General features: G+C 38.4%; 1 long non-coding RNA gene across 2 annotated transcripts; it reads right to left on the bottom strand.

The window, feature by feature from the left end:
* Positions 1-13122: 13122 nt before the first annotated feature.
* On the bottom strand, positions 13123-60296 carry LOC136163340 (uncharacterized). Of its 2 annotated transcripts, none has more exons than XR_010662222.1 (4): positions 60158-60296; positions 38327-38458; positions 37751-38062; positions 13123-13780 (listed from the first exon to the last, which is right to left on the bottom strand). It is a non-coding gene; the product is annotated as an uncharacterized lncRNA (long non-coding RNA). The 2 variants fall into 2 exon arrangements; XR_010662223.1 differs by lacking the exon at positions 60158-60296 and adding an exon at positions 38937-40184.
* Between the last annotated feature and the right edge of the window lie 11793 nt (positions 60297-72089).

Raw genomic sequence — 72089 nt, 5'->3', positions numbered from 1 at the left:
ATGGTTCTCTATACAAGGATTATCTGTCCAATATACCTCAGAAAAACCAGATATAGGAAATTATAGATAGATTCTTATTGCCAGGATTAGAATAAGAAGAATAGAAGATTACAGTGTTCTCTACTCCAAAATGTTTGATATTGGGTTATTTAGAAATGTTTTGGTTGCAAATAATACAAACCTGACATAAACTAGTTTCAGATGAAAGCAAGTTATAATATTACATCTTAGAAATCTCAGAAGTAAGTAAAGAGTTCAGGTTGGCTAGTAACTGATAACTGGCCAGTAACTCTGGTTAGTAACTTGGAGAGAGCGCTGGGATCAGGGTTCTTTTCCTCTCTCATGCTCTGCCTGGGGCTGTCCAGGCTGTCTCCTCTCCTGGGAGTGAGAGAAAACCCAGGCTGGTCGGGGACGATCCCTTCCTAGGTCACTTCCAGTGGGAGGGAGACAAAAATACCCTCTCCTTCAGATAAGGAAGGGTCTTTCCCTTCAGTCTGGCCACACCTTTGACTCCATGGGAAGAGTCAGGAGAACGCCACATGCTCAGGACTGAGTTGAGATCTACCCTGGGAGCTGGGCCAAGCCTCAGCTCCTGTTTTGTTGACTGTAGTACTGAAATAGCATTTGTTTGCTACGATTTCTGGAATACATTTTTGTGTGCCACAGTTTAAATTTTTATTCTTATTGGAGAGGTTGAAGTTAGTAATGGGGACTTAGTACTTGCAAAATAGGATTGGCAAGTGGAAACAAAGAATGAGTTCCATCGAACTATATCATATAAAAGTTGATTTGTGGGCATCATCTGGGAAACTAACCTCCTTTAAAAGCACTGCATCTATGGAATAATGAATTCTAAAAAAAAAAAAATCAACTTTCAATTAAATAGGTTGTGTTTATTCCCCACATTTAACACAGTGTCTGGCATAGATAGGTATCTAAAAATACATGTTGAAAACTTGTATGACTTTAGGAATACAACCTGTTGTAAGTTAAGAAGGTCTGTCGGCACCTCAAACCCTCTTTCAAGGAAATTTCACTGGGAGATATGACATATATAAGAAAGTGTTAGTGATCAATAGAAGAAAGAGTGTAATAAAATACTAAATTGAACACCACCAAGAATTCCAAGTATAAAGTGTATCCATTAGGATCAAAGAACAACAAAGAAAACGATAGCAATTGTTGCCAGAATATGTACTTTCAGGGAGTTAAAGGAATGTTGAACCTTGAAAAAAAATAAAAGGGGGAATCAATGTATTACAGTATTTTTAAAAGTATACCTTAATAAACTGAAATTTAGAAGAGTTCTCACCATGTGTTTGGTATTTAGATTCTATAGCCATAAATATATGTTGAAATATCAATAATATCTTAAATCAAACTATTATTGTTAACATGTGGTCAAATATATTTTCAGTCATGAGATTGCATCATGTGTTAGAATTTCAACAGCCATAATTTTAAGAAAAATATTTTTCAGTTTGAAGAACTCACATTGTCAGTGACAATTGTCCTAGATGCATTTTCCTTCTGTAGAGCAGAGCAGGACCTTGTTATGTGGGAGCAGGTCATTGCATTGAGTAATGAATTGAGGAACCTAGGAAGCCTCTCTTGCCTCAAAATATCTCTCCTTTTCCACTGTCTGCCTAGCAAAGTGCCATCTCCAGATAGTCATTCCTTTGAGTCAGTGCATGTGCTCTTTTAAAAAGCTGGTCATTTAATTCTTAATATAAAGAGTAGCCGTAATATATTCTTCCCTCTCTGTAACCAAGCCTGGCCACTGGGCAAATTCATTAGCACATTGATTGACACCTGCCATGAGGTGGACATGATGTAAATCTCTGGGTGACAAAGACAGATGCGAGTCTCTTTTTTAAGAAGCCCATCACTGAAGCTTAAACACTGAGATGTGATAGGATGTGTCACAGGGATAGCAAGACTGATTCACATACTAAAGAAGAAGGAGTGACTATTTTGTGAGAATACAGAAGTCCAGCACAGGGCAGATGGCAAAAAGAGGACTCTGAATTTGGTGGGATGAAATTTCTAGGGTAATGAATAGGGAAAGATGTAGCAAGATGAAGCAAAGATAGCACAGGTCATATCTTAATTATTTAAAAATAATTTTATAAGTGAAAGCTTTTTATAAAATAATCTCTTAAACTGAAATTTTCATGGAACATTTGTTTCAAATTTAGAATCAAGATTGTGGTCAATTAATAACCTTTGAAAACAGAATGTGTAAGACTAATGTTACAAGATATTTCTGAATATTGTGGTGATGTCACTCTTGTTCTCCTTCATCTCTCAAATACATAACAGATGAAGGTAAAGTGGCAGACATGTACACAAATGATGGTAATAACTGTAGGATTTGAAGTTACTCATGACTGACAAACCGTCACAACATTCCTTGCTTTTTCCCCAAATACTCCTCCTCATGTCAGCAACAATTTCCTGTGCAAAATACCAGAACAATTTCTCCCACAACTCAGCCTCACAGTCATCACCTAGACATCATTTCTAAGTTATTGTAAATATTCATTTAGACCATAAGTTCTGATGGCGAGATACATGAATGTGTATGTTGATTGGTCACTAAACTTGGTTCACAGCAGTATCTTCAGTCATACATTATTACATTTATGTGACTGTCAACTCAAAAGAAACCACCATCCATGTCTGAATATAGGACTTACACATCAAAGAACTTGCTAGGTTCCCAGTCCTTTTTAGTATGAACCATGGGACCACAAAGTTTCTCAATGTTGGTACTTATTAACATTTTGAACCAGGTAATTTATTTTTGAGTGGGGGGGTTCCCTTAGCAGCACCCCTGTCTTTTACCCACTAGATATCAGAAGACCACCCGCCCCCTGCCCCCATCAAGTTGTGGCAGCCAAAATCTGTCTTCAGACATTGTCAAATATCATCTGAGGGGCAGAGCTGTTCCTGGCTGGGAGCCACTCGGTTACATACCATACCAATAGTCACTCTTCAATAGTGTGGTTGATATTGTGTGTAGATCTATTTTCTAGGGCCCTGATGTGTTGAAAGGAAGTCTACATGTGACTCACTGAGGCTAAATGGCAGACCAACCAGATCAACACCCAGAGTCAACGATACATCGGAATTCCTTCACTGCAGAGAATGGAATATAACTCAATCAGGAGGAAGTTAAGTGGATGGTGAACCATGTGGTATTATACCACGGATTTCTTTCTATGTGTGTTTTTCTTTTTTTCTGCTTTTAAAAGTAACGCATCCATTATTAGGGGGAATAAAAAAAGCAAACTAACATATATAGGCGTATGAAGAAGAAAACAAAAATTAGCCCTAATATCACCACCGTGAGACAATGATTCCTATGGTAAATTATATTATTTTTTCCAGTATTCACTGCTTTCCCCCGTGATGTGTGGAAATACCTTTCTCTGAAAGAGATTATTCCTCTAGCCCCAATGAAGCCAGTGTTATCCACAGGACTTGTTTTGGTCAATGAATATGATGGAAAGGATGTGCTACTTCTCCTTGACTCTTTTCTGTTTGTCATGAAAAAGACAAAGTACCAAAGAAGAGTGGTCATTTAAGAATAAATAGTAGGACAAAGAAGTCACATAAAGGAGAGTTACAGCTAATTCTCAGTTGACATGAAATGAACAAAAATTTAACTTTCATTGTTATGCCACTAAGTTTTAGGATTATTTGCTGCTGTAGCATAATCTCATAAAATCTTTTATTTTATTCTAGTCTTATTTACATATATATATAATATTAAAATATAAACATATTATGTAAAATGTATACATTTCTATACAAATATATATTTATAATTATTTAACTTCATTTTCATTTACTATTTCTTCGTGTTTTTTTTTCTGTTATTACACTTTTATTTTATTTTCAACCAACAGTCTTACATATAATATTCCCACACAGAGATCTTTAAGTGCCTCTTGAAATATTTTCTTAGAATAAGTCAAGAAAGTGACATTCCTGAGTAAAGAGGGTGAGTGAACATTGGTAAGTCTTTTAGTAGAAACTATAGAGATGCTCACCATAATTATCACACTCATAGACTCCATTCAAGGTGGAGAAAGGTTCTTTACACCCTCAACAGTACTGGAGATTGACATTAAGTTCAAAAAGAAAAAACTTTGAAAATGTCCCAGAGCAAAATGCTATCTTTTTTCAGTTTCTTTTTCTAACCTGGTAATGAAATGATTATTTTTTTTTGCATGTTATTTTAAATGCTCTGCTCCTGATTTTCAAAGTCAACAATTTGATTTTCCTACTCAAGTAGAATGGCTAACATGGATAGGCCCAAGCGTCCAAACCAATACCTCAATAATGAACCCCAAGTAATTTTGAACAACATTATAAAATACAGTGATCATGTCAGTATAGAAAAAATTCATGTAAAGATGGTTTCAAGTGGGCTTTGAAAGGAATGAAAAGGCTGAGAAGCAATGCTAGAAAGGCAAAGCATTCATTTTATTAATTCATTCAACAAATAAGTGGCTATTAAGAGCCACGGATCATGCAGGGTTGAGGTTATGCTGTGTCACATAATACACAGGCTTCCTGCCCACACAGAACTTACAGCCTAATGGCCAGAGAGAAACAATTCTACTATTTAACTTGATAGCACCCTGATAGGATAAAGTCAGAGCCAAGTGATGGAGTGGCAGGAGTTCCAAGAATGCCAGACACCGTCTTCAGAACATTCCTGTGAGGGAACATGTCATTTAGCAAGTGGCAGACTTAAGATCTGAATCCAAGTCTCCCTGATGCTCCAAGTCTGTATTCAGCCAAAGATTTATACAGTTTAAGTAAGGAGAGCAGTATAGAAGATATATAAGAAAGAGGCAATATGTTGACAATATCACCTTGTATTTCATGTCCATATATGTGTATCTCTAGTCTAGAAATTAGATGGTGTCTTAGTTCCTTACTGATACTGCTTTGTTAACATTTCTCTGTGATGATCCTCTGTCACTTTCATCACTTCCTCTAAAGATTTCCGACACAGAGCATTGGAAATTTGAATTCTTTGGCAAACATTTTAATTACCATGTATTTATATGCACAAATGCATTTCTTTTGTTTTTATGGTTAAACATTAGTCATCAAAACAGAAATGAGGTTTTAGAAGTTGGATGACTGTTTGGGTTTGTAAAACAAGTTAAACCTGACAATAAGCCATGTGCTTTAAATTTCCTTGGTTTTCTGCACTGCTTACGTTGGCGGCAGCGCTGTGCGTAAGTCAAGATTTCTTGCTCTCTCCCATAACTCTTACATGGTGGACTGATGTCAGCCAACCCTGAAGGAAATATCTGAAAACAAACACATTTATTTTTGATCAAATATTGGCAAGTCATGCCTCCAAGTTTCTCGTTAGACTGTGTGAAAAAGATTTCAAAGTCTGGGAAAACATCACAACCTGGGTCGCCCAAATCTAAACTTTCTAGAAAGGAGACCGTTGTAGTTTAAGTGTTCCTCTGCAAAGCTGCCTCTTGTTTCTCTAGCTCAGGGTCTCTATGTCTTCATTAACTTATTTTAACTGTCTCCTAAAGCAGTGGTTCTCCAGTGATTAAAAATATATATTTTATTGTTTGTTACATTTCACATTTTAACCCATTGTGTTGATCAGTCTTGAAGTTTGAGTCTTGAGTAAACACAACAGGCATGTCTTATATGTATATATTTGTTTTCTTTATTTGTGTGTGGCTGTATGAGATAGCTCCTCAGTTTATTTTTTTTAGCTCCTCAGTTTAACAGAAACTTAAACAAGGAGGGTCCTTTGAAAGCTCAGATAACTTTTTAAAAAAACCTTTTTATTTTCTATTGAAGCATAGCCTACTAACAATGATAAGAATAAGCCAATAACAAGAAGGGTATTGATGGTGCAGGATAAAAAAAAGGAGAAAATTTTAAGAAAAAAGTCCCTGAAGAAGGTGAACCAGGAAAAATCCGGAGTAAAAAAATTGTCTTAGAAGAAAAAATGAGGAGTTAATTCAGTTTAATAGGAGGGAAGACAAAGACTACAGGTGTAAGTAAGTAGGCTGGTAAATTTGGTGGCTGTAAATTACAGTTTTCTTCTAACTGGTTCTATTTTCTCAGTGAAATAAGAGACTAGCTAACTAAGATTTATTAGCAACTCCTCTTAAGATTGGGGTTTTCTTAAGCTTGGATTCCTCAGCTGTGATACAGACTCACAATGCTTGCAGCATCCACCTACATCACTCCCATGGGACTTGGGCACGAGGTGACCCAACATAAACAGAAAGTTCATGCTACCTGCTATGCTATGAGTCATGACGTCTTTTGTCTCTCATCCAGGCATCTCAAGTTTTCTGGTAACATTTATGAAACTGGGGCCAGCTAACATGTCAGCTTACAGGTAAATATCTCAGACATTTCATAGTTTCTATTTTAAAAGGTAACATCAGCTTAACCATTCAACATCATTTAAGACACAAAGCATATTTCCTTTATTTTTTGGAATTCTACTTTTGCCCCCAGCCTTTTCCCTTTCTCTCTTTTATTTTATTGTTTTTAATTTTCAAGATTGGGTTTAAGCACTTAATTATCTCATTCAACATTTAAGACACATATGTTTTAAAGTCTTTCAATAATTTTTAAATGTTTGACTTTTAAAAATGACACCTTTTCCTAAATTTCTTTCTTTCTTTCTTTTTTAATAAAGGATGGTTATTTCAGAAGTTTTCTTTTGGGTGGGAATAGTAATTGCTTCTGAGTCATAGTAAGCAATGGATTGAATTTTAGACCTTGAAGACCACCTTCTGGCCAAGATATTTCCCAAAGAATAGAAGCTTGTGTCCCTCCCTAAATATTAAGTAAATAAGAGCAATAATTAGTAGGGGGCTCCTTTGAACTCATGATGCAGGGCATCTCACTGGGGTTAACCAAATTTCGGCTTGGTAAAATGAAACCTGGTAGGTCCAGGCACAGTGGACACCAGGGTCTGTCAGCGTGGCAGGTCAGGGAGGGCCCAGCTGGCTTCTTTCAAAGGACACAACCAAAGAGAGGGTCTTGGAAGCTGTCAAAGAGTGAGAGACATGAGCAGAATAAAATGCTCTGGGGCTGGCAAGGGATAATTACATCCTGTGCTTTTAGGACTGTGGGATGTGGGTTGACAGAATCAAGCATGGAACTTTCCTACTCAAAATGAGTCAGGGGATAAGAGTGGTGATCAAAGGCAGGAAGTAAGTAGAGGTCCCAATGCAACTTGGACCTGTGATGCACAGTGAAACCCCACTGAACTGTTTTCCAACTTGTAAGGACACATGATGAAACAAGTGAGCATTTGTTTAATTTTGGAAAACTTGGTGGGTCTTATTTGAGCCCCTTGAGTTGCCCAAGTTAAAACTTTATTAAGTGTAATTAACTAATTATTTGAATATTCAAACATCTATCTATTTTAAGGAATTTAATATAAATTTATGGAGCTATAGACCATTAAAGCATTCTTATTGTGAGAGGTGTGGATTCAATATTCATTGTGTTACATGAAAAGATGCTCAACATCACTCATTATCAGAGAAATGGAAATCAAAACCACAATGAGGTACCATTACACACCAATCAGGATGGCTGCTATCCAAAAGTCTACAAGCAATAAATGCTGGAGAGGGTGTGGAGAAATGGGAACCCTCTTACACTGTTGGTGGGAATGCAAACTAGTACAGCCGCTATGGAGAACAGTGTGGAGATTTCTTAAAAAACTGGAAATAGAGCTGTCATATGACCCAGCAATACCACTTCTGGGCATACATACCAAGGAAACCAGATCTGAAAGAGACACGTGCACCCCAGTGTTCATCGCAGCACTGTTTATAATGGAAGCAACCTAGATGCCCATCAGCAGATGAATGGATAAGGAAGCTGTGGTACATATACACCATGGAATATATCTCAGCCATTAAAAAGAATTCATTTGAATCAGTTCTAATGAGATTGATGAAACTGCAGTCCATTATACAGAGTGAAGTAAGCCAGAAAGATAAAGACCAATACAGTATAATAATGCATATATATGGAATTTAGAAAGATGGTAACGATAACCCTATATGCAAAACAGAAAAATAGACAGATGTACAGAACAGACTTTTGGACTCTATGGGAGAAGGCGAGGGTGGGATGATCTGAGAGAACAGCATCGAAATATGTATATTATCAAGGGTGAAACAGATCATCAGCCCAGGTTGGATGCATGAGACAAGTGCTCGGGGCTGGGGCACTGGGAAGACCCAGAGGGATGGGATAGAGAGGGAGGTGGGAGGGGGGATCGGGATGGGGAACACATGTAAATCCATGGCTGATTCATGTCAATGTATGGCAAAAACCACTACCAATATTGTAAAGTAATTCATCTCCAGCTAATAAAAATAAATGGAAAAAAAAGAAAAAAAATATTCATTGTGTTACATTTCTTCCTAAACTCATTTAAGTAAAAAAAAATCATAGACATAATAAGCCTTCATAAATATTATTTGGGTGGGTAAAGGAAATGTTGTCAAATAATGCTATTCTGTTTTGCTATTTCTACCTGTTTATAAAAACACTTGGACTTTGGCATTTATTTTGCATAATTCTAGACACTAAGCCTCTTTTATTGAAAAAGAATTCAGAATGAATCAGTGGTGTTTAAGTGACTTTCCTTCATGCCAATTGAAAGAAGTTACCAGGAGAATCTATTAAAATTTTAATCCTCATCTTTAAAGCATGTTGGCTACTCCACCAAAAGAAGTTGCCCCCAAGAGAAGAGGCAACCGAGTTCATGCATGAGTCTAAAAGTGAAAAGTTGTATGACGTTTTCTCCATCTGTTATTTATTTAATGAAGCTTTAAAGCAAGACAAGAACTTACCTATCTGTTTTTATGGAACTTGCATTATGACAAGGGGAGACTGAAAGAAGGGAAAAGTGAAAGTGTTAGTTGCTCTGTGTGACCCTGTGGATTATGGTTCATCTGGTCCTCTGTCCATGGGATTCTCCAGGCAAGAATACTGCAGTGGAGAGCCAATCCCCTCTCCAGGGGATCTTCCTGACCCAGGGATCAAACCTGGGTCTTTTGCATTGCAGGCAGATTCTTTAGCATCTGAGCCACCAGCGAAGCCCACAACCCATTAATCACATAATATGTCACATGGTGACAAGCATTATGGAGGAGAACAGAGCAGGGAAAAAGAAATAGAAATGTGAGGGTAGAATGGGGATGCTTTGAGATATCTAGAAAACACATCTGATTTTGATGTTCCTTTACTCAAACCCTTCAAAGGCACACCATTACCTGCAGCATGAAGATCACACTTCCAGTCCTCCTATAACCCACTCTCTATGATTGGACCCTTGAGAAACTCTCTGTTCTCAACTCCTTCCATGCCTCCAGAATACACTCTTGAAGAAGTGAAGAACACACACTTCATTTTGGCTACATTTAATTACACAGATTCTCAGATTAGGTCCTGCTATCTTATATTTCTATGTATACATGTTTAATGCACCTGGAAATACCTCTCTCTTCACCAATTTTTTCTACCCAGTTAGCTCCTTCTTATCCTTTAAAACTCATATCTAGAATCATATCTTCTTAAAAGTGCTTTCTGATCTATTTTGTCTGCTATCATAGGTCAGTTTCAAGCTCCTCCTTTTTTCAGGGTCCTGTAGGAAGGCTTCTCCCAGCTCTGCAACCTGCTCACAATTCCACCACACTATGTGCTTCTCTCTGTCCTAGCACCTTTCACATTGTGTTGTTACATACACAAGTTTAGACCTAGGTGGGCATCAACAAATGACGTCCTCACTCACTTCTGATCAGATCTTCTCACCACAGTATGAATTACTTGTGGAAGGGTTTGCGCATGTTTGCATTTATACTCCCTGGGTCACCATCACAATCTCTGGTACATGGTGAGCATCTCACAAATGTTTTTTTCATCAGTGAATTTTATACATCAACTTTCAAATCAACCTCTAGATTTTGACTGATTTAGTAACAAAGATCCTTTATAGTATTTTTATATACACTAGTACTAGGATATAGTTACATGAATATTTCTACCCCAGTTTTTCAGATTCCATGCCATATTCTGAAGACATAATAATATCTAACATTCACTGAATTCATACTATGGCCAAATGCTGCTCTAAGAATTTTACATCTAATAACTTATTTATTCCTCAGGACAACCCTAGAAATAGGTATTATCAATTTTCCCATCTTGCATGGGCACAAAATTGCTTAAGTAACTTGTCTAAGGTCAGTCACATGATCAGGTTTCTGATGCCCAGTAACCTCGACTCCAATTCTCATGTTTGTAATTACTACAATAGTGTGTTGTCTAATTTTTATTAAGCTTCAGAAAGTTAAGTGATTCACTTCTTAAAGAGACAGAAAAAGCATCAGCTGAGAAATATTGGCAGAGAATTTGAACTACTGAAATTTTTAAAGGTTGTTTGGTTTGGTGTGGAGGGTGCAAAGTACCTTAGGAATTGTGCCAAAGCTTTGAACTTAAGCCTCTAGGTACAGTAAATTAGACACATGATATTCTTGTCATCTGCTGTCTTTAATAATAATTCATTTAATCCATGGAAGGATGGTAAATGCTTTGGAATAAATACAAGATGCTGTGGTTTCCATGGGGTGAAGTAAGAAGATATTAAACAAATAACCAACTCTTTTTAGTCTGCAATAGTTTTTTTCCACTATATGCTATATGTCCTATTGCTGTAATAACAAACATTTGAAGAGCATGCGCACATGCACTATTCCATTTGATTCTTTCCACAACTCCAGAAGGTAAGTAGTGCATAGATGATCCGTGTCTTGCAGATGCAGATCCAAAATGTGCAAAGCATAAATGAAGCATGTGAATTACATTATTCCTTTTTCCACCTTATCTTGATTTTTATAATTAGATAAGATAGTTTAATTGCAATGGATACTATTTATCTAATATAAAATGATATCAAAATTGGTAGTTTTTCAATAATTCTAGGAAAATGATTCATTGAGAAACCACCCCTGAAATGGCAAAAAATTAATATACAGACCATCTCTACACAACCTCTTAACTTTTAGGAGCTTTTAATTGCTGATACCTCCCAGCATTTCCATGCCCTTCCTTGGCGTCCCTACATTCCTATCTAGGGAGAGAATTGAAAAACAAAGATTGACAGTTCTCAGAAATCTGTGTGAAGTTCTTAATGGTGTTTTAGAGATAACGACCTACAGTTTTATAGAGACAACAAAAACTTCATATCTTTTAACATGTTGGATCATTATCACAGCTGTCTGAAGTATGTATATGTGGTAGATGTTAGTATTCCAGGTTTATAGATAAAGAATTTGCTGATATCTGGATAAGTGACTTAGTGTTCTTTTCAAAGATTTCTCGTTGGCTTTTCTATATATATTTCTGTGAATTTAGATCTGCTCTGGAGCATGAGAAAGGTTTTTCGTCATAAACCTGTTCCTTCTCACTTTCCTGATCAAGATAAATAGCACCATCATCTACCAGTTGCTTGAGGAGCAAACTTGGGAAAATTTCACCCTTTTTCTTTCCCCCACATCAAGTCCATTGGCAGATCCTGATGATTTTATTTCTAAAACATAACTAGAATCTGTCAACTTCTTTACAGTATGAACATTTTGGTTATTTTCATTTAGGGCTAGCATTCCTAGGGCCTAGGAGAGTATCTGTTATTTCATAGGTATTCAACAAATATTTGTGAAATGAGCATTTCCATTCCTACACAAGCAGTGACATTCAAAATATTTAGCAATATATATGGAAACAGTTTGGACCATTAGCTGGGATACTGAAGTCCTATATGTTCCCCTCTATGCCGTATCTTCATTCTTTCATTACTGCATCATGAGGCAGTTTGGAGGTCCTGAGAGAGAGGATAGGAAGGCTGCGGCAGGAAGGTGGCAGCATTCAAGGGACACAGGACAAAGGCTACTTATTAACCCTTAGGGAATATTTCTATATTTTAAGAACTGAGCATTATATAACGACTTTATCTGTGTGTAGCGGTCACATATCAGCTTCCTCATAGTCCAGGCTACCATCACTGCTCGCAGGGCCTCTTAGTTTCCACTATCTGCCTAATTTCTCAATGATGATTTAAATGCAATAATCAAATTGTGTTATTTCCCTGTTTGGAGCTTTCCATTACCCTTACAATAAAAACCAAACTTTTCAGCCTTTCAGATCTTTTTGGATTCCTCGACTCAAAGTCTTTGAACTAGATATTTCTTCTGGAATCCTCACATGGCTGTCTTTTTCTGACCTTGGGGGAGAAATGAGTTGTAATTGCACTCTTTTAGAGGGCAACTCTTCTGACCACTCAACATTAAGGAGCTTTGCCATTTGTTCTCTCTCACCACCCTATTTTAGATCTCTGCCTGGAATTCTTTGCTACCAATTGTGTTTGTATTTTTAGTTTCTGTCTCACTCTCCCCACTTGGATTATCTCCCATGTTCATGACAGTATCCCCAGGACCACCTACAACAGTGCTGAGCACACAGTGACCTCTTAATAAATATTTATCTTTTGATTGGATGAATAAACCAGATATGCACTTTGGTATTACTTTGGTATCACCATTTTTCAAGTGTTAGGAGGTATTTAATTTCCATCATTGCATTTGTGAATATCACAGTAGAAAAAGTATAAGTACCTACATCTGGGAGATGATCCCATCAATGATTCACTAAAATTGAAATATTTTAAAAGTTATGAAGACCTAAGAGAAGAAGGTAAAACACTTCCCTTATAATAGAGGCAATTTTTTTTTACCCGAATTATGCAGTTTGGGAAATGCTGCTGAAAATATATCCTTTCTCCAGGAAAAGGAACTTGAGTACTCATCACATTTTATAGAAAACATTCTAGCAGCCAATATAATCACCCTGCAGCAATAACAAATAAACATATCTACCTAAATATTAACCGATCATCATGAATACTCACTAGATTATAAAAAAAAGAGATGTTAAGGGCAAAGATTAGGAATATAAAGTACTTTATTAAAGCAAGAAAGAAGAAATCTCGTAAACTTTTAATTCTACTTTAATTTTTATTTTGCTCTGTAAATCCTAAGTAGTATCAGACAGGAGTGTATTATTGCTTCATAATCCAGCAGCTCTGGGATTTGTAGACTATTTATTTACTACATCAGTAAAAGAGTGGACAAGCAAAAAACCCTGTGAATTTTGAATTCATATATGAATGTGAAAATATTACCACTTTGCTAGACATAACTTGTCCTCGATTATTCCTTGGGAATAATCATTTTGAGAGGATCCAGGGAGAGCTTTTCCTGTTATGGATTTTCTTTGTCTGTTTCCGTCAGCTGTATCAGATAGGAGTTATGTTAGAAGTGAAACATGACATTCTGAGAGTGAGCTCAGCAGACAGATTCTTGGCTGCATTCTCTGCTACACTTGAACTTCTGCTAAGCATGTGATGAAAGAGTGTTTTCAACTGCACCAGCTGTGGAGAGGTTAATAAAACAAAAGAGGAGAAACAAAAGTGCTCACAGCAGAAAGCTTCTGGCTTTGCTGATTTCTCTGGTTACAAACACTATGTCAGAGGGCTGAAACTGCTATATTGTTTTGGCCTTAAAATCCTTTCAAACAAGTCGAGCTTCTGAATTGAAAGTTGCATAAAAATAAGGAAGTCGGAAATCAGATGCCATTTACATATTTTGGTTGCAGAAATGGATAATTTTTACTTTTCTGTAGACACCTGGAAAATAGAAAAATTGTATTTATTTTACTGGTAACCTTGTGAGTTCCTCTACTCAATAAAAAACTATGCAGATTTTCTGATTCTCATGGTCTTAATGGCCTGGGACTAGCGACCTAATGTTTTCTGTCCTTCTCCCCGTGTCCACTGCTTCAGGACAGTACCATGGATGTGGCGCCTTGCCTAGCCTGGCTCTCCGAAGGTGATTTCTCAATCCTGTTTTGGGCAGGGAAGGTCAGTTACTGACCCAAGAACCATTTAAACTGGGAGGAGAAATTAAGCAATGCCTAGGAAAACTGACTGCAAAAGACTTTTCCTTAAAAGTTGGGGTGACAGCCGGACAGGAAGGCAATTCACTACCTTTCCCGTCTCCTCCCCCAGCCCTCTGTTTCCCTACAGCTCAGGTCCAGCCATCAGCGTGCTGCAGTCAGCTCAGCGATCACTGTATTCCCGGAAGCTGAAGGAGGATGGGACAAGGAGTCCTGTGGCTTCACACAGGCTTCCACCAGGAGAGAAGTAAAACCAGCCTTTTACTGTCTACTCCACTGCCCGGAGGCCTGTGATACTGGTGTTCGAGAGCATCGTGAATGTGATTTACATACGTCATCTGGGAAATGTGGCATTTATATTTGTTGAGTTGAACGGAGGCAGAAAAAAATTATAGATAGCTAAAATTTGCAGGAATTGAAAGAAAAAGGAAGCAAACACGTGTGCTCTGCACCAGAAGACATTCAGTGGTAAGGACATCTTGATTTATTAGGTTAGTAAAATTCTGGGCTTCCCTCCTAGCTCAGTCGGTAAAGAATCTGTCTGCAGTGCAGGAGATCTGAGTTCGATTCCTGGGTTGGGAAGATTCCCTGGAGAAGGAAATGGCAACCCATTCCAGTATTCTTGCCTTGAAAATCCCATGGACAGATGAGCCTGGCAGGCTACAGTCTATAGGGTCGCAAAAGCCCGACACGGCTTAGCAACTAAACCACTACCAATCACAGCAATGAAGAATGTGTTCTTTTAAGCCGTATTTGCTGCAGGATGATAAATGTGATTCTGTTCATACAAATGTGATGGGCTGGGAGGTCTGTCCAGAGTCCTCAAAGTCACAGGGTGGGGTATAGTTTGCATTAAGGTACCTAGTAGAGAATATGCAAATAAATTCACATATTGATAATTTTACAAGTAAATCTGTAAATGAGGTAAAGAGAATAGGTGAGCAGAGATGAGGAAGCTGCTGAGTTAGCTGGAACAGTACACTGGGTGCTCTGTCCCCTGAACTCTACAGTAGAACCACGTGTGTGCACTAATCCTCTCCAGGCGTGTCTGACTCTGTGACCCCATGGACTGTAACCCGCCAGGCTCCTCTGGCCTTGGGATTCTCTGACAAGAAGCCTGGAGTGGGTTGCCATGCCCTTCTCCAGGGGATCTTCCTGTCCGGGGGACTGAATTCGCATCTCTTAACTCTCTTATTTTGGCAGGCGGGTTCTTTAAGACTAGTAGCACCTGGGAAGCCCACAATAGAACCAAAACATTACCCAATACTGATTTGCATGTCAGGATAATAGTAATTTTCCCTTCTCCTTTTTCACTCTGCAGCTGGCCTATGAGAAGACCAAAGCAACCCAGTATTTTTCCATCTGCCACCTTTCTCTCAAGAACTCAGTAATCCAAATAACATGACCTTTACCTATGTATCACTTACGAGAAGTCACTGGCAATTGAAGAAAAAGAAGAAAAAACAAAACAAAACAGTTTCAGGGTGACACATCTTCAAAGACCACATTTAAAGCATCATTCTTAGCATCCTATCAAAACCATAATTTTAATGTGATTACTTATTTTTCTGAACTTCTGTTTTCATCTCTAAAATAAGACTGAGTGTCAGGCTAACTATAAAGAAGAGAATTCAATATATGTGTAAAACCAAGATACTGAGCAGAGAATATGCAAATAAATGTTAAGTTCTGTATTTGTTCACATAAGAAATATAACACCTACTGAATTTGATAGCAGATGTAGGTATAAATTAATTCCCATAACACAGTCTTTACAAACATATGTAACCCAGGAAAATTAGCTTTGAGGAGACATTTGGCTTGTAATTCAGAGGAAACATCATCTTTTCATTTTCTGCAGAATTTCTGGAATGTATGAATATGTTCAGTGGGCAATAAGCAAATAGAAATTTCACATCGTCTTCATCTTGGTTTGGAGAAGCCTCTTGGCCACGGAGGCTCTGTGGCTTTCCCAAGAGACAAGATGTGCTGGAGGTGGAGCTTTAGATGTGCAGGAGCAAGATTGCAAGGCTTGGAAGAAAATATGGCCCGACAAGGCATGTTATCAGATAGTTAGTACTGGCTGCCTACCTGGGCAGTGCACCAAGAGAGAGAAGTTTGTGGGGATAGAGGAAATAATAATTTGGAGGCTGTTAATTCAACACTTAAGACCCATGTGAAGGAGCTAGGATAGATCTCTTTACTGCAATTTATATTAAAATGTCCACTACTTCCAGTTTTAGGAATGTGTTGTTGGATTAAAATAATTACTTAAAAATTTTTTTAATTGAAGATATAGGGTAACAGGAATAACAGGATTAGGTTTAGCAAACAGAACGGGTCAGTTGTTGTTCTTTTTAGTGTCAACCTTGGGGATAGCCATCCTAAGATGAATCAAGGAGGGGTACAAGAGGATCCCCACCCCCAGCCCTAACTCTCCGGTCCAAGGCCCTTCTTCCCTGGAACGTGAGTGAGGCGCTGAACACATAGGGAGATGACTGGCTGCTGGTAGGATTACCTCTGGCTTTTAGCTAAGCAAAATAAACAAAACAAGGGATCACTACAATGCTAGAGAACTTTGCTTTGATAACTAAAAATCTAAAAAAGTTTTGCCGGAGAGCTTTATCAGTTTGGTCTCCCACAGGAGCTTGCTGTCCTGCTTGCCTTAGTCTGATTTTTTGTTTATTCTAAAATTGTCTCTGAGGATAAGCATTTCTATGTATGGACCATAACACGGAGGATGTAAATGTCTTTTCTTACCAGAACTCAGATTCTCCCTGGAGTATCTGCTATTTAAACTCATCTAGACAATAAAACATGGTAGGATGGAACTTGACAGATAACTCTCTGGAAACTGCATTGTGAAGTAAATTCAAATTGCTTCAAACTCCACTTAATTCCCATCTATTTCAAATGGTGAATTATTAAAACAGAGATTTTATGTTTTTTAAATCATATGCTACAAAATGAAAGACTTTGGGAAAACATTTTAACAAACTAATAAATCTCAGTAAAGTTCCATAAATTGTTTTTTAAAATTAGTTATTACATCACAACCAAATATACATATTTATAGGTTTATCAGATTCATGTCTGGGATCTTCTTTTAAGAGTAAATTTCTTTTATTTTCCTAGAAAACTTATTTACTAAAACACCAATGTCATTTCTAAATTGTTTCCCATTACAATTTTCAGTTAGAAGTTATTTTACATTCATCATATATGCTATTAAGATACACCCCAAAACTTGGTTTTCTCTCCCTCCTCCTTTAATCAATGAGAGATCTCAGTAACATCATCATTGTCATTGTCATTGTCACCATCATCATCATCATATCACTCACTGGGAACCCATTACATGCTGGTACTTTGTATAAATTATTTTGTTAAAACAATCCTTGAATGTTTACAGATGAGGCTCAGAAGGTTAAACAAAGCTTTAAGGACGCAAGGCTAGTATGCAATGGCTCTAGTGTTAATGGAATTTGAACTTGGCTTTGTCTCATTCAAAATTCCTCACTATCTCTAATTCTGAAATAGCTAAAGCATCAAAATCTAAAATACTGGCTATCTTTGCATGGTAATACTATGTTTATAAGCCTTAATATATCCAGTGGAGCAAATCCTTTGCTTTTTAAGTGCTGTGTGTCTCTGTCAGAATCTCTGGGGATCTGAGACTACCACACCATAAACTCTGCTGGGTTTTTTTCTGTTCTCAAAGCACTTACTTCTGTGCCAAAGAATAGTTCAAACATGTTGGAAGAATCAAACTTCCAGAATTGGGCAACTCATAGCTTGGTTTAAAACTGATATAACAATCGGAAATTCTGCTTATCCACTGCATCCTATTGATTACACGCCAGAGTCTTGTTCTTTATCCTAACCACACTCATCCCCACCCCCCGCCTTTTTTTTTTTTTGTCTACAGGATTCTCACAGCCTACAAAGAAAATTTCAGAACAGATATTCACAAGGATGAAAGGGCTTAGGTAACTTGATAAAAATTATAAAAAGGAAATCAAGTTCAAAAATAACTATAAGTATCTGGAATATGTAAGAAGCATCCAAGTTCTTGACAATAAGGTCAGGTTACTTTAAATTTTCCGAAAAGCACAAAAGAAAAAAAAAGTCATAGGATAAAATAAAAGTAGAGAAAGGTCTAAAAGTGGAAAGGTTTTATGGAGATAGAGTGAAAGGCGCAGGAATGCTTAGAAAAATCAGATAGCAGTGATCCAAAAGAGGCAACCCTCGGGACAGAGAAATATACAAAGATAAATACTGATGGAAAGTAATCAGAGCATAAGGTTATAATTCAAAGTAAATTTTCCAAATTGCATATTCTGTTTGAAATGTGTGTCTTGAAGTTTTACATGGGCCTGCTGCAGTGGGAAATCACTCAGGATTTGAAATCAGAAGTCCTGGTTTAGGTCTGGCTCGGACACTTGTTATCTCTGTTTTCTTGGATGAGCTACTCAAGGCCGTGTTTCCTTACACACAGATCAAAGAGATGCTGTTAAATGCTTTCCAGTGTGAAAGAATTCCATCTAGCAATGCGTAGAATTTAGAATGACACCTTATTATATGGCAAGATGTCATTTTCTTACCATTTACTGATATTCTGCTGATGACAAGCTGCATAGGACCCAATAAAAATAAAAGAATATAGAACCTATTCTTACAAATCATAGCTAAATACTGTCACTATCATAACTATAGTTGCCAACATTATACTAACATCTTAGATTTTATTGTATACAGTGCATATTTGATCTTCTACTATGCAAATAAAAGGTTGATATTTTAAGGTCTGTTGCTGTTCTTGAGGTCTAGATTAAATCAATGTACAAGTGGTCACTACTATAATTTGTGTTTTCTGTAGAATATACTTTAGTTTTTTGCTCAAATTCTCCCTATAATTGCCAAAGTAGTAAACCCTTTAATTACAAATACACAATAATGCCTCAAAGTATAGTGCTGTAGTTAGAATAAATTTTAAGATGGCTTAATAGAATGCATGTTAGAAAAAGGGCAGGGTGAGTTTGACATTATAATGTTCATACAGGCTTAAAGGTAACATGGACGATTTTTTTCCTCTGGCAATAAAGAAAAAGAGGTCTTTCCCCATTTTTTTTTTTTGGTGTTTCTTGAATTCCTGCCAATACACGTGAATTATATAAAAACAAGTTCTCTCTCGCTCTTTTTCACACAAGTGTTTGTGTGTGTGTGTGTGTGTTTTCGCATACCCCCCCCCCCCCACACACACACACATCCATGGACATATCAGTGGAAAGTATGAGCATTTCTCCTGTAGGGGCTGATCACTGGGAACTGTGGCTATGGAACCAGGCTTCTCTATGCCCTGAGGAAGGCTGATGTTAAATATGGGCTCATGCTGGAGTTTTGAGAGGCTGGTTTGAGGGAAGGAAACATAGAAGCGGATCAGGATTACTCTAAACAGCATGGTGCTTGCCCTCTTAGCACCATAACTTTTAGCTGTGCAATCTCAGAAAAGCACAGTGTCCTATTCGGCAATGGGAACATACACATTTTAGCTTTATTATGGAATTGTCAGTAATAAATTAAAATATTCACTTCTGTGCTCTGTAGACTCTCAGAAAGCAATCTATTTATTTTATTTTTGAAGGTAGGTGGGTCAATAGTTTTTTATCAAATGAAAATAAGGGAATATTCAAATGAGTAAAAGTAAAAAAAAGCAAATGGGAATCATTTACAAGGATAATAGGAGAGATTTTTGAATTCTAGATTAACAGATGTTAGAGTATGGGAATTAGTAAAAGTCAAGTCATGTAAAAATCATCCTTTTATCCTCATAAAGCAAAACATAAATAAGTAATTATCTAAGGATTGTATTTACATAGGAATCAAGAGAAAAATAACTGTCAATGAGACTAAAGCAGATTTATAGAAGCAGTGCTAACAAAGGCTGGTACCTCTGTTCCCTTAAAGAGTTTACAAAATCAAAACAGTCCCCTAATACAATGACATCTACTTAAAATATTCTTTCTTTGTCAGGTGTCTTCACTGGGAAAACTTTCTTTCTTGTTAGTTTTCCCAGCCATCATTGTGAGTGTGCTGGTTGCTCAGTCCTGTTGGACTCTTTGGGAACCCATGAACTGAGCCCATCAGGCTCCAGTGTCTGTGGCATTCTCCAGGCAATATTAAAGCATCTAGTGTCTGCTAACATTACAAGAATCAACCAGAGTCACAAAAAACATTAAGTGATGGCCGAAGACAGTGAAGTAAGGGACCTCATGTGTTTTATCTCCAAGGTGGCCCAGAAGGGTGTCGTCATGGAGGTAGGTGAAGGACCTGGGTCCATGAAGACTCCTGTTTTCCACTCACTGTCCTTACTGAAGCCTCAGTAACTGCAGGACCCCAGGGTAGGGGTAAGGCAGTGGTTCAGATAAGTGAACTTCCAGCAGGGTACCTGGCTGGTCTTCAACAGTAGATGTACATGGAGAGCAGGTACATGTCTTGCTTAAGGTAGTTGAAAAAGTGGAAATTCCACCATGACTTAGGTAAAAGGGCCCATGATGTGATTAAGAGCCCTTTCTACAATATCTTTCAGCTGAGGGATTTCTTAAAAATATCTTGGCCCTGCATTTTTACTAATCTTTAACATGAGGGTGCATACATGCCTGTGTGTGTTGCTAACAAGCTAAGAAGACACTTTGATGAATTCAAATGTTGCATAGTTAAACTTTCTTTTTCCACATAAAAATTATTTTCACATGGAAAACATGGCTATAGGTAGAAGATTAGTCTCTGAAACATCAGTTTCTTGAGTATCTTAAAACAGTGGTAAAAGTGCAAGAAATTGGAAGAAGTGTAAAAATTTATTTTTGGATGCATATTAACAAATATCTACTTTTTCAATTTGCTTCTAGGGTACTGATTAAATTAGTTTTGCTATATAATGTGTGACTTTTAAAAAGAGACCTAAAGCTTAAAAATATAAAACCTATATTCCTTCTATATTACAAATTGTAATTTCCACAAAATGATTATTATCTTTGCCTTTCTCCACAACATATATAGCGATTAGGGAACATAGATAGTACATTGATTTATAAAACCCTCCTTTATTTGGATTTATTAAATGCATACCAGAAACATGAATTATAAAGCCAATTTATATATGTTGTATATAAACAAAAAAATAAAAGCAGATACACTGAAGGAACAAATAATAAAAATGTTGCAGCACTTACCATTTTCAGTACTGTTGTCTTCATTTTTTAAAATAATATTTTAAAATATTTTCCAAAATACATAGTACTAAACTTGTGATATTGCATTGAAAGGAATTTGTTTCAAGTAAATGCTTAAGATGCAAATGCTTAAGAAGCAGGAAATATCCTGTAGTTTGTTGTCACACCACAATAAGAATAGTTATTTACCTAAAGCATAAATAAACACAGGTTTCTCCACTATCCAAAAGTAGATAGTTGAGTTGAACCCTTCCATAAGATGAAAGTGAAGAAGCAATTATTTTAAGACCCATCTTGCTAAAGCATGCATAAAATAAATCAAGATAAAGCACAGAGCCTCCTAGACACAGTTCAAAGCTATGGTGGCTGGACGCTGAGATGCTCCGGGTAGTTCCCGGGGAAGGAACTTGGGGGAGTCACTCTTGAGGCCTCTGTAACAACTTGGGGCAAAACAAACTGACTACTATTTTCACCTTTTTTCATAAAAGTGAAAATCTTCTTTGTATTTCTTTCAGTTAGTGAAAATAGGTATTAATGTAGGTCTTTTGTGAAAGTGGGGCTTCCCTGGTGGGTCAGACGGAATCTGCCTGCAATGTAGGAGACCTGGGTTTGATCCCTGGGTCAGGAAGATCCCCTGGAGAAGGGAATGGCAACCCACTCCAGTATTCTTGTCTGGAGAATGCCATGGATAGAGGAGCTGGAAGACTACAGTCCATGGGGCAGCAAAGAGTTGGACATGACTGAGCAACTAACGCTATCTTTTCTTTGTGAAAGTGAAGTGGTCTAAAAACCTTTGAAGAGTAGGGGGTACCTGTAATTGTTAGATTCCTCCTTTTGGACTTCCATTTTACTGATACAGACATGACGAGAGCATTTTTTTTTAATTAAAATAAAATGCAAAACCTTGGACTTACACTCTAAATCGTTTACTCATTCTTGCTTTTATATATTGTGTGTGTTGGGGGGGGGGAATGGAAAATCAGGAGCATATGGACACCCATCTCAGAGGGAACCCCGAGGGCAGAAGGTGGACTAGGCTCCTGACCGATAGCAGGAACTGACCGTGGGAGCGTTCATGTGGCTGTCCTGAGGGGAAATGAATTTATTGCAGCTTTGTTTTCACGTTCTGGTCTTTTTCTTTCCTCTCTAATATTTCTGCTTTTCTGTTTTGTTTTTTTTAAGCCTGTATTGGTTATGGTCATGAGAGAGGGAATTGATACGTACCAGAGGAAGGACTCTGAAGACTGTTAAAGAGAATAACTAACATATTTTGAATGCTAGGTATCAGGTACTTCACTGAATCCTTCATCTGTAATGGCACTCATTCTTTTCTTTATTCAATGCCTTGGACAAAAAAGGAAGTTTTATCAAAATTGCAAGTGATACAAAACGAAAAGAATTAGCTAATGACTTGGAAAGCAAAAAGTAATGTGCCAACTGTATTTTATAAGGAAGATTTTTAAGAACAAAGAAGCTGAAATGTAATAGTATAAAGGAAAAAAAGCTTACATTTAAATTCAGATCATCAATCTCTGGGTTTACAATGCTGAAAATATGATTTGGTAATAAGTGTAAAAATATTTTAGGTTTTAACACAAGTTCATTTAACCCATGACTGTGGCTTTATGTTAAACACCGAACTCAGTCATATCCTCTATTAATTGCAACACAGTGTACACATCAAGGGAATTATTAGTCTAACCTCCTTCACTGCCAGGCACTCAGGAAGTGCTGTATGGAGTCCTGGACACCACATTTTAGGGGAGAAACTGACAGCAAACTGGACTGTGTTCAAAGGAAGGACGGTAAAGTGTCTGGAAACCATATCATATAAGGAATATCTGGAGGAATGTGTTCATTTAACGTGAGAAAATGACAAGTTGTGTTAAAATTTCAAAGTCTGCTCTACAGAAGAGGAGCTTGATTTTTCTGCAGAGTTCCAGAATGAAAGATGAATGAGGTTAGTCACAGGGTGGGAAGTTTGGGCTCACAGAATAAAATACTTTTCTGACAATTAAAATGATCACCTACAGGCTGAGACAATTAACAGCCGGTTGCTGGCCACTGGGGGTGTGGGCAGGTTTGTATGCCCACTTGTCAGAGCAGTAAAATAAGCTGGTCAGGGCTGCAAAGTCCTTTGGAATCAAGGTGGAATCTATAGCAATGTTTTTCGGTTACTTCCTCTAAGAAACATAGGGTCTCAGGCAAAATTTTTCATTAGTAATGAAAGTCCTTCGTTTTGGTGATAACCCACTCAGAATAATTTTATTCCTTTCGGGAGAGAGAGTGGTTCCCTAAAAGTGAGGCTCCCTCCAACACACACAGACACACAGACACACAGACACACACACACACACATATACTCCCACTCGACGCTTAGATTTTTACATCTTACATCATTTTTCCTTTGCCATCTCTCTCTCTTTTCTAAAAGAGTTTCAAGTTAAGTTTTATTTGGGGGCAAAATGAGGACTGCAGTCTGGGAGATAGCACCTCAGATAGCTCTGAGAGATTGCTTCCTGCCATCTCTTAATTTTTAAAAATAGGGACAAAGTCAGTAGATGAGCAACAGTAGAACATGTTTAAATCAAAGTCACATTCAGCAACTGTAGCAGAAATATTTCTCCCAGGTGTATATCTGGTTCTAACTGCAATGGTTCACGATCTAGAGTGGCACAGATCAGCCAGACTGTTGTCTTATGTTTTGTGTGGGTAAAGGTGTCCTAGAAACAGAGTAAGATGTAAAGGTTAATGTTTGTTTTATACTGAAATTATGAAGGTGTAACATTGCTGCTGCTGCTGCTAAGTCACATCAGTCGTGTCCGACTCTGTGCGACCCCACAGATGGCAGCCCACCAGGCTCCCCCATCCCTGGGATTCTCCAGGCAAGAACACTGGAGTGGGTTGCCATTTCCTTCTCCAATGCATGAAAGTGAAAAATGAAAGTGAAGTCACTCAGTCGTGTCCAACTCTTAGCGACCCCATGGGCTGCAGCCTACCAGGCTCCTCCGTCCATGGGATTTTCCAAGCAAGAGTACTGGAGTGGGTTGTCATTGCCTTCTCCTGGGTAACATTAGATCACAGCAAATAACATTGAAGATGGATGTGTATTTTCTTGGGGATTGTAGGGAAGAAACGATAAATAAGAAGATTAAAATGCCAATATGAAATAAAAATTGTAAAAGACTAAAATGTGCTTTTGTCAGCATCTGTCTTTATCCAGTTCTCTGAGGCTCTGGAGGCCTGTGTTCAGTGACTGTTGTGGTCTTCAGGGTAAACCCTACATTCATGCTTTATACGAAGAGCAGGTCATCAGGTCGTGTATTTATGAATACGGAAACAGACACTGCGGAGTTGAGATTGTCTCTTGATTCCTCCCTCCTGCACCTTCTCTTATATTCCTTCTTTTAACAGAGTGGCACAATTTTTTTTTTTTTTGAGTCCCCACACCACCCCCAGCTGATCTTCAGTCTAGAGTTTAAGGTTTTTGGGGGTTAGGTCTGGCCTTTAAACTTTTTCCTGTGCATGGCTCTTTGCTGACTCCGCAGCTTTACAGCGTCTTTTCTTTTTGTAAAACAAACAGGAGAGCATAAACTATGGGAAAATTATTAATAAGGCTTCAAAAAGTCAGCTCAGCATGAATTGGATAATGAACACAGAATGTTTTCCTATTGTTGTATGGTTCCGCCGGGCAGCCCTGGCCTGAGTGGCTCAGCCCAGCTTGCCCCGTGCGGTTTGGGGCCTTTAACCACGGGGCAAGTCATTAACCGGCTGGTGAAGCAGCAGCACATTGTTCTGTTATTTTCAAACCACAACAGCCTCTGTGGAATCCAAGAGCCATAAAGACACAGTTCTGATGCTGCCTGACACAGGCATAATTCATGAGCTCTATAATTTAAAGGGATTTCAATGCAATTGTAAAACTAATGAAAAATGAAGTGCATTGGGGAAACACTGGTATCTTTTTTAATTGGTTGATGCTACTCATTAAAAAAAAAAAATGCCGTCAACCTGGTAGGTGAGTGTGTGTGTGTGTGTGTGTGTGTGTGTGTGTGTGTAAAGGTAAGTCAGATTAAATCTGATAGCAGTAGTTTCAAGTAAGTTCATAACATGGCTGTCAGACCCAAGAGAAAAAGCAGAAAAGAAAGAAAAATCCCAGAACAATTTATGGCCTGGAGCCAGTAGCAAAGTGTTTCTCCTGTACCTTTTTATCATTTCCCCCTCAAATGTTGATTATGCCCGAGTTAAAAAAATTGGATGGGGGGTGGGTAACTTTCTAGAAGGTTTAGATTTCAGTCTGGATTTTTTTAAAAAGCCTCAAATGAAAGACTCTTTAATCAGATAATTGAATAGCCAGTAATTTTAGCCCGTCCGTGACACACCAGTTGGCAGGTACAGAGGTATGCAGTCCGGAGTCCTCGCCTCCTTTCCCCTCTTCTCTGCCCCCCGGGACTGTCACTCAGCTTCTCTGTCTTACTGCCAGCCCCCAGAGACTGTCCCCAGACATTTGGATGTTCAGAAAGGCAGAGGCAGCTGTCAGAGGTGACCAAGCAGATGGCACGAAGGGGACTCCATCCCTCCATCACCCACCTGGGGAGACAGTAGGGCCTCACCAAACAGCTGTCTTAGATCCACAGCACCCACCTTTCAAACTGATCCCCAGTTTTCTGAAAGCCTGGCTCTGAAGTTGTTTGGGAGGTTTTGGTGGGGCTTTAGATACAAACGCATTATTACCTCCTCTATTTTAACTCTCCACTATGAGTAATGGCAGCTCAAAAATGCCCTCTATAATGTCACGTCACAAAAGCCTCAGAAAATTATCCCTTAGCCCCATTGTCTGCCTGTTTTCTTTTATTCCTTCTCTACTCATCACGTTCCCTGGCAGCCATGAATGAAATGTAACATGCTAAATGACTGACATCCATTAAAGCTCCTCGACAAACCTTGGACTGGGTTTTGAAAGGCCCTTGGAAGAAAAAGGATTGCGTGCTCTTTGAATCCTGGTCTGCTGAACGGCTGCCAAGTGAGGGCTGCTCCATTCAAAGAGCTGAGTGAGTAAATGAGAATAACATCCTTGGGGACCTGCAGGATCGGTTTACTCTGAAAATGCTCAGCTTCACAAAGGGTCAGAGTCACAAGGTAAATGAAAATGGCTAGGAGGGGACTTTGATGGCCGAAATACGGTAACAGTAGAGGACTTGAAAGAAAACTTTACTTAAAAAAATAAAAAAGAGGAAAAGAAAGAAGAGGGGGTGGGGGAATTGCAGAACTGCAAACTCAATTGATAAGAGCAAACACTTTGACAACAACATCCAGGAATATATGCTTATAAGTTGTACACAAGAGGTATGCAAACACGAATGTATGCTTATAAAGTCGTATAAACTCCCAATCTGCCCACATATGTAAGCAGCATGAATTAATTATATTTTTCACATGAATAAAAACTGGGTCAAAGTTTGTTAGCTTGATTTCTTGATGGGCTATGGCCTAAGTACTCGAATTTTACTCTTAGCTGTAAGCGACAAAATCTGGTGACTTCCCAGGTGGCGCTAGTGGTAAAGAACCCGCCTGCCAATGCAGGAGACGTAAGTGACGTGGGTTCAATCCCTGAGTCTGAAAGTTACTTTGGAGGAGGAAATGGCAACTCACTCCAGTATTCTTGCCTGGAGAATCCCATGGACAGAGGAGCCTGGATGGCTATAGTCCATGGGATTGAAAAGAATCAGACACGACTGAAGCAACTTAGCACGCGCATGCACAACAAAATCTAGTGAGCCATCAAAACATGCCATTTGTTCGGATCACTCCTTGTTTTATTATCCAAACTCGACTTCTCAATAAGAATAATTTCCGTGAGAGCACTTTAATGAAAGTGCATTAAAAGAAGTTTCTAGGCAAGGAACTTAAAAAAACCACAGTAATTCTTGATGCATGTTCCATCCTAACCTGCCACAGGGTTACTCCTAGGAAAGCTTTTTGGCCCCTGACTTTTTCATTTTTAGACATGTGGGCTGCGGTGGCATAAAGAAACCTTACAGAATAAGTTACATCGAACTGTGTGCAGTGAAGATGTAAATGGAGTTCTGTTCCCTCCCTTTGTTCAGCAAATGACAATCGTGATGGAGGCAGTGGCTGAAGACTTGTGGCCAACGGCTGTCCAGCCGCAGTAACTGTGATAGCCCGCAGAGCTGAGGTGTTACACAAGCGCAGAGGATGCGGTGGATTGAATGGTGACTCCTCTTGCTCAAGAAAGATATGTCCACTCAGTACCTAGGAATCTGAGTTTATTTGGGAAAAGGGTTTTTGAATCTGTAATTAAGTGAAGGAATTCAAGATGCGGTCATCATGGATTAGGGTGTGCTCTAAATCCAATGACAATTGTCCTTTGAAGAGAAGAGGAGGGAGGAGGGAATGTAAAGACAGCGGCAGAGATGGAGCAGCCGCGTCTGTAAAGGGATGCCAAGAGTTGCCAGCAGCCCACCAGAAGCTTCCCAGGTGGCACTCGTGGTGAAGAGCTTGCCTGCCAGTGCAGGAGATTAAGCGACATGGGTTCAATCTCTGGGTCGGGAAGATCCCCCTGGGGAAGGAAATGGCAACCTACTCTAGAACCCTTGCCTGGAGAATCCCAGGGACAGAGGAGCCTGGCGGGCTATCGTCCTTAGGGCTGCAAAGAGTTAGACGCAATGGAAGTGACTTAGCACACACACCAGAAACTAGGGGGAAAGTAGAAGAGATGCTCTGTAGAGCCTCAGAAGGACCCACCTGCTGACACCCTGATTTCAGACTCCTGGCTCCCAGGACTGTGAGAAAATAATATTTTCTTGTTAAGCCACCATGCTTGTGGTAATCTGTTACTGCAGCTTCAGAAGACAGATGTTAGTGGCCATGCGCTATCGCAATCACAAAATTGTCCAGCTTGGGCTTGCTGCTCTCCAGTAAAAGGGAAATAAGTTCCCAGCGAGGCAGCCCATTGAGTTACTGGGTCACTCTGCCCAAGTTCTCCCATTAGCGTTTTCCCACAATGCTTCCTGGCTTTCAATAACAAAATATGCTCATTTCCTTGGTTCAAGGTTACTTAGATGATATTCCTAAAGAAAAAAAAAAGTGTTCCCCCAAACTCATGTGTATGAGAAAAGATTCATGTTATATTCCAAATATAATTGTTATATATCCAAATATAATTGATGTATAAAGGTGCTGGTGTTAAGGAAGGTTATGGTAATCTAAAAAGCAACTGTGTATTAGCAGCAAAGTTAACTGTCTAGTAATTAGGAAGTGATGTTTTCAACATATTATATTCTACTGTACTAGTTTTTTTTACTTATATATAGGAATTATTGCACTTTAATAATTTAGTTGATGGGTGGGGGTTATTATATAGCATGTTTTAATGTTTTTTCATTTTAAATAAGGGGAAATTGGCTTTTAGTTACTATTTCTTTCCCCCAGAATGTCCGATTCTCAAGAATGGATAATGCACGTTATCCAAGAGAGATTGATACTTCCTTTGTTTTTTACTGACAGATTTTAAAGGAACATAACTGTACCCTTGGGGAAAATCTTTTGTTAGATTCAAGTTACTATATTTACCTAATTATCTTAATTCACAACTTTAAAGAGTGGCCAATTTAATTTAGATTTAGGATCTTTCAGTATTTTCAAATTCTAGTAGATTATTCTTCAATTTTCATTTATGATACTGGCTAAAAGAAACCTTTGAATAAAGGTAATTTATTTAAAATAGACTGCTTTTAAAACATGAAAATGTTAAAAGAACACATTTATTAAGCTTGAGTTTTGGAGAATTAGACAGATAGCCCCCAAATGCTCTCTAATAGAAAAATCTAAAAGAATGCAGTATTTGAGGAAGAGTTTCAAATATGCTTACTTATCAGCAAAAAGTGTTTAGATTTCAGTGTCCTGAAGACGTTAATCTGTCTTCCTACTTCAATAATTCCCAAGGAGTAAGATGGAAAAAGTAGCCAAAACTGTAAATTTGTAAAGCAGGACTTACAACCAACACTGGATATGTAAATGCTCATTTGTTTAAAATTTGTATGCGGAAGGGCTCCTAGTCAAAAAAAAAAAAAGGAAAAAGAAAAACACAAATTATCCAGAGAGGATTTATCACAATTATGTGTTCTAAAAACCCCATCTTTTTAAAAAAATGCCAAAGAAGACTGACACATGGAATTCATTACATTCTAGCTAATGGTTTCAATCAAGTTTATAACAGAGCTGAGTAGGCAGCAAGCATTTTTGGACCTGTGTCTCCAATCACCAGGGCACCCAGAGACACAGGCATTCACACACAGAGGAAATTCAGTGCCCAGACTACTGAAGGCCTCCGCCACCCACACTTTTTACTCCAGGGATAAAATAAGTTTTTCTTTTTGAATTTGGGCTCTATGAAAGGCCAAAATAAGAAGTTGGTCGGATAGTTTTTTTTTTAAGCATAGCACTATGATAAGTTCATAGAATTAGATGGAACGGAGGGAGAATATTACATTTCTTTTTGTGGAATGGCATGGTATGTTTTTCAAAACTCTGTAATTTACACATAGAGGAAATTAGAAAAATTTATTGACACTGGGAGTGCAAATGCATGTTTATTCTTTTTTATGCATTCAAATATGATTTAACATTGACATTTATCTTGATAGTCTTTGAATTCTAATTTTCAGTCTGAGTGTTTTGTGAATTCTTCATGTATTATTTAACATATTTTGCTAACGTAGACAAATGAATCATCCTTTTTATTTCCTTTGGGGTATGGGGGATGGTGAAAAGGAGAACTCTATGTGAATGTTTTGTTTTGTTAATTTCTTTTCACAAGGATGCTTTGAAAGGAATTAGCGTTTGAAACTTATGGTCAGCTGTGGATTTTGTTGGTGTGATGAGGGACTTCTCCGCCTGTGTCCAGTTTGGGCCTTCAGGGGGCAGCCAAGTGCAGCAAAGCTAACAACTGGCATGCAGTGCCCTGTTTCCATGCTACCTGAGTAACCCTGGTTCAAAAAAATGCAGCAAAAGCCAAAGTAAGCACCCCCTCTCCATCTGTCACTGTGTGGAAGAGAGCTGAGGCAGCCGTATTTAATCAACGCTGAAGCCTCCCCTTGGGTGATGTTTGTGCCCTTCTGTAATATTTTATTCTAAGCCATTTCCCAGACAGCATTATTGATTCGTGTCATTATTCTCTCCCAGCTCCGGGAGCTTGTGCAATGTGATACTAACTGCAGCTCTCTTCGTGAACATAACCTCGGAACCAAAAAGAAAGGTGACTGCCTGCAACATTCAGATTTGCCCAGCCGGCATATTATGCAGTGTATCACAGGCATTCTGAGCTCTTACATTCTTACATCAGTTGATTATAATGCATTTACAAAAATAGAAAATTACCAAAAAAAAAAAAAAAAAAAAAAAGGAGTTTGGCATTTGTTTCTTATTTCTGCTTTTTTACTTCTTAACTGGTAGACTTATGCTCATAGTGATAAGATACTATATTTTAGGTATTTTGTATGGGTAGTTGGGATGAGAAACTCCTCTCCCCTTGGAAGGCCCTTAAAAATAATAATACATTTGATATTTATCTCAACTAGAGTTCTGAAATTCTTTCCTGTCTCTTCCGTCAGAAATAAAGGATGATGGTAAACATTTTCTATTTTCTTAATGACAGATAAAGGAAGCCCTACTTGTTGAATGAATAAGTGAGGAAAGGAAGGAAGGAAGACAGAAAGCAAGATAGGAAGAGAGGAAAGAAGGAAAATCTAGTAATTTTCATTATTCCTGATATCTTTTACTCTCAGGAAATGGCTCATTGATCAATTTTCTCAAAGTCATTTCAATTTTTAACCCATCAGCATCGTTAAAACTGTGCATACTTTCATTTACCTTTCAGGCTGTAGTATCTTAAAGAGGCACAAACCTCCACATCACCCTTCATCTGTACTCCTACACACATACCCTAATGTGAAAGATCTATAAAATACTACTGAGATATTTGCAGTTTCAGCACCAAGGTTTTATTTTGTCTTGGACCCAATGGAGTAATGGAAGTTGAAATGCCCATTCTTTCCCTTCTCTACCAGAAATGTTTTTCTAGTTATTGTATAAAAAACAGCCCTTGTACTACTAGCCCTGCATTTCTGGTTGTATATACTTCAAGAGTCTTTTGGTTTAATTCAGATTAAGCTTATTATTAGAGTATATTTCTGTACAACAGTCATTGTCAATCCAGCATTTTGTCTGCCACTTTCTAAAGCATGAAGTCTTTATAATTTGCCTGAATATCATGACAGATGATAGGTCAAGATTACAATAGTCACAATACTATCAACTATGGAACATCTATGCTTCAGGCGCTGTATTAGGCAATTTGTTTACATTAACAACCCAACCCTTGCAAAAAATAGAAGTAGGTATTATACCCAATTTGTATACATTTAAATGTAAACTCAGAGAGATTAGGTAATTACTATTGTTTTAATTATAACACTCAAGTTACTACAAGGAAGGTAGCTATTTTCTAAAGAATAATTAGGTAATAAGGCCAGGGTATTTCTAAGAAAAGAATTAATGCAAGACACTTGCTTTGATGGATAGGAAACTATATAATAAAGACATAATCATTAAAAGTAAGATTTTGGTATAAGAATAAGCTGATTGATAGGACTGAAAAGAAAATTCAGTAATAAAGCCAAGTAGAGCTAGTGACTAATTTTACTGAAACTTTCTTAATAAGAGGTGCCTGGCTAAATTTTCTGCATACTATTTTTTTCTTTTATAATTTTATTATACTTGGCCCTGCCACTTGAGTGAGGGATTTTAGTTCCCTGACCAGGGATCAAACCCATGTCCCGTGCAGTAAAAGCATGAGGTCTTAACCACTGGACCACCAGGGAAGTTCTTGTATACTTTTTAATCACTTAATTTTCACATGGTCCTAGGAGGCTTTTTATCTCCACATTTTAGACAAGGAAACTGAGGCTTAGGCAAATAGATTTAGTAAGTTGTCCAAAGTTATACAGTTTTAGTTAGTGTGAACATAAGTTTTTTTAATTCCAGAATCAAACTGCTTTACTGTTAAGTCCACAGTTTCTCCAATGTTTCATGGAATTTACTACATGATTAAAAAGTAGCATTTTAGGTCAACCAGTGGAAAAACAATACATTATTTAGTAAGTGGTGCTGAGATAACTCTATCAGTGGGGTATCTGGCTTAATCATATAGAAATAAATTCTATATGGCTCAAATATATAAACAGTGAATGCATAAGTACGCTAAAAGAAAGTTAAAATGAATATTTTATATTCTTGGAAAGGCTATTTTAAGTATGACAAGAAAACCAGGAATCATAAAATAAAATGTTTATAGCTCTGAGTATACATTCTTTTAAACTTTTTACTGTAAACATAGTTTAAAAGACAAACAAGTTCCTTGAAAAATATTTGCAACATATATGCTAGGCAAAGTGTTAATGATCTTAATTTGTAATGACTCTTCAAATCAGTATCAAAAGTCAACAATTTCATAGTAAATTAGGAAAAGTTTATGAACAAATAATTCACAAGAGGAGAAATACAAATGGTCAAAATATCTGTAATGATCAAAAAAAAGCAAATTAAACAGGAATGAGATAGCATTCTTTACCCTATTTGACTAGAAACAGATCAATGCTTTTCATTAACAATGATTTAAGAAAAATCTGAATCCTATGAAATGTAATTTGCTATTAATAATGCTATTACTGAAGCAAAAATAAAAGCATATACCACTTGTCCCAATGTCCCAATAATTCCACTTTAAAAATCTTAAGAAAATAATTATATAATTAAGTAAAACTATGTTATAAGATATTTAGAATGTTCAAGTAGATTTATTGCCCCATTACTTATTATAGAGTTAAATTGGAAACAATATAAATGTCTATCATGAGGGCATTTCTGCTAGAGGTTATGGTATACGGACACAATGGAATGCCATGAGCCAGAAGAAGTAATGCTACAAAGCTATATTTATGAGCATGAAAACGTGTTCATGACATTTAAGTTAAAAAAATGCAAGCTACAAGCCATCCATGAAAAATCATTAATATATGTGTAAGGAGACGTCTAATGGTTACTCAACAACACATTATTAGTGTTGCGGTGTTTTTTAAAAAAACTTTATTGCATTTAAATATTTAGTTCACTTTATGATGTCTTATTTTTACTATTGGGAAAGCAGCAAACTTCTTTATTTTCCTTTTGGGAAACGGTTGGGAGGACATACCTGGGCTGGAGCCGAATGGAGCAGTGTGGAAAGGTTATTCTGAGATTCCCCAGACTTCCCACAGGCTTTGCAGCCTCACTGGAACATCTCTGCTCCGCGGGGCAACCACTGTCTTCTCCCTTTTAATGCTAATGTGTTGTGCTCTGCCATGACTTTGGTTTGCTTGTGACTTTGGCTAGTCATGACCATTCTGTCATGGTGCCATTTCTGCATTTATGGTAACTGGCCTTCCTACTCTCTGGGTATGTACTCCTTAAGATCATGGAGAAAAGGAATCTGATTGACCCAAGGTATCTATTCTTTCCTTCCACCTAGACTCTGTCAAAATGTCATTGACAGGCTTGTGACTTGGTTTTCCTTGAGTTAGGTGGTCACTTTGTACAACTCCAGGGGCTCACTGGGCTATGACATGACCCCTAGGCCAATTCCTCAAGAAGTTTGGGAGCAAAGTAATGTCTTTTACAAGAGTGTTCTGGTGGAGAGGTAGAGATTGGCCATTTGGCAATTAAAACTGTAGTATAGTGACTATCCTATTTACTTCCTATGACTGTTCATTTAACAATTTGGAGAGTTGGTGGGGAAGAAGATATCAGAATTAGTATAGTGACTATCCTATTTACTTCCTATGACTATTCATTTAACAATTTGGAGAACTGGTGGGAAGAAGATATCAGAATTTCCTTTTATGTAAGTGGATAATTTTGGAAATCTGGAAAAAAGAGGCAACAGAATCAGATTCAGTAGGAAAATCGGTTTTGTTAAGTTTAGGAAAGTTTGACATTGAAATAATCAGATACCATTAGCAAATTTGAACTCTAGGTTCAAATACACAGATTACTGAGCACTCTGGTGTACATTTTTGAGAACCACTTAGAAATTTTTCATAGCATGTGATAAATTTTTGCTTCAAGAGATGTAATAACTCTTTACAAAGTAAAAAATAGAAAAATAATGATAAAGATGACAATTTAAGTAGTTTGGTCTAAATCTCTTTAATAGCAACTTATGGCAACATTAATTAGTCCATGTTGTACCAATTTAAAATTTTAATTTCTTTTAAGTTCTAAATGTCAGTGGTTTATTCTGGTCAATTACTCTGATTTACTCTCTGTAAATGTCTTATTACAAGTCGCAAACTTTACTGGCTCATAAGCTGAGATAAGAAATTTAAGTAATGACTTTGTCCAAATTTATATATTTACTTATTTGCTTGGAAAAGGCAAGATCAAACCTTGTGCAATTATTCTGGGGGCTAATTTGCTTGGCCAATGTTAATAATACTGTGAAAATTCCCTAAGAAAATAGAACAAATGTTGAAATTAGTTATAAGGCCAGTGTTTCAGCTCAAATCTGAGGATTAGATTCCATGGTATTACTTCTTTCAGATTATATTTATGAAAAGTTTTAATGCAAGTAAGCATAATCCTTTTATTATACCATTCCATTATTTCAAAACCATGATTAAAATTCCCAGTGTGTCTTAGCATATGCTAGCACTTGGGATAGAGTTTTAAAAGGATACAACTCTTAATATAAAGGAATTTAAAGTTTAGTAGAGGAGACAGACAAATAAAGAGATTATAGCATTATAGCATGTACTTTCCTAGAAAAGTGCTCAGGATGTTATGGGAAGCCGAGACATTATTCCCTTTCTCATTCTTGTTAGGAGTCATCTATATATTAATATTCTCATGAACATTCAAGTGTTGCAATATCCTGGTTTTGGGTCTCTTTTGGGGGGAGAGCTGTAACACATTTTTGGAGTTAATACATAGTCTACACATATGCACACAAGCCCTTAGGCATAATTTCTACTGATATGAAACATGACTTTAAATTCTTGCCAAACAATACTTCTGTAGTGTTTTTTTGCTCGATGAGAACTGTTGTATTGAGTTCTGACAGCAATAAAGGTGTTTCATCAATCCATCTCATGAAGTAGTGGTACCCATCTAATGCAACCAACCAAACACTTTATAAAGTTTAATATTCTCATTTCATTTCCAAACACTCACTAAATACATGGTAGATATATATATATATATATATATATATATATATATATATATATATATTTAACATACGTGTTGTTGATTTTCTATGTAGGATAAAAAGTATGTGCCTTATTCAAGTAATTGGTATTCAACCTCTTATACTTATCTCATTTAAAATTCCTTCTTTTTCCTGCTCTCTACTATCAACTTTCAAGTCATTTTGTAGGGCCCTGGGTCATCTTATTTTGTAGATAAAAATCACTTAATACAAAAAGGAAACAAAAAAAGGGGAAAAGTGAATTGGTACATGAACTAAACATTTCCTTGATGGACAGTGCAAAAGACCTAAGGAATTTCCTTGATGATCCGTTTCATTTCCTAGCTATACAACTGAGGAAAAGATAACCTTCCAAAGAATCCTTTGAGAAAGTCTTCGTCTAACCTAATTGTGGGATTTCAATTTCAATTAAACTAGGACTTTTCTCCACACAGCCTGAAATTGAGAACGAGACTGGAATCTTTCTATTTCGGCGAAGGCTGTGAGCTAGCCAGTTGGCCGTGAAGGATAGAAAAATGGAAAGAATAAAAATGCTGAATCTTCAAAAATTGCGTTACTACATGTTGAGATAAATATCATGTAGCAGAAGAAAGAAATAGGATGTTTTTCAGATATCTAAAACTCATTTACAGCCACTTGCTAATAGAAACAGACTGTAGAAAATGAATAGATTTTTTTCAGAGATCAAGATGCTAAAAGATATGTGAATTGTTAGAGAATTGAAAGCTGAGTGGTCATATTATATCTAGATTTTGACTTGTGCAGTACTTAAAATGCTCCTGATTTGAATTTTTTTTCTTTCTCTTTCTCTCCCTTCCTTTGCCTCTCCCTCCCTCCCTTCCTTCCTTCCTCTTTTTACTTTTTCAACCTGTTGAGATAATAAGAGCGTGGATGTATGTTTTCACCTGTGCCTCATGTCTGCCTGTATTTCATTTTTAGGCCTGGGGCAATACCCATCTATGCACCTGGAGGCTGCTGTCTGAAATAAAAAGTCTCATTGCTGAAGCTTTCTTTTAGAGCACTAGAGTCGTTCCTATTATCTTTAGGTTTAATTCATTCTAACATATGCTGATTGGAGGCCTACTAAAGTGAAGTAAAACTATTTTTGACCTACATGTTTCTTTGCAACATTTTCAATTGAATAAGAGAAAATGCAGTAATAAATGGAATCAGCAAATAAGTTTTCTTACAAGGAATTTACAAAGGTTTACTCAAACTCCGAGAGGATCCATGGCCTGTTCTTAGCTCCACAGTTAACTTTTCCAGGAGTCTGCTCCTGACCTTGACCCTTGCAAGCTACATTTCCCAAACACCCTTGTTGGCCAGCTTGTGGTTGGGTTTGACCAGTCTGAGGCTCTAGTGGGAGACTAGAGGGTGGGAGAAGAGGGACGCCAACTCTGCCTTTGGTGGCATCTCCAGCAATGACTGCTTCTCCTCCATGGCTCCAGCTCCTATCAGACTCACTTGCCACTGCTTGGGCTTCTTCTGAGTAATTGTGTCCACTGGCTTTTATAATAGCATCGTCAATCTTTGTCTAAGCAGCCTAGAGATGGCAACGCATTCCTTTTTTGTTCCTAGGCTCTGGGTTTCCTTACTATCACCCACGTAACCAATTTTCTGCTTTAAAATCACCTGAACTATTTCTTTCTTCCTGGTTAGACCTTTTCTGATCTCTCTTATTTTTGTAAGTCATGGTTGAAAAAACTTTCAAAGAGTTACAAATTTCAGGGGGGAAAAGGCTAGGTTATGCCAATAATACTTGCTGAATATTGCAAAAGTCACAAAATAAATCAATAGTTATTATTTCTACAAGAGACCAAAAAGCTAGTTGAATAGATTTATTTCCTTCCATAATTGAGTAATTTTTTGGATTTCTGTCGGTGTAATTTTATCCCATCATTGCTATCTCCCATATGGTTACTTAGAGAAAAGATACTCAAAGCATAAAATTTGGAACTGAATGCCCAATTGGTTGTCTACAGCTTCCTGGGGACATTTTGGTCTCACTCATACCATTGGATATGTTGCAGAAAAAATGGGTATTGACTGTTGGAAAAATTTGAGATGATCATATTTACTGTGAGTTTAGTTAAGTAAAAGAAAGAGAGAAGAGGAGAGGAGACGGGAAGAGGGGGAAAAAACCTACCTGAAATGCATGGTGTTGCTACAAACTGCTACTCCGGGCAAGTCATTTAACTCCTTTGAGCCTCAATTTAGCAGATAGGGATCTTCAAGCATTCAGATGCTCCTCCACGAATAGTAGAACAATAAACTCATCTAGTTTAAACAATAAGGGTCACTTATTATCGCAAATGACAAAGGTTCTCAGGTGGAACTCTTCCACGTCATGCAGGAGGAAAGCTCAAGTCATCTCCTGCTTCCTGCCTCCCAGTCAGGCTCCTTCCACTCCTCTCTGTCACTCAGGACTTGCCTGTGGTCACAAAGTTCACAGCACCTCCTGCATGTGAGACAAAACCAAGCAGAAGACAGCTTCTCTTCTTTGGTCTCTCTCTTTTTTCCCCTCCCCCCCCCCAATTATTTTTATTAGTTGGAGGCTAATTACTTTACAATGTTGTAGTGGTTTTTGCCATACATTGACATGAATCAGCCATGGAGTTACATGTGTTCCCCATCCCGATCCCCCCTCCCACCTCCCTCCTCACCCCATCCCTCTGGGTCTTCCCAGTGCACCAGCCCCGAGCACTTGTCTCATGCATCCAACCTGGACTGGCGATCTGTTTCACACTTGATAATATACATGTTTTAATGCTGTTCTCTTTGGTCTCTTTTTAAAGAATGCAAGACACTTTCCCAGAAGGATCCCAGGAGACTTCTGAGGTTGGAATGGATCACTCTGAAATTTTTAGAAATAATTGTAATTGTTATATTTTCTTATGAGTCTTAGGGAACAAGAATAATATAAAAGTTGCTGATCAAAATCAAGTTTTAGATGATGTAGCGAGAAAAGCAGTTCTTAATTCTTATTTTAAACATGTTTGAGGGTTGATGCATAGAGCATGGTTTGGAACTTTTACCCTTTAGGAAAAAGTAATAATTACTAAAGTTTAATGAGCATTTATTATGTTCCAGGAGGTGGTGTAAGTACTTTAATCTCACAGTTCATTACAATCACTCAATGAAGTGGGTGCTATTATTATCACCCCACGTTATAGGTAAGATATTTAAGGTACAGAGTGGTTAAATAATTTTCCCACTCTTCCTCTCCTGGCCAATTTGGCAGAAAGCTAGGATTTGAACTCAAAGATTTTAAGAGCAGAATCCTTGCCTCCCAAATCTACAGCAATGACAACACGCATTTTATTCAAAATTACCTGAACAAGGATCTTGGAACATTATGGGTTTTGCAAAAGTTCTTTGCAGTTGCTTTGAAACATCATAATGATTGGAGGTTTTGTCTAAAAGGCTTTCGTTTTTAGCCTTTTAAAAAGTGAAGGTGTGTATACATATTTTCCTCCTCTACTATGTAACTTTGCATCCTCTCAAGTTGTTCATCAGCTCAGTGGTTCTTAAACTTTAATGTGTGCAAGAGTCACCTGGGGGTTTTATTAAATGCAGAAGCTGATTCTGGAGGAGGGGTGGGGTAGGGGCTACCAAGGTGATGCTGATGCCACTGGATGGAGGACAACAGACAGAGTAGAAAAGTATTAAGTGGTCATTCATAAGGTGCTGGTGGACTGTATGTGCTGGAGCCAGTATTTACCAGCTTGTAAGAGCCAACTGTTAAATTTTCAGAAATACTGGGAGCTGGTTGTTAAACACAGTTGTTATCAAAAAATTATATAAATGTCCAGTTAATAGAACTGTCATTCAGTTCAGTCGCTCAGTCACATCCAACTCTTTGTGACCCCTTGTCCTTCATCATCTCTCAGAGCTTGCTCAAACTCAAGTCCTCGAGTTGATGATGCCATCTCATCTTCTGTTGTCCCCTTCTCCTCCTGTCTTCAATCTTTCCCGGCATCAGTGTCTTTCCTAACGAGTTGACTCTTTACACCAGGTGGCCAAAGTATTGGAACTTCAGCTTCAGCATCAGTCCTTCCAATGAATATTCAGGATTCATTTCATTTAGGATTTGCTGGTTTGATGTTCTTGCAGTCCAAGTGACTCTCAAGAGTCTTCTCCAACACCACAGTCCAAAAGCATCAATTGTTCTGCGCTCAGCTTTCTTTCTAGTCCAACTCTCACATCCATACATGACTACTGGAAAAACTATAGCTTTGACTATATGGACCTTTATCATAAAGTAATGTCTCTGCTTTTCATCATAGGTTCATCATAGCTTTTCTTCCAAGGAGTAAGCGTCTTTTAATTTCATGGCTGCAGTCACCATCTGCAGTGATTTTGGAGCCCAAGAAAATAAAGTCTGTCATCATTTCCATTGTTTCCCCATCTATTTGCCATGAAGGAATGGGACGGGATGCCATGATCTTATTTTTCTAAATGTTGAGTTTTAAGCCAACTTTGTCACTCTCCTCTTTCACCTTCATCAAGAGGCTCTTCACTTTCTGTCATAAGGGTGGTATCATCTGCATATCTGAGGTTATTGAGATTTCTCCCAGCAGTCAAACATAACTGTAAACAAAGGCAATAAATATGCAAAACTCACCTTTCAATAATCATTTCTCACCATTTCTCAATTACTGATGCTCTTGACCTTTTTCTGTTGATCGTGGAATTGTTCTACAATGATGTGACACCCCTCACCTCTTCCGTTCTCTGCTTTCAATGATGCCATATGGAAAGCTTTTAATTGATCATGGTGAGGATACTGACACCATGGAAACTGGGAAATATTACAAACTAGGGCTGTTTCCCCCCAGAGAACCTGTTGTTTAAACTTTTACCAGCATACCACTCTGGTAAATATCACATTTACATTTAGGATTACTGATTAAAAAAAAAAAAAAATCAAGTTGTCATTTCAAACCTGAAACTAGTTTACATGGAGCTAAAATTTACAGGTTGCTGGCATTTGCAGGTGGGATGAGAGTGTGAGGGAGGAGGGTCTTTTGGTTTCAAATTGTGAGTTAACTAGATGATAGTTCCTGAGAGTATGTATCTGCATTCTTACTTTGGGAAGATTTAGACTAGTACTTCATTCTGTACTTGTCCTTCAAGTTAGTTATTCACGAGTGGGAAGAGGGTACAAGAAGAGTGATGTTGGACATGTTCTGTCTATGATCATTCAGAAGTTGCTACAAGTCTGAAGTGTCAGCTTTCTCGTTTGTAATAAGCACCCCTTCTTCATAGTCATTTGCTCTGCGTGGTCTGGGCACAGTTTCATGTTTTGCCTTTGGCAGCTGAGAGCTATTATTGGCGCCCACAACATCTGTTCCAACTACAGTGGGTCCCTGGTCAGAAAAACTAATTAAAAGAGAAGTCCAAAACAAAATGTCGTAGCTTATATGTTGTATGTCTACAGTAAACATGGTTGCCGGGAAAAGAAAGAAAACCCTTTCATACTGGCTGGGGTTATTTACAAAACTACGACAGGCGATGAAAGGGTTGAGCTGTGTTTTGAGTTGGAGGCTGCAGCAGAGGATGCTGACTAGCCAGCTTTCCTGATGCGGGATGCTTCGTAAAGGCTGCGCTAATTGGCAGGATCGTTCTCCAGCCTGATCAACTGAATAACAACCTCCAAACATTTGCTCAGTCCTTCTGGTTCATTCTTCCATCAAATTTTCACTCATCAAGAGTACAAAGTGCCGGTGATTTCCTGGAAGGCCAACTAGCTTTTCTAACCTGGCAGCGGCAAGAGCGGTGATGTTTATGTTGAGCTGATGAAATGCAAGTACTAGACAAAACATAGGGAGACATGGAGCTGGGAACCTGTAAAAACTCCATCACTTTTTCTTTGTTTCCTGCTTAAGAGGTGATGGGGAAAAACTCAAAATCTCTCCTTTTCCCTCCTTTCATATCTGTCGGAACATGCTTCTTAACTCTTTTATTATGAGCAGAGACTCAGTGATGTTGAGAGTGCTGTGGGGTGTGTGTGTGCACGTGCGTGTGCACACACCAGCTTTTCAGAGAAGTACAACTTTCTTCTTAAGATTTTGAGCGTTTAGAAGCAAACCAACAACTAATGCCAACGGGAGAGTTTTTAAAAGACAATCAGTAAATGCCCCAGGGTTAAACATTTTCTCTCCTACAGGCACTGAGGCAGGGCTGGGTCATGCTGGCAATTGTGCTGACGTGTGTTTTCGGCCTCCTGAACCCCACAGGACAGCTGGGTGAGTGTGGGGACCCCTGGGCAGTACAGCCAACCTGGTTCCTTTTCCTCCCACTCAGATGAAATTTTTAGTTAGTTTTTTTTAGCTGCTAAGAAGGCAAATGCCCGTTTCCATGGTTGATTGCCTTTAGCCCAGATAGTTTTGAAACTGGTGATGCTTTAAACAAACCAGTGGCCATTTCTCACACTGGTTTTGTGTTTAATGGTGTGAATCAGTATGACTTGGAGCCAGCGGCACATACGAGGGTGTAGACTATACCTACAGCTAAACTGCATGGGTGGAAATACCCCATGAAACGCTGATTTTTCTTGTTTGTTTGTTTTTAAGCAATTGCTTAGATGGAACTTCCTGTATGTCAGGCATGGTTGGAGAACTTTACAAATGTAAACTCATTTAGCTTTCACATCCTGGGGAGAGTATTTTCATTGTGCTCCAGTTTTCAGATGGGGTCGCTGAGGTAGGAAAAGCTAGTGGGGCAAACTGATTCACAGCATGGGCTCTGGACTGGCTTTGCTTGAGTTTGGATTTCAGATTTGCTGCTTTTTTGGCTGTGTGTGACCTTAGGCAATGAAAAAGCATATCTTATCCATCCCATCACCATTATGACATTCTTAGAGATACTTTTTATTACCAAGAGAATGGGAATGGCTCAGCATCAGACTAAACAACAGTCTCATAAATAGGACAGATTTGGGTTCTTAAACAAACTACTACATTCTCCTTATTTTGCAATGTACCAGTCAGGATTTTAGTGCAGTCTTGCACCAGTATGGATTGGTATGTGGGAACCTATCTCGCTAGGCTATCTTTGGCGTATCACTGTTACTGTAATTAATACTATAGCATGTAGAGAGTTAATCATTGCATTATTATCATTATTGGAACAGTCTGCTAAAAAAAAAGAGAGAGAGAGAAGGCAATATCCTTCAGACAAAGAAACACAAAACCCACTGACACTTATTTGGAAAGTAATAGTACATATTCCATAACTTCCCTGATATAGATGGAAAATTCTAAATTTAGTCAGCCCAGAAAGTACACATTCGCACCATAAATTATACCTCCCTTAATTTCTGGACACCACAGAGCATGTCTTTGAGTGAACACAGCGTATCTGGATTCGAGGTGGTTCTGCTCTGGAGGTGTGTGCCAATCTGTAATGATCCGTGGAACAGCCCAGCTCTCAGCCAACCAGAAAGCCACAGAGGCTCCTCTGGACATCACTGCTGTGAGGGGAGGCCCTCCCTGGCCATTTGCCTTTCTTCCTGGGAAACAAGGCCAGTTTATTGCTGTCTTATTCTGAGGCCACAGAACTGTGGTCATCTGTTCTTCTTCTAATGGATCTTCCATAACATTTCTCACCAAGAATTACTAAAAACTCTCAACCTTCATCAAAGAGAGTTCTTTTCCCTCAGTCATCTTTCACCAGCTAAAAACATGTCAAGATAGGAGGGAGATTGTAGAGCTTTTGCTTTTCTTTTAGGAATTGACCGGGACGTAGGACTTATCTCTTGGGCAAACATATTTAGCAACGGAGCTGACTTGATAGATGTTGCATGTTAAGTAAGTGGCATTTTTATTGTCTCATTTAGAAATTGTGAAAAACAGCAGATCATTTGTTGTTGTCATTCCTCTATGTTTTTAAAATTTTTTTAAAAATTCATTCTTTTTGAGAATTTCTTAGATTGTGCATTTATTCATAGAGCCCTTTAAGTGTATACATTGAAAGGAAATGAGTGGGTGGCTCTTAAGCTCCCATTGTGGACATAGACGGACATTAAAACAAATTCCGTTCATACCTTAATTTTAATGGAAAAATCAGTGCTTTTAAAAAGCATTTTATTTCCAAGATGTTTGCCTGCCAAAACTGAGTGTGATTTAGTGTAGGTAATTCAGTTATGTGTAGAGGGAGTTAGGGGGAATGGTTTATCAGACTCACACTCCGGTAGTCTGAAACTTTTGGTTTCTGTGCTGTGAAAATGCGTTGGCAAGCATCGCGGTCAGAAACCATTCTGAATGCCTCCATGGATGGGGACACGTTTTCCGTTTCTGTGTTCAGCGTAGATAGTAGAGAATCCAGCAGTCATTTTAGATTCTCTTTAATGTTTTACTTCTTACTTTTCCTGCTATTCATGAGCACTTTTGTTTCATTTCTTTGTGAAGCTCAATAAAACACATTTAAATAGGAGGGCATTCTGAATCTTTCTCCAGGATCTTAGGTCATACAGGTTCCAGTGCTGCGATATGATTATGGCTTTAGTTTTTCTAAAGTTCTGTTTTACTTCTATTATTCTCAGTAGAGAAAATTCTAATCAAGGAGCAAATTGGAAAACTTGGATGGAATAATCTGAACAAAATACAAGATAGTAAATCAATGCATGTTCATAATTCCCTTCATAATTTTTGACACCAGGCATGTTTGGAGTTTAGGATTGTATGGCTTCATGGGAGAACTTAGAAACCAAACATTTCTGTAGCAGAACATTCATAAAACGTGAAATCAATAAAGACTGTGCTGTGCTTGTTCGCTCAGCCATGTCCGACTCTCTGCGACCCCGTGGGCTGTAGCCCGCCAGGCTTCTCTGCCCATGGGATTCTCCAGGCAAGAATACTGGAGTGGGTTGCCATTTCCTTCTCCAGGGGATCTTCCTGACCAATAATCACATTCCTTTCTGTGAACCTAGAGAACCAAACATATAACAGACATGTGCATGCTAGGTTGCTTCAGTTGTATCCAACTCCTTTTGACCTTATGGACTATAGCCCTCCAGGCTCCTCTGTCCATGGGGATTCTCCAGGTAAGGTTGCCATGCTCAACCCAGGGACTGAACTCAAGTCTCCCTCATTGCAAGTGGATTCTTTACCAGCTGAGCTACCAGGGAAGCCCCGATACTAATGACGTTGATACTTCTGCAGCAAAACATGAATCCTTACAAAGTGGGATAAAGACCAAAACATCATGTTAGTTATGATCCAGTTTGCTACCAATACTTATGACAAATTTTCACTTTTCAGACTTTAAAAATTTTTTTGAATTTCTGAATGATAAATAAGAGATTATAGGCCTATATTAGAAAATTGATTGGGATACAGATGGTACAGATCAACATTAGTCTTATTTACAGATTTTTATTTCTTACTAGGACATGATACGGGAAATTAGGCATGATACATATTCACTTGATTTTATAAAACTATCTTAAATTTTCAAATGAAATAAACATGGATGATATCCACTGATGCCTCTCCAAGTATAATTGACTATTCTCATTTCTGCTCCCATTACGCTAAACAAATTCTTCCATTTAATAGGTATTTATTGAACTCGTACTGGGTGCCAAGTACCTGAACTAGGTAAATGGGGATATAAAAATAAATATGTCACTTATTTATCACTGTCCTTATTAAACACATCAATGAGGTAAGGAAAAGAGGGATTAGGCAAATGTTTGCTAAATTAGCAGGGAGATTTAAACTTAACTTCCTGAGAAGAGGCATTTAGATTGAAATCTGAAGGATGACGTGGTGTCAGCCAGAGTGTTCCAGAACATGAACATATGGACACTGATTGGAGAAACAATACGGGGATCTCCCCAAATCTAGTTAAGTTTGGAGTGCAGCATCAAGAGAAAGATGGAGAGAAGCTAGAGAGGTGGGTTAGGGCTCAGACAGGAGAGGGTCATAAGCCACAGGCAAGAGTTGGGATTCATCGGTTACCATGTTGATCTTCTCTACAAATGAGATGGACTTTGAGTCATGGACCATATTCTATTCTTTGTATCCCAGAGCTGATCACAGTGACTAGCAGGTTGTAAAGCAATCTTTGTTGAAGGAAAGAAGGAAGGAGAAAACAGAGGAAGGGGAAAAAGGAGAAAGGAGCAGGAATGAACTTAAGAGTGGAATACTAAACACAAACATTAAAGAAAACTTGAGCATGAGACAGAGTGTCAACCATTTTTAAAAAGGAGGCGTGTTTGTCTCTAGGCTAAGGATTCAGAATCTGGATTTTTAAATAAAGCTTTAACACATTCTACAGCTTCAGGCAATTATCTTTGCTCTCAGAACCTGTTTCCTCTTCTGCAAAATGAGATATTTCACATACTGTCTCTAGCTCAGAAATTCAATAATTCTATAAAAAGAGCTTTCAAATGAGTGTGGGGGCAGCTTTCTGTTGTTCAGAGCACAACTGGGTGCAAATTGCAGTGTGATTCTTGCGGACGCCACGTCACAAGGCAGGGATCATGGAAAGAGTCTGCTTTCAGAAAGGTATATGCCCATGTACACAATCCAAATGTTTTGATTCATCTCTGATTGAATATTCATCCTACTTCCAACAATATAGTTCGAAGAGCTATTTTTCTTCAAATTTATATTCAGTAACGCCCTCAACATTTCTTAAATTACTAGTGTCAGTTAAGACAAGAACAAAACAAGAAGGTTAAAAATACATTGTGTCTCTATGCCATTGCCGCAAAAAGTGAACGGCCAACTTGCCAACAAAGACTTTCTTTTCAGGGAAGATAATTTGCATGTGGGGCTTCATTCAAGTACTTTGAAAATGTGTCCAAGGAAACGTAGCAATTGAAATGATTATCAGAAACTGGTTGTATTTCATTCTAAATCACTATTTCCAAGACACTTATGGTAAGCTAGAGGAGGATCAACGGGGAGTACTTGGAACCTACTCTTGTCCTTGATCATCCAGGAAACTTTTGATTATTCCCTGGTTTGGTCTGTGGTAACTTGACCTATTTCCTGTTTTGTCTGTCCAGTGTTTGCAGGTACAATTCACATTATTAGACTTAGACTTGAGAAGACATATGGCATCTATGTGTAAGGCAATGTTGGTATTTAGTAGATATTATAGCAAATGATTTGGAGAACAAGGCTGGAAGTCAATGGAGCCAGTGGGCTAGAACATAATTTTTTTGAGTTGGGTTTTCCACAGAGAAAATGCAAGAGAAGAGGCCATACAGTATCATTACAGGTGCAGGCAAATCTCAATATCTTAGCATTTATGACATTGTTGAAATAGTAAGCTATTGAGGCAAGAGTAGAACTAAGGTTGAAGTCAAAGTCACCTGTGAGGTCTTGACTCCAGTTTCATGACCTCAGGGAGTTTACTCCATCTCTCTGGGTCTCATTGTACTGATGTATATGAGGAATGAATCAGACCACAAGAAGCTCAAAATGTTTCCATTTTAAGATTCTCAGGTCTTATTTCCTACAAACGCAGAAAGATGAATTTATTTACATTTGAAAATTTTACAGTAGTCTGTTTTACTTCTGAGGTAAAAATCTTAGAATGTCAAGCTTATTTGGATACAAATATTTACACATTTTATTTAAGAAAAGACTGTCAATTTCAGTCAAAAAAGGTAAAATAGCTTCTAGACGGTTAATTATCTTTTTACTTTGAGATAAGTTGCATGTACCTTTCCCAATGAGTATGCTTTTAATCACAAAGCCCAAATACAATCAATCAGTCAATAATTACAAGCATATTTAGCTGTTTTCCTTCACACATACACACACACATATATATATACTTAGTACATATATATGTAGTTATATTTACATATTTGGTTCACTATTTGATATATTTTTTTACTGTTAAGAGTTTACAACTACTTTATGGTTTAAGGAATAATGTTTTTCAGGCACAAGTATGCAAAACCATGATATTAATTTATGAGAAATGAGAGATGGGCACAATCTAGAGTTTCTAGGAAATTTACTTCAGGAATTCAGCATTCCCTAGAGTAAACTTCCATCTGTCCACATTAACACGTCACCAGAGACACATCATCCAAGTCTGCTAGACTCAGTTCAAGAGTAGAGGCATCAGCTATCCTGACACTATGAGTAGCAGTGACTTATTCTGATTTTGTTTGTTTGCCGGTTTCTACCCTGGGCTTCGCCTGTAACCTTTTGCTTTGCATTGCGCTACTCCAGAGTAGGTGCATAGATTCCTGTTCTATAAGACGAGGGGAAAATGGGATCCTGCCCACAAAAGAAAGAGGCTGTAAGAAACATTTCTGAAGTTTTCTTCATTCTCAGGGGAAGGCAGTACATAAATGTAACTTGTAATTAAAAAGATTGAGTTTCCACTGATGACCAAAAAAATTTATGTTCCTTTTAGTAAAAGATGTAAATGCAAGAAAAGAGAAAAAGTATTAATACAAGAGTAAGAAGAACTGATCTGTAGGAGAGAAAAGAACAGGAGTCCTTTATTTGTTTTTCAGTATTGATCTGCTTGTTTTGTTTGTTTGCTTGTTTTTGAAGAACTGAAAATCAAACACTGAGTTATTACCCCAGGGAATTTTTACATACTGACAAGAAGCCTGCCTCCCTGAGGGATAGGGCTGTTCAGCGGCATTACTACGGGATGTGAATCTCTGACTTGGAGGCTGCTGAACCTGGCAAGCAGTGACTATCAGCAGTTACCATCTGACAGTTATTCTGTGGCTTAAGAAAAAATGGCTTGTGGTCACAGGCCAATCCCTGCTGGACAGGTATCCACATCATAAGAAACCACCACTAAATCTGGCACCGAGGCGGACTATTATTGGCAGCAAAGAGAGAAGGGCCTGAATCAGCATTCAGACTTGAGCGCCCTGACCATCTAACCTGGTCACTCCGGGTCAGGGCTGAGGGAGGCAGGTTTGCAGGGTAAAATGGGAACAGAGAACGGCTCATTGCCCGGGAGCCTTTGACAGTCTACAGACAACACGACTGTGCTGACTTCTAGACTTTCTTAGCTGGCACATTGTATGTGCTTAATTTCCTAAGAACAAGGAAACCACCTCTCCTTTTATAATGAGTGTGATTTTTATCAGCCAGTTGAAAAATACACGCAGATCCTACAGACACTATTACTATAGAACAGTGTATCTAAGCACTCATGATTGTTTTCAACATAGTCACTCTGCTGAGGGAGCTCACATTTTTACATAAGAGCAAAGTGATGAAGAAAAGCAAAAAAATCCGTGCCCAATGTCTGCTCGGCCATGAACGCGTGTCTTTCAGTGAGGTGGCAAATTCATGAGCAGTTCCTGCTGCCCAAGGGCAATAGAAGATTCATGGTGGGTCTATTCAGAGAGCAGAGTTCTCAAGGCTTATTTTTCTTAAACTTGATGTCCTTATAGGCCCTGGTATCTACTGCACAGAAGTATAAATGGCTTATTCTTCCAGTAGGAGCTCCCTTTGCCTCCTCCGCTTCTTCATATCTGTTTATTTTTAATCAACACACAGTTAAATACAACCCTGAATGGAGAAAGTGGGCTAATGGATCAAAGGTGTTTCAAGGGCATTGCCACCAACACATCAGCAGTAGAATTTACTTGGCCCAAGGGGCCCAGCAGTCATTAAACAGGGGAGCAGGCTGGGGCACCAATGAACTCCCTGGCATTATGGTTAGCATTGACCCCAGTAGGGTGGGTGCACCTCCTGCTGGTCAGTAAATGAGGTAAATTTAATGGTAGCCTTTGAGGTGAACCAATGTTTTATTCCTTGGCCAAGGCTGAAAAACATGGCTGGCTGTAGGGAGCAGAGGGTGATATTTAGGAGTGTGGAGAGGCAGGCAAAATGCTCGTAAAGAGCTTGGAAAATGCTTATAAATGGGGCTGAGAAGAGAGGAGGCATTGGAAACAAAAGCAGATTTTCCAAACCAAATCTCTGAGATGCAATTACATTTCTTTTTTTTTTTTTTTTTTTTAAATTCTGGAGACAAGCTCTGGTTGAACTGTGTGGTGCAACTGCTAACAGCCTTTTGCCAGAAGGAGTCAAGAAAACACGGCAAAGAAATGTTTTTCTCCTTTAGGGAATATTGACTTTTCTCTTTCCTGTGACTGTGTGTTGTTTTTTTTTTTTTTTTTAACCCTACCTGGAAACAGTCATAGTTGTTGTAATCATAACCAACTAAATGCATGGAAATATATTAGCCTTGAAAGAACTTTCCATTAGCACATAGTGGAGTTGATGGAGTTAACACAGAATAATTAAAGTTTCAGAAGGTTTCCCCTTTTCCTTCACACTGTATTTGCTTAATTGATTTGGATAGTCCTAACTTTTGGCATTTAGCTTAAAGATGTTGTATCTGCTTTCACACTAAATCAAAGACAATTTTTTACTAAGTTTCAGTATTGTTTCGAGGCAAAGGGAATAGAATGCAATTGTAAACAAAAGAAGTAGGACTGACATGATGAAGGCAAATATAATCTAATTACCAGCTTAAATGTAAATTGTCATGATTGAGGGAAGAAGTTTATTTCCAATGACTTATGCTGCTTTAAATATATTTACCTGTCTTTCTAAAGTAAAAATATGATTTTCTTTATTTTTTCATCTTACTTTTGACTCTCGGAGTTTTTGATGTAAATGGTTTTTAAAACTGAAGGACATTATGGGGAAAGCATCAGTAAACTTACAGTCTTTTCTCATTACCAAAATATATATTTGGGAAACATTGGAGCATCATTATCTAATGATGGTAATTTAAATTTATGGCAATTTAAATTAGTCATGTGCAAAAGAACACTTGGCCTCTACTAACTACATAAATATTTCCTATTTTATCGGTCTATTTTCTCACAATAATGAAAGTAGAAAGAAGTCTTTGCCACTTCTAAATCCTTCAACTTGAAGTGGGCTAGGAGTTGATACTGTTTATGTCAATAAGGCATCTGAAGAATACTACTTCTTTAAAAAAAAATTATCCTGCTTCCTTAAGCCTCAAAAAAGCAGTGTCTTAAAGCTCTAATGCAGCAACGGTGAACGTTTGGATTGTTTTTCCCCGTGGTGGACAGCAGATAGGATTCTATCAGGGATGGTTCCCACAGTTAGCAATTTTATCTTCAAGGCCACGTGTGAAAGTCGGAAGTAAAAGCTCCAGACACCACCAGGGGGCGCCAAAGGACAGCAACTGTTTGCATAATAGGCTAACGAGCATTGCAGGAAGAGTGGAAGAGAATGACCCCTAGGTGGAAACTTGGATCCACCTTGGGCCTTGGGGGAGAAGCCTCTTATTTGTGCAAAGTGTCTTCATTCACTAGAGATAGAGGGGGCTATTGCAATAATCTGACAAAGTTCCTTATTTTATAAAGGACTCTACTGAGATCTAGAGAAATTAAGGAACATGTTCCAAGACCCACTGGTGGGCTGTGGCAGAATTGGGACCTGTACTGGGATGAGAACTGAGATGTCCAGATCCTTCCTTCAGAACTTCTTCAACTCTCCCATGCTATGTCCTCACAATGAAGACGCTGCAAGGGAAGTTTAAACATTGCACTTGACCTGGTTCCACTGATCTTTGCAACACTTGGGAGGATGGAAAATCATCTTTTTTCCTGAACCTCCATATTTTAATGAAAAGATCTTAAGTTTTCCCTCCCCACCCTCTCTGTGTTCTATTTAGGGAAGTCATATTCCTACTGGAGTGTGTTCTAATTCTTTCCTCACTTTTTATCTCTACTTTTTCAGTGAGGACCAGCTGTAGGATCTTTCTTATTTCTCTAGTCAGGACCCTGTTGGCTTCTTGTCAAAACTAACAAAATTTCTTATGCCAAAAAATACATTAGGAAGTAATATTTGAAAATATATGAAAATGTCTCTGTTATAATGCATGCTAAAAACCCATTTTCAACTGATACAAATATCTCCAGATAAAATCTATGTTCATGCTTTATGATAGAGATAAATCTATGTTCTGCTTTCTCCATAAACAACCGATTTCAGGCCCATATTCTGGATTGAGGTGAAAAGCCCACCGCATAAAGTAATTTAGAGTCAGAATCACAACGGAAAGCTTTTAGAGAGTCTATTGATTTTAACATGCCTGGTCCATAGGCGACTTCAGCGAGTCCACTTCTTCCTAATTTGACAGCTGCTTTGCTCTGGCCAGAGCTCGGACTAATGAGGTTACAGCTGTCAGGGTTAATCAACAGAGCCAAATATGAAGTAGGAATGGGTAGCTGGTTTCAGTTAATTTGTGCAAATGTACAGATTGGGTGGGCAATATTTACACTGGTGACTCAAAACAAACTTTCAGGAATGGAGCCAAGTATGATCTCATGTTTTCAGCTCTACCCAGGGGAGATAAGGCACAAATGACAGAAACAGGAGATGGCATAGAAAAAAGTTCAGAGCTCCGAACGACCCATGAAAAGCCCATTTATCTCCAGCATATTTTCCTCTTAACTGAGGATCTAATTTAATTTCCAGTCCTTGAGTCTGGTCATTCCTGAACAAGTTCTCAAACCGTCCTGATGATTCAGCTTGGGATTTGTGCGTCTTTTCCCCTTGCCATGGGGCTTTATGTAAGAGCTGCCCCTCCTCCAACCTGTATTCTTGTGAGAGCATCCAGAGTGCGTCCCTGATGGCTGCACATCCATTTTGTTATGAAAACATCATTCTATTAATATAAATACAGGCTGCATTTGCCAGGGCTGACTAGAACAGGTGCAAAGTCTTCAGATGCTTGCTGGTACCGAGAAATGAAAAGGGTGGACAAACAGTTTTCTGTGGTGGCAATGCTGGTGTCAATGTAACATTCATCTATGTTGCATTCCTTGATGTTCATGGAAGGTAGCCCAGGAAACTCAATATGACCCGCTTGTCGGGTGGTGAGAGAGGAAGGAGGAAGAGAAAGATAGTGATGACATGGTCTCTAGGATTCTGTTTATGCAAATACTCTCCTCTTGATCTGGGGCTCGCATGGGTTATGTATAGAGCGCCTCTGTCGAACCTCCTGCTGTGAGATACGGGATGCTGCCAACATAAATATTCTGCTGATGCTGAATTTAGAAAACAGCTTAAAGGCTCCTGATGTTTCTGTTCTTCCTCTTTTTTTTTTTTTTTAATTTTATCCATGTGACTGCCACTGTGTTGCTTGTGGTTTCAAATTCACTTTGTAGTTTTCCAGGCAAGAGAAAGTCATTGCTGAAAGGCACATCTGGGCTCCTGTTCCTATCATTAGACTTATCTCAAGATTTCTCCTGGTTTCATGGAGTGAAAGCTTTAAATGCATATGCCATCCGTGGAATAGTCTTAATAACTAAACAATAAATTCACTATGTGACCGTTGTGAATCTTAAGTGTGGGACTTTACACCTTGGGGGAACCCATCCTCAGAAGTGAGTTCCTAAGGATATATGAGTGTGTCACACAGGTGTACATACATACATAGGTAAATGTATAAACACACGTGCATAGAGTAATTTGGGTTAATTGTTGATGTTTCCATTGCGGGATTCTCTCCCACAGTGGCAGGCAGAATCCTAGGTTGACTTTTAGAATTCCTGCTCTTTGGGGTACACCTCCTCACCTTGAGTATGGGTAAGACCTGTGACGTTCTTACGGGTAAGAACTAACTCATTGGAAAAGACCCTGATGCTGGGAAAGATTGAAGGCAAGAGGAGAAGGGGACAACAGAGGATGAGATGGTTGGATGGCATCACCGGCTTGATGGACATGAGTTTGAGCCAGCTGGGAGTTGGTGATGGACAGGGAAGCCTTGCATACTGCAGTCCATGGGATCACAAAGAGTTGGATGTGACTGAGTGATTAAACTGAAGGCCTGTGAATGTGATGGGGTGTCAACTCTGGGATTATCTTGTGTTATGTGGCAGAGGGGAGAACATTTAAAACATGTAGTTCAGATTCTTAATCAGTTGACTTTAAATTAACTAGAAGAGAGATTATTTTAGTGGTCTGACCTAATTAAGTGGACCCTTTCAAAGAGGGAGTGGAACCCCCGCTGAGGTCAGAGATTCTCCTGCTGGCTTTCAAGGAATCAGCTCTCAGCCCCTGAGAGGTGGGTGGCAAGAACTACCGGGACCTGCTGGAGCTGAGACTGACCCCAGCTGCTGTCTAGAAAGAAGACAAGGACCTCAGTCATACCGCAGCAAGGAACTGAATTCAGTCACGACCTTGTGCGCGTAGAAGATCCTGAGCCGTAAACAGGATCACAGCCCTGACAGACACTTTGATTTTGGCCTGGCAAGGCCTTGAGCAGAGAAATCAGTTAAGCTGTGAAATGATAAATGAGTGTTACTTGAAGCAGCTGAGTTTATGGTAATTTGTGGCACAGTGATAGAAAATAGGGCTTCCCAGGTGGCGCTAGTGCTAAAGAACCTGCCTGTCAATGCAAGAAATCTGAGATGTGGGTTTGATCCCTGGGTTGGGAAGATTCCCCTGGAGGAGGGCATGGCAACCCACTCTCATATTCTTGCCTGGAGAATCCCATGGACAGAAGAGCCTGGCAGGCTCCTGTCCATAGGATCGCAAAGAGTAGGATACAGCTGAAGCAACTTAGTGCGCCCGATAGAAAACAAATACACCCAAATTCAGTACAAATTGTATGCAGACTTTGAACATCAACAGGACTGGCATTCTCAAGAGAGGGCAAAGTGTACCCACAGTGTGCAGGCCACAAATTACCTGCTACAAAGAACATCCAATTATAAATGGTGGCAGTGGTTGTTACATTCCTCTTGTCAAACATCTCATTTTCTTCTCTGCCTTAGGGTTAGTAGCTACTCTTTCATTTCTCAGAAGGGAGAGGAGCTTGTTTGAATTCCGATTGAAGGTTTCAAAACACAACATCATAATCAAGATGCATCATAGTTTTGTTATGGGATTAAATAATTATTCATGAGGACTCCTAGCTTTTTCTCGGTGCTGCCTTCCAAGAACAGCATGGCTCGTCTCTAGACTGGTCTTTTGGCCTTATGATGAAGAATCAGAAGGAAAGGAGAGGATGGCAGGAGACACACATGCAGGGTATTTTGTTTGAGGGAATTTGTCATGTCAGGGACCTTCCTGACCGTGAAACCGAGAATCCCATCCTCTGGTCCAGGAGGCACTGTCTAGTGTGTAGTGGGATTAATGAACAACTTTTAATTAACTACATTAAACAATGACATAGATGGCAGAAAAAAGGGAGATTTTAAAGAGGTATTCTCGACTTGGCAAATACCCCTCATGGTATTAAAAATTGAAATACATGACTGAAAAAATTTTGAAATGACTTTTGTGAGCTATTCTTTGAACTGTGACACCGCTCAAAGTCTGGACCGTGGGGATCAGAGGTTTGTAAACATAAGCTGGGCACTTATGACATTCCTGGCATTGGGCCCTTATGATCATGACAAGATGTATAAGATGCAGGTCTTTAAGGTATGGCACATGGAACTCTGCTCAATGTCATGTGGCAGCCTGGGTGGGAGGGAAGTTTGGGGAAGAATGGATACATGTGTATGTATGGCTGGATCCTTTCACTGTTCACCCAAAACTATCACAAAATTGTTAATCAGTGGGTAGTGGTTTGGTTGCTAAATCATCTCCGACTCTTGTAACCCCATGGAGTCCACCAGGCTCCTCAGTTCGTGGGATTTCCCAGGCAAGAATACTGGACTGAGTTGCCATTTCCTCCTCCAGAGGATCTTCCCGACCCAGGGATCGAATCTGCATCTCCAGTGTCTCATGCGTTGGCAGGCAGATTCTTCATGGGCTGAGCCACTAGGGAAGCTGTTTAATTGGTGCTCCAATACAAAATAAGAAGTTTAAAAGTGAAAAAAAAATTGGAAAAGAAAAAACAGGAAAAAAAGATGCAGGTCCTGCTTTAATGCTTCTGATGTCGTGGGAGGTCATATCAGGAGGTTCACCCTTCACTTGTTTTTGCTAAGAGTAGCAGGACAGATTCAGACACTCCAGTGGGCTCCAGCACAGCCCCCCCAGCCACACTGGGGACAACGTGCATAGGCCTGCAGCTCACGCATGTCCAACCTGAACCCCTGAGCAGAAGTGATACAGAAGAACTACCCAACATTTTCTTTACTACAATGAATTGCTGATGTTCTCAGTCCTGATTTCATCCCATGATTTCCAAGCCCAGTGTAATTACTACTAATCTAGATTGTATACAGGGATGCAAAACTTTAAGGAGGAGGGAGAGAGCATGGTTATATCTGCAGTTATTTTATTTTTTTTATTTTTATTTTTTTTTAATTTTAATTTTTTTAATTTTTCAGTGGGTTTTGTCATACATTGATGTGAATCAGCCATAGAGTTACACGAATTATTTTAAAATAAATCATCAGCATGCAAAGCTTGGCTAGAGACATATGAAAATGGAAAGCTGCTCATTCTTTGAAGAATAAATGTTAACAAAACCATAGCCTGTGGGCCAAACCCAACCAGGATTCTACTTTTGTAAATAAAGTTTTATTGGAACCAAGCCATGTTCATTTGGTGACACAGTGCTATGGCTGTGTCTTTTTTACATTGAAGTCCAGTTGATTTACAATGTTGTGGTAGTTTCAGGAATACAGCACAGTGATTCAGTTATTCAAATACATTTATATATACTTTTTCAGATTCTCTTCCCTTACAGATTATTACAAAATATTGAGTATAGTTCCCTGAGCTATACAATATGTCCTCGTTGGTTATCTATTTTATATATAGTAGTGTGCATATGTCAATCCCAAACTCCTAATTTATCCTTCCCCACTTTCTCCTTTGGTAGCCAAAAGTTTGTTTTCTGTGTGTGACTCTATTTCTGTTTTGTTAATAAGTTCATTTGCGTCTATTTTCTTTTTTAAGACTCCACATATAAGCGATTTTATGTGACATTTGTCTTTTTCTGTCTGGCTTACTTCACTTAGTGTGATAATCTCAAATTCATCCACGGTGCTGCAAATGGGACTTTTTCATTCTTTTTTTTATGACTGAGGGATATTCATGCTATAATGGCAGAGGTGAGTAGTTGAGACATAGCTGAGACACAGATCATCCAGCAAAGCCTGAAGTATTTCTACTAGGTCCTTTAGAGGAAAGTTTGCTGACCTTTATTTTAGAAAGACGTCTCTTATTTTTCCTGTCATGAAAAACAATGGGAAAAAAATCTTTGTGGTAAAAGACTATAGTCATTTAGGAAGATTTAGGGAAAGAAGACATTTATGTGGATCAATTTGGAAAATGTTTAACTCTGAAAAAATAATCAGCGGTAACCATGCTTTCTTTTAACTAAGCTAAGTATTCTGCAAGCACTGCTCTATTGGATCCCATAATAGCTCTATCAGGTCGTATTATTCCCGTTTTACAGATTAAAAAGCTGAAGCTGGGGTAGGATAAGGAATGGTAAAGGATTGTTGCATCTGGGATTCAAACTCATGTATTCATGTCTGTTTGAATCCAGAGCCTGTGAGCGGAACATCACACTACCATAAACTGTCAAGGCAATAAATACTGGTGTCTCCAGCACAAGCAGCCAAGAGAGAAGAAAATCTTCCTATTTTTAATCCAATGCATATCTTGGGATTAAAATTGAGTAATATAAAAATTAGTGTAGAGTAAAAAGATTCATTTCACCCGCTAAACGTGCCCTCAACAATAGAGCAGCTTTTCAGTCTGTCTTGTCTGAAACTTCCTATATTTATTCCCTGTCTTTGAGGAGTAAAAGTCATTCATTGATGCAATAAACATTTACTGAGTATTTACTGTGGCAAGGTACAGCCATCGAAGACAGTCCTTTTCTCCAAATGAAATGATGTTTACTCACATTAACTTCTGTTTCCACCTTCAGGACAAGAAGATGGGACTTGCTAAATGGACATATTTGTTAGGCAAAAGCTTTCAGCTACAAAAAGGAAGATATCTTTTGGAGGCCAATTTAGTAATGTTCACATGTCAAGGAGTCTCCTCTCATGTGTGTTAGCCTCCTCCATCTAACCTAGGAGGTCAAGGTGAGGTTCTCAGTAAATGGTCCTAGAATTGAATAGGATTGGTTTGCCTGGGAATAAAACAAGGTTTCTGTTACTAAGGTTTGGAAAAAGTCTTTGAAGGCCATTGAAAACCAGGGCTCAGGGAATACCAATTATAATTTATTTTTATTGTTTTGCATTCCAAGATTGCAACTGATCCCTGAAAACATCTTTAGAGTAGTCGATCTCGTGGGAGCGAGGTGGGTGGTCTTGCCTCCCAGGGGATGTTTGAAAATGTCTGCAGACATTGTCACGGCCCCAGGGAGAGGGCTACTGGCCTCTGGTGAGTAGAGACCAGGAATGCTGCTAAACATCCTACAACACACAGGATGGCCCCCAACAGATGAAAGTAGGGCAGAGGTAGAGAAATTGCAGCTTAGAGGTTTTTAGCTTTGGAGGGCCCGAGAACACTTCTCCAGTTTAATAGTCACATAGACAGAGTGAAAGTGTAAGTCAATCCGTCCTGTCCAACTCTTTGCAATCCCATGGACTACACAATCCATGAAATTCTCCAGGCCACAATACTGGAGTGGGTAGCCATTCCCTTCTCCAGTGGAACGTCCTGATCCAGGAATTGGACCGGGATCACCTGCATTGCAGGTGGATTCTTTACCAACTGACCTATGAGGGGATCCCACATAGAGGAGAGATCAATTCTAGTTTGCTTAAGAAGATGCTTATGTAACAGCAGAATCTAGCCCATTAATGGTGTTACTACCACTGACTTATTTGTTGAAATAGAATGAATTTTCAGATCCATCTACTGTATTTTTTTTTTAATAGCTTGTAACATCATTAGACTCATCTTCCTCTCTTAGGGTTTAACAAAGTACTCCAAATGGATGACTGAAACAACAGAGATGTGTTGTCCACAGTTCTGGAGGCTGAAAGTTCAGGATCACAACATTGGCAGAGTTGGATCTCTCTAAGGGCTCGAGGGGAAGCCTGTACTGTGCTTGTCTCTGAGCTTCGGTCATCTTTGACTTCTGCGGCACCCTGATCTCTGCCCTCAACTCACGTGGCATCTCCCTGTGTGTGTCTGTGTCCAGTTTCCCCTTTTTATAAGGACACTGGTCATGCTGGATTAAAGCTCATCCTAATGACCTTATTTTAACTTGATGACCTCTGTAAAACACTCTATTACCAAATAAGGTCACAATCTGAGGCCCTGGGAGTTAGGACGCCAATCTCTCTTTTTTTTGGTGGGGTAACAATTCAACCTGTATAGCACCATAGGTCAGCCCTATTTTAGAAATAGCCAGTTCGGTTGTTACGCATGTCTAAGCTTACTGAGTGTCCACTTCCCTTTTGAGACTCGAGAAAGGCAGATGTTTCCAGGAGACCCAGTGGGAGAGATGAAATGATCATTCCATGGTGAAATAGTACAATTAAGGTGAAAAGGAATTATCCTTCAGTTCACTCATGGCACCTTTCTTTACCACAATAAGTGATTTAAAAGCTCCTTGTAAAAAGCCACGTCTAGTATACAAGCAATAAAGAAGAGGTTTGATTGTGGAAAAGCTGTATTTCTCCTGAAACTGAACCTGAGCAATTTCATCTGTGCTTAAAGAGAGCCGGAGCCAGGCAGACTTGCTGCCCTCGTCACCCACTTTCCTGAGGGTGTCCCGCAGATTGTGGTCCCCTCCAGTGGTCAGCAGGAGGCTCCAAGAAAAGAGCTCGATGTGCTCACTGCCAGCCTGAAGTGACCAGCCCAGATTACCTGTGACCTTTCCCAGGAGTGGGAGCAGTGAAACCTTCTGGAGAGAGCGAGCGATAAAGAAATTTCGACTTCATTCTTTCATGGGTTTGCTCATAGGAATGTTTATGGGTGAGACACTAAGAATAAACCCAGTTATTGAAGAGGGAGCTGGGAAGCTGACAAGCATGGCTAAACTCGGCAGAGAAATTTGATGAGGAAATTAGATGCTGTGTAGATGGTGTGTAGTGATTAGTCTTCTGAAAGCCAGGATTATTATATAAGTGAGTGGGGGAAGGGCAGTTCATTGTGTGCAGCAGATCCCGTTTATTCAGGTATTCTTCCAGCTAATTAGACCCATCATGCTGCCTTTGTACACAAATTTCTCACAGACCTTTTTCCACGGTGTACTTTAGTGAGGTGAAACGCCAAAAGTGGCATTCCCTTTCAGAAGCAGATCTCAGAAAAACTAAGATTAATGAAAATGAACAGCTAAAATCTATTCCTGTAATAAGTAAGCCGATGCGTTTAAACTTTGTATATGCATTATTAATTAAGCCAATGCATTTTAAACTTTATGCATTTGTTAATACTTGGATTTGAGTGTACCTATGGCAATGAAGATTCCTGGTCCTATAAACATACAATACAGAGGAAAAGAGATACATTAAAAGCCCTCCCCGAATGAGCATTGAAGTCTTATTCTGTGACTTCTATCCCAACCAGCCCAGATAGAAAGCTTATCCTCGAAACCCTCAATCCTCATATAATTGTTCATTCTGAAAGGCTTTTCTAGGTTTGCTTTTGTTTAGTCTATCTAATGAGATAATATGTAACAAGCTTACCTGGCACGGTACCTGGCACATAGTAAGTGCTCAATAAATTGGATTATCCTCTCCTCATTTTAATGCTGGTCTTCACCCCGGCTCCCAGTCCTGTGATCACACTCAGAAAGCAAAGACACCATTTGTTGGTGAGAAATGGTGTAAAACTGGCCTCTGGGCTGAGCTCACGGCGTGGCTGTTCTGGTGCTTTGCTCAGCACGCTCTGCCCTGTCACAGGCGGCCAGACCAGCTGCAGATTAAATGGCTTGTTTAAACTGCGGTAAACAAATTTTATATGTGGATTTCTTTGACAGCCATTATGACCCTTTTGTGGGAAAAACTCAACCTTAGCAAAGTAAAAATTCAAGTGACTGCAAATGTGGTCCATGTTTCAGATTGTGCAGACGAATTTTTCTGTCCCAAGTGGCAAGACGCAGGGAGAAAGCATTTTCCTGCCTAACATCAAGCATGAAACTAGCAAAACTACTTCTTGAGGTGTCTCCTAAAACAGTTTCATCTTTAATTTTTTTTAAATTATGCATTTCATCTGACCATGTAGTCATTGCTTTAAATGAACTACAGCTGACCCTCTATATCTGGGGGCTCTTCCGTTCATAAATTCCACCCAGCCCAATGTTTGAAAAAACATTCCAGGAAGTCCCCAAAAACAAAACCTAAAATTGCCATGTTCCAGGCAATTATTTACATGGCATTTACATTGTATTTGCAATTGTTTACTTAGCATTTACATCGTATTAGGTATTATAGGTAATCTAAAGTAGATTTAAATTATACTAGAGGAGATGCGTAAGTTATATGCAAATACAGTGCCATTTAATACAAGGGACTTGAGATCTGTGGATTTTGGTACATGTGGGTGTCCTGGAACCAGGGGATAACTGTATTTGATTTTGCATGATGTTTGTTTAAACATATATCCTCCAGGTCACCCAAAAGAGAAGGAATATAGACTAGTAATGAATTAATTTCCTAGCGTTTAATTAACTAATAAGGACAATTATACTGAATCAACTCTTATTATAAGTAAGACCTGCCACAGAGACTTCTCCAGGTCCGTGTTGAAATTGCACGCATTTGGCATAGAGACCATCACTGCGTCTCAGGCTATCATCATCACAAATAGACTTTGCTCCTTTTTCTTAAATCTAACCCAAGGTTTTGTGTATACACTAAGAAGTAAGGCATACACCAAAAAACAAGGAATTACTTAATAATGCTGACATGTTATTTAAATGAAGTTAAGCTTATTTAATGTACAGTATACTTGGTGGTGCTAGTGGTGAAGATTTTTGGAGGAAGGCATGACAACCCACTCCAGTATTCTTGCCTGGAGAATCCCCATGGACAGAGGAGCCTGGCGGGCTACGGTCCATGGAGTCACAGTGGTAAAGAACCCGCCTATTAATGCATGAGACAAAAGAGATATGGGTTTGATCCCTGGATCAGAAAGATCCCTTGGAGGAGGGCATGGCAATCCACTCCAGTATTCTTGTTGGGAAAACCCTCATGGACAGAGGAGCCTGGTGGGCTACAGTCCATAGAGTTGCAAAGAGTTGGATACTACTGAAATGACTTAGCACATATATTGATATATGCCCTATATGCTTTATGAATGCATGCCACTAATAATAGCACTCAAATTGCACATATTGCAAAGAAATTCTTAGTTCTTTACTTACCTTTACTCACTTTTTCTTTAATAATCTGATGGGCAGAAACTATTTTTAGTTCCATTTTACAGACTAGGAAACTGAGGCTCAGAGTGCTTAAGTAATTTTCCTAAGATTACACAGCGAGCAAGTGGAAGAGTTCAGGCTCCAGATCTCATGCTCTTCAACATCATACTGCCTCTTAATGAAAAAGAAAGAAAGATAGGGGAAAAAGAAAGAACGAAAGAAAGAATTCGTACTAGAGGAAAGAATTCCAAAGAAGAACAGTCTCAAATCAACTAAGCTTTTTACTTTAAGACATTAGAAAAAAGAAGTGTCCAATAAACCCAAAACTAAGAGAATAATTAAAAGAAAAAGATCAAAAATCAAAGACATTGGAAGCAGAAAACAATAAAGAAAATCAATAGACCAACTTAGTCATGCACAAAATTAGTCAAAAGAATTTGGGCCTATTTATGCATTGCATTCAAATAATTGATTCTATTTTTTAATTCATAAGGTAGAAAATTCATTTTGGGGATTTTAATATAATGTTAGCCCTGTACTAAGCCATAATATCAAGTCACTGTATTTATAAACTACTTAGAAGTTTATATTTTAAGTCTCATTCTTAGAATGAGTGTTTTGTGGCTCAACAATTTTATATTTAAATAAAAAGCATGTGTTTTGAATATGTATTAATATTTTGTGCACACCCATTCTCCATTTCATGGTGTTTTCACATATTGCTGAATTAATTGTTTTAGGCATAAAAATAATCACCCTTTGCTGAAATGAACATCTTGCTTCACAAAAGATGCGGAAGAAGTACAGTGCCATTGAATTAGTCACGAATGCTTGCTTTGTTTTTCTTGCAAACTCTGCCAAACCAAAAGTGTTTCAGGGGTTTATTTTACCTTTAAATGGAAGAACCAGTTCCTCAGAGGGAAATTATGTTTTGCACATTACAGTTAAAAGTTGTGTTTATTTTATTTTATTTTTGCAGCCGAAGTATTGTGACAAAACAGTTTTCTCTTTACAGTCATTATTTGCCAAGATAGCCTTGAAAATGTTGTTCATTTTCCTTTCTGAGGACTCTGTTATTTCAAGTATGTTTTCTCTCTCTCTCTCTCTCTTTTTTATTCTGCCAGCTGTGCAAATTTTTATAAAACAACTTCAATATGAATCTTTTATGACTGTTCTTCAGTCATCTGAGTTATACGAAGCACAAAAGGCATAAGAGATATTCACTTTGGATACTGGCTCAGAGAGAGAGCAGCATGCAATCTACACAAAAGAAACACAATCCGCTAACAGCTAATTAAAAAAGCATTACTATCCACCAGCGCTGACCTCCAGCCATATAAAGGATAAAGATGGCTGTCTGTCAATCATGTTTACCTAACAAATTCTGGCACGGGATCATGATGAATGGACAGATCTAAAAAGGGACGATATTGCTCAGAACTCCTAGGTACTCTTAATACCACCTTTAAAGAGGCAGAAGACCTCATCAGTAATTTGAAACCCCTGCCTCAGTGCTAGAGCTACACCAGGGCTAAATTTGCCGAGGACAGCAGATACTAGATACAAGAAGGAGAAACATATTTTCACATCTGCAGGAATTTTGATGGAAGTGCACTTAAGATATTCTAATCAGCTCATGTACCCGAAAGTTTTTATTCAGTATGTTTAAATCTTTTCAATCACTTCCTTGGCGGTAAACCAAAGACCTAGTGGGCTGATTTGTTTTTCTGTGCAATTATCCCCAAATCAACCAGCAGGAAGGAGTCCTTGAAATCATTTAGTTCATCCTCCTGTTTCCCTGCAGGCCAGCAGCATCCTCTTCTCCTTCAGTCATAAAAGTGCTAAGAAAAAGTTGAGTCTTTGATTTACTTTGCTGTACTACTATAGAGACTGTAGGTTTTTACAGCCCAGCTATTTCTCCTAAGGCTAAACGAAATTCTACCATTTTGAAAGCAGCATTTTATTTTGCCCTTCCTACAAACAAAAACAGGCAGCATATCTTTACTATCAGCCATAAAATATCCCTTCAACTACTTTCCACTATGGACACTACTTCAAAGAAAACCCTGGGAAGGAAAATGTTCACTTTCAGGAATGGTAGTCAACCTTGATTCTCTTTGTTCAGTAAAGGCATGACTGTCTCCACAGGCTTTCTTTCTTTCTCCTCCCCCTGACTTCCTCAGGTCTTCTGACCTGTGTCTTTCAACCCAGTCCATACTTCATTCAATCTGTCCTTTCATTCTTGCTGAGCTTACCTTATCTGCTATAATGTCTGCTTTATCTTATCTGCTTTGATTTTGAACCTCAACAGCGAAAATTGCTTTTTCATCATTAGTCATAAAAATAGAAATAGCAACAATACTTCTAATAAAGCACAGATCCTGGAGCTTTACTAACAATTTGGATGGCTTTTACCCCTCAATTTTAAGCTCCAGGTGCTTCATACCAAGATGGTACAATGGGCAAGAATAGTCTGGTCAAGAATGTTGGTAGGACATCCTTATGTTCTGAGTTCTTGGCATTCTATTTACGCTTTTTGAATTTCATTTATTTGGTTGAGTCTGTTATCGATCATATCTCTTTTCTGTATCATCTTTGTGTAGATTATTATCATTTGTCCCCTGAATCAGATGACAGATGTGAAAGTATCTTATATCACATTTTGCAATTCAACGCTTACTTTGCAATTAAATACTATGACATCTTTTCATTTTTTGATTATGCTTCTTCTCTAATACAGGCATACTCATTTTCCATGTTTCCTTGGTTTGTACGTGTTCCTCCTGTTACATTTGTAATTGTTTTCTAACTATTTAATATGGTAGTCTTGCCTTTTCAAAGACAAGAAACAGTTAAGAGTGGTGGCTTTAGTTCGGCCATTTCTTGGGGCAAGCATGTCTCAGTGCTTCAGTCTGTCACAAGTTATGCTGTTGTGATAGCAGTACTTCCTCACAGGGTTGTTGTGAAGACTGCAAGGATTGATGCAGTGCTTGGGGCAATTTCAAATACATAATAAGCATTGTAAAGATAGTTATCGAGAGCTAACCACCCATTTCCTAGATAGCATATTAAAAAGCAGAGACATTAATTTGCCAACAAAGGTCTGTATAGTCAAGGCTATGGTTTTTCCAGTGGTCATGTATGGATGTGAGAGTTGGACAATAAAGAAAGCTGAGTGCCGAAGAATTGATGCTTTTGAATTATGGTGTTGGAGAAGACTCTTGAGAGTCCCTTGGACTGCAAGGAGATCCAACCAGTCCATCCTAAAGGAGATCAGTCCTGGGTGTTCATTGGGAGGGCTGATGCTGAAGCTGAAACTCCAGTACTTTGGCCACCTCATGAGAAGAGTTGACTCATTGGAAAAGACTCTGATTCTGGGAGGGATTGGGGGTAGGAGGAGAAGGGGATGACAGAAGATGAGATGGCTGGATGGCATCACCGACTCAATGGACATGAGTTTGAGTAAACTCCGGGAGTTGGTGATGAACTGGGAGGCCTGGCGTGCTGCGATTCATGGGGTCACAAAGAGTCAGACACGACTGAGCAACTGAACTGAACTGAACCACCCGTTGAATGTTGTAGCAATATCATTTGAAAGTCCAAACAATTGATAAAAATGCAAAATTCTTTGAAGTTAGTTTCTATGTTTTTCTCATTGCATTTGTCATATATGTGCCTCTTTTCCTCCCCCCTGGTTGATATAAGAAATTATTCCTTGATCAAGCACCCTCTCAAGTATATGCTCCTTCATCATCTGCATTATCCTAGTTCTTGTAGTGCATTTATGGGACACATTTAGATAATTGCTTTTCAAAGTCAACTTATCATATCAATTTTTTTTTTCTGATTTCCTATATTTGCAGTTCTATGAAAAACTTTGTCAGGCTAATTTGGTTTGTTGATCTCACTCATCACATTAAAATTTTATTTAATTCAATGGTTTTGATTCTCACAAATAAATTTTAGGTGATGAGTTTTAATATAGCTCCAACTTTTTGTTTATAATTTTAATGGCCAAGATCTGTTACATGTCCATTCTCCTTTAACTGGAGAATTTATATGTGGTCTTTTTATTCCAATTGCTAATAAAATATTACCTGATTAAGTATTCTGATTGATGAGATTGTAGGTCTTTTTAAAAATTCTTGCCTACCACCAAACCCAGTGTGCAAGGAAGTGAAGATATTGGGGAGGTCTACTTAGTGACTTAAATTCAGTGTCTTCTTGGGGCTATATGTGTGTGAGATTTCCTTGCTGCTTCTAAGAAGGGAAAGAGATTTTATATAATTTATGACATATTAATGATGCCTCATTGAAATACATCTGTAACTTATAATATTTAATAGTGGTGAGAAAGTTTAATTTACCCTTTATTTTACTCATATTATAAAAGAAGAACATCTGAGTTGAGAGAAAGTGAAATGCTAAGCAGGGAATATAATATGGCTCCCTCTTTTTATTTGTTTTCCATAAGCTTTACCCTAAAATTCCTCTAAATGTCTGTCTTCATAACAGCTTTGGCACTGTTATTTTTGGGTGACCTAATAAAGAATGCAACAGAAGAGAAAAATCGTAAGGACTTTGGGCCCTGCAGACAAATATCTGCAATCAATCATGAGATTTACAACAGATACTAAAAGGAGAAGTGATTTTACAGAGAAGTGATCTAGAATGGCATAATTACATCACAGGGAAAGACTCTAAACAGCATTTAATTCCAGTGTACTGCAGAAGTGCAGCTGATATTTCTCAAATCATCTGTGTTAAGACATTATGTTAAAGGGCTATAAAAATTGAGGCATCAATGCATGTAATTCAAAAGTGCTCAGCTTCAAAATGAAGCCACTCCCTTGAGAATAGTAAGAAACTAGCTGTGTGTGTGTGTGTGTGTGCTCGCACACGCGTAGTTGCTCAGTCGTGTCTGACTCTTTGCGACCTCATGGACTGTAGGCCGCCAGGCTTCTCTGTCCATGGGATTTCCCAGGTAAGAATACTGAAGTGGATTACCATTTCCTCCTCTAGGGGAATCTGCTTGACCCAGGAATTGAACCCAGGTCTCTTGCATCTTCTGCATTGGTAGTGTATCCTTTACCACTATCACCACCCGGGAAGTGAGAAACTGTCTCCTACACAAAAGTTTGTGATAGAACTTGTGGTAGCTTAGCTAGTAAAGAATCTGCCTGCAATGCAGGCGGCCCCGGTTGATTTCCTGGGTCAGGAAGATACCCTGGGGAAGGGGTAGACTACCCACTGCAGTATTCTGGGGCTTCCCTGGTGGCTGAGATGGTAAAGAATCCTCTTGCAATGTAGGAGACCTGAGTTCCATCTCTTGATTGGGAAGATTCCCTGGAGGAGGGCATGGCAACTCGCTACAATATTCCTGCCTGGAGAATTCCCATGGATGAGGAGCCTGGCGGGCTAAAGTCCATGGGGTCACAAAGAGTCGGACATGACTGAGCAACACAGCGACCTCAGAATAGCCACAGTAGAAGACACTTTGAAGTCTTTGATCCGTGACTTGTAGATTAAAAAAAATCCAAAGAATTTCTTTCCATACCATGCGGCTCCTGCATGATATGATTGTCCAACACCATTTTGCAGGGATCAGGGCAGGTCCAGGTAAACTTCCAAGAAGGAGGGAGTACAGTAATGGGAGAAAGTGGATTGGATATCAAGCAACACATAAGTTGGCCATACACATGTATGTAGTGCGTTATATGAAAAATATTGGATGAATATTTCAGTTGAAGCCTCAAGACAATGCCACAATTCAAAGGAAACTGCGACAATATGAAGCAACATTTTCCTTTTTCAACTTCCTGGGAAACTCCCAACACTGAGAAGTTGGCTGAACAGTATAATGAATCCTTAGTGTCTGTCACATGACTTCAATACAGGACCAGTCTTGCTTCATCTCTAACTTCATTCTTGAAACATCCAGACATCATAGCACTTCATCTTTAGATACCTACCTACCAACATGTAAGGATGCTTTGATGTTTATTTATAGTGATATATATATATGTTATATATATGATATACATGTTATATATATGATATATATATATATATATACATTTATTTATGTTTATTTATTATGTTTATTTGTAGTGGTACTGCTACAATACCACTATCCCTCTGAAAATTTTAACCTCATTTCCTTAATATCATCAAGTACACAGCCAGTGCTTACTGGCTTACTTATGAGCCAGTTGTCTCATAAGTTTTTTATAGATAACATGTTTGAATTAGGATTTGAAGTCCATGAATCATATTTGGTTGATATGTCTCCTTAGTTTTTTTTTAATTTATAGCTTTTCCCATCCTTATTGTCCCTTTTTGTAAATATTGCTCAAAAAACTGAGATATTTGTCCTGTAGTTTCCCACATTCTGGATTTTGCTGCTTTTGTTCCTGTTTAATAATTTGTCTGTTCCCATTGTAAATTGACAATATGGTTTAAAGGCTTGGGTAACACCACATTTTCAAAGAAGATGGCCCAAAACTAACCTCTTAACCCGTCACTCACAAAGAGGGTAGAAAGAGTAAGAGTTAGAAATGGGAGATGATACTTGAAGAGAGGGATTGTTATGCTGTCAGTATTTTCACCTCAAATCAAGAGGAAAAGACCTGCTAGTAATAAACAATGAAAAAAGGTACAAAACAAAATAATCCCATTAGTATTAACATCAAAAAATTGTTTATAAGAATATGTTTAATGAAAGATATGTAATATCTCTACACTGAAAATTATAAAACATCTTAGTCAATGTTGAACAGATGGTTATCACAGTAACACCAAATACTTGTATCGAGAAAATATGCTCCAGTCATTTTTGGAGATGTTATATATACTTAAACCAAAGCAGAAGCACAAAAGGTGGTGTCAATTTCCTTGCACATATAAACGTGCTTTGCTCATCCTCGGTAAAATAGACTCATACTCTTATAGGGATTGCAAATAAATTTTAAAATATCTTAGTAACAGTCCACGCATGAAATTTTCTTTTCTTTTGTCTCCATAAAGAGTAAATGCATAAAGAAGTAAAGCTAAGGACAGGGGCACATTTCCATATATTTGAGTACGTGTGTAGAAAAACAAGCCTCAGGGTCAAAGAATTATCTCTATTTCTGCAACATGCTTGCTTCATCAATAACTGTAAGTTGAGTACCTGAATAAACATGGGTCAACTATGGAATTCTGTCATTTTGGTCAAATGGCAAAATCATCAAATTAAATCGAATTTTTAGAAGGTCCATGAAACAAGTTTTGTTTGCCTTTTCCTTGAATGGGGCCTTGTCAAGCGCTTAGTTGCATCCAACATTGCTGAAAGTTTGCCCTTGATTGTGACTGCCCTCTACAAATGTAGGAGAGCAGCCAGCTTCAACACATGACTCTCAGATTTCATTTGGGGTTTTGATGGCAGAGTGCAAATAAAAACATATATTTGCTGTTGGTGGTTAAACATCTCAGTTGGCATCTTTCTAGATGTTGTCTGACTATACAAATTATATTAGGATATTAAGTCTTTGGTAGAAGTGTTTCTTATTTTGAAGAAACTAATTAGGTCGAAATGACTAATTCCCAGTTGCAGAGTCATGAACACAAAATATGATTCATGGAAGTAGGCATGACTTCACATCCAGGACATGGTAACGCTTTATTTGTGTGCATTTAAGGAAGACAGGGCAGAAGTTCACTTGCTGCACCTGTTACAAAAAGTTGTGAAGGCAAGTAATAGTCTGGAATGGTCAGTTCATCATGCCCAGTGGCACTTCAAGAATGACCGTATCTGCCAGCCACACGCTGGCAGCCTGTCTTCTTCAGTCTTACCATGACTCGCATGCAGTTGGTGCAGAAGCAGGAGGAAGCCGAGAGGAATGACTCAAAACCTCCCGTAGAACCAGGCAGGGTTAAGAGAGAAGGCCGTCAAGGTGGAGCTAAAAAAATACTTTTTCCTCTCAACTTTATAACCTGTGGTAGGCTTATATTTGTTGATTTAAGAATATGTATGAAGTATATACTTTATTCTCATTAGTTATGCTTCTGATTTTGAATCAGGGATTTTCTGCATCAAACACACACACACACATTTATTTTTTAAGCACTGGCAATTCTCTAAGAAATCCAAAGCCTAGGATTTTAAACAAAGCCTTGGTTCCTGGTATTTTGTAACTTTTATCTGCTCTTCTCTGTAACCAATAAAATGTAGAGCATATAACCACTGCTTACTAAAACTGCTATATATGCGGTAGGTCTTCTCAGCTGAGATCCATGTGCTTAGGGGACATGCATGGAACCATACAGGTTACAGATTACATGAAATTCCAGGATGCAAGCTGCATGAACATTGGTTTTACTTTGTCTTATTTTATTTCACTGGGCAGCATTCATCTTTCTTCAAGTCTTCATTTCTTTTTACTCATGTTTTAATTGAGATATAATTGCCCTATATCATCTTGTTAGGTTTAGGTGTATAACACAATGATTTGACATATGTATATATTGAAAAATGATCACCACAGTAAGTTTAGTTCACATCTGTTTCTATACATAGTTACACATTTTTCTCCCCGCTGTGATGAGAACCTTTAAGATCTACTCTCTTAGCAACTTTCAAATGTACAACACAATCTTGTTAACTATAATCACCATGCTGTGCATTACATCCCCATGACTTAGTTATCTTATTACTAGAACTTTGTATTATTTGACAATCTTCACCTATTTCCTTTCCTTTTATTTTCTTTTTTATAAGCAGCATTCTCACTGCTATCATCAGAGATCTGATGTCTTCCAGCCAAAGACAAAGTTAGATCAATCAGATGCTCCATTTTAGAATTTTAATCTTGAATAGAAGAACAAATAGACCAAATACTTAGGTGTCATCCCCTTGCTTATGAGATCCTCACCATCTTTCCTCAGCTATGAGACTACTGTGGTTGTTCTTGCTTCTTAGTTTTGGGAATTGACTTATTTCCTCTGTGTGCTCCAGCTTTATTTTTCATCCCCTGTTAAATTGTGCATGCTTCCTCTCCACCCCTCAATATCGTTCCAATAATTTCTGTGTCTTTATACTTTAACCAAAGTGATTTCACTGATATATTCTTTATAATTTCATTTTAAATATTTACATGAAATGCAAACAATCATAATACAAACATTATGAAATAAGAAGCAAATAACTCTTAAATACTTTACAGTTATTCTTAGTAGAAAAGTGTAATTATCCCACAATTATTGACACAGATAGGCATTGGAACACAGTGGTTGAAAAATCCTGATATTCGGTCTTGGAAGCTACTGCCTAATGGCAACCTTCTTCTCATTAACTTTGAGTAGAAAAGGTCTCTAAGATACTTTATAGGTCTTGGGCTCTGCGAATTTGTTGACAACATAATCTTACCATTGGAGGAACACACTAAAGTTGGGGGAGGATACTTAGGGTGCCTTTGGCTAAACTGAAGTGGGAATGGAAGAGGGAAGGTGGAGTGTATCTGGTAAAGGCAGGGGGAAGAACCTCAGGGGACCAGACTGAAGTAGGCAGACGCATAGTAAACAACTTTATTAGATCAACTTGGGGATTTCTCCCTGGATGTCTGTTTTATTGCTAGGTTTTCCAACAGTGGGAATATACTAAATAGGTAATTCACAATTATTTTCAAAATTATAGCCCTTGTATAAAAGAACTGCCTCACTGACAGAGCCCGCTAAGATAGCATCCATTGTCTCCCAGAATGGTTGCATTCCATGCTCTGATGCCTGGACTGAGGGGAAAGTGACGGGCAACTAACAAGGGGCCCCGGTCCAAGGTCTGACTAGCAGCCTGTAGAAATGGTCTGGTATGTCTGCCTAAACAAGGAATAATGGTCATCAGCAAGAAGAAGCCCTCTTTTTTTCCTCAGGGATATAAATAGAGAAATTCGTGAAAAGAGGTAAAGAGAATGGTTAAGAGAATGTATTTGTTAGCATAGCCATGAAAAGTCAAAGCTCTGGATAAGCTGAAATTAGAAGTTAGTAGAAACTATAAAGTTAAAAAAAAAATGTAAAGTGGACCAGAAGACTTCCATTTCTGGCAACATGCTGACAACAAGACAAACCTTCTGTACTACCTGGAAATACAAAACAGCAAGTATTAACTTCTATATATTTGTATAGCAACTTAAGTATATGCAAATATACATGTATGCATACATAAAAGCAATTTCTGGAAGCTAGAACCCAAGGGGAAAATGAAAACCAGAGCATTAAGAGGG

The sequence above is a fragment of the Muntiacus reevesi genome, chromosome 3 (genome assembly GCF_963930625.1).
Source record: "Muntiacus reevesi chromosome 3, mMunRee1.1, whole genome shotgun sequence".
In the NCBI taxonomy this organism is placed as follows: domain Eukaryota; kingdom Metazoa; phylum Chordata; class Mammalia; order Artiodactyla; family Cervidae; genus Muntiacus; species Muntiacus reevesi.
The sequence above is the reverse complement of the archived record's forward strand: the minus strand, read 5'-3'. Positions and strand labels throughout refer to the sequence as shown.